Source organism: Nipponia nippon, unplaced genomic scaffold, assembly GCF_047370975.1.
Source record: "Nipponia nippon isolate SJK-2023a ecotype South Korea unplaced genomic scaffold, ASM4737097v1 scaffold_13, whole genome shotgun sequence".
In the NCBI taxonomy this organism is placed as follows: Eukaryota; Metazoa; Chordata; class Aves; order Pelecaniformes; family Threskiornithidae; genus Nipponia; species Nipponia nippon.
In genome coordinates this window covers 15,549,130-15,610,077 of record NW_028262324.1, presented here as the reverse complement: position 1 = coordinate 15,610,077, position 60,948 = coordinate 15,549,130, and the positions used below count along the sequence as shown (strand labels likewise).

General features: G+C 59.8%; 2 protein-coding genes and 1 long non-coding RNA gene across 11 annotated transcripts; 1 reads left to right on the top strand and 2 right to left on the bottom strand.

Moving 5' to 3' along the window:
* Positions 1 to 204: 204 nt before the first annotated feature.
* UCKL1 (uridine-cytidine kinase 1 like 1) lies at positions 205 to 22,904 on the bottom strand. Of its 3 annotated transcripts, none has more exons than XM_087749918.1 (15): positions 22,821 to 22,904; positions 14,707 to 14,900; positions 13,963 to 14,069; positions 13,576 to 13,746; positions 13,257 to 13,328; positions 11,846 to 12,035; positions 10,832 to 10,893; positions 5,930 to 5,949; positions 3,490 to 3,588; positions 3,014 to 3,107; positions 2,644 to 2,706; positions 2,148 to 2,270; positions 1,686 to 1,793; positions 1,159 to 1,315; positions 205 to 579 (listed from the first exon to the last, which is right to left on the bottom strand). In XM_087749918.1, exons 1-15 carry the CDS (start codon positions 22,868 to 22,870, stop codon positions 503 to 505), a joined length of 1,587 nt encoding a protein of 528 aa, XP_087606044.1. In that variant the 5' UTR covers positions 22,871 to 22,904; the 3' UTR covers positions 205 to 502. The 3 variants fall into 3 exon arrangements, with proteins under 3 accessions (XP_087606044.1, XP_009471672.1, XP_087606043.1); XM_009473397.2 differs by lacking the exons at positions 5,930 to 5,949; positions 22,821 to 22,904 and adding exons at positions 9,403 to 9,419; positions 18,742 to 19,097; XM_087749917.1 differs by lacking the exon at positions 22,821 to 22,904 and adding an exon at positions 18,742 to 19,096.
* On the top strand, positions 19,233 to 22,404 carry LOC148056564 (uncharacterized). The gene is made up of 3 exons (XR_015702965.1): positions 19,233 to 19,360; positions 20,325 to 21,721; positions 21,784 to 22,404. It is a non-coding gene; the product is annotated as an uncharacterized LOC148056564 (long non-coding RNA).
* Positions 22,905 to 23,986: 1,082 nt separating the features above from the next.
* Positions 23,987 to 59,071, bottom strand: ZNF512B (zinc finger protein 512B). Of its 7 annotated transcripts, none has more exons than XM_087750155.1 (17): positions 58,899 to 59,071; positions 54,499 to 54,621; positions 51,695 to 51,774; positions 50,773 to 50,901; positions 50,258 to 50,430; positions 49,839 to 50,092; positions 48,973 to 49,050; positions 46,627 to 46,761; positions 45,128 to 45,252; positions 42,544 to 42,636; positions 41,587 to 41,685; positions 40,576 to 40,863; positions 39,751 to 39,942; positions 32,907 to 33,008; positions 31,827 to 31,889; positions 29,411 to 29,509; positions 23,988 to 29,061 (listed from the first exon to the last, which is right to left on the bottom strand). In XM_087750155.1, exons 2-17 carry the CDS (start codon positions 54,617 to 54,619, stop codon positions 28,768 to 28,770), a joined length of 2,325 nt encoding a protein of 774 aa, XP_087606281.1. In that variant the 5' UTR covers positions 54,620 to 54,621; positions 58,899 to 59,071; the 3' UTR covers positions 23,988 to 28,767. The 7 variants fall into 7 exon arrangements, with proteins under 7 accessions (XP_087606283.1, XP_087606286.1, XP_087606281.1 ...); XM_087750159.1 differs by having other exon boundaries at positions 40,693 to 40,863; XM_087750156.1 differs by having other exon boundaries at positions 48,973 to 49,044.
* Between the last annotated feature and the right edge of the window lie 1,877 nt (positions 59,072 to 60,948).

Here is a 60,948-nt window from a genome sequence, read left to right as displayed (position 1 = left end):
CGAAGAGAACCACCACCCAGCTGCCTGTAACCGGCACAAAGACAGAGCCGTCAGCACCGCTCCACGGCTGCAGCGCAGCCTGCTCCTCAGCGGCGGGGTCTCCACCGCCCATGCCGCTCGCGGCATCTGCCCTCCCAGGGCAGCAGTCCCGAAGGGCTGCGAATCCTTCTGGGCACCCCTGGGGCGTGACAAAGAATGGCTCCATTCAAGAAAACCAGAGAAAAAATTTATTATTTTTCTTTATAAAATATCTCCAATAAGTTATATAGGCAAATATTTAAATTAAAATAAATTAACTCCACTCTATGCTGGGACACGCGACTGTCCACAAAGTCAAACTAAGATTTGTCTGTCTTTGAAAAAATATGCCCTAGATCTCCGATGTAAGATTTGAAAAAAATATCTATGCTTGGTGAGGAGGAAGGAGAAATCTCTGCGATGGACAGAGGGGTTAAGGTGCGGTGCTGAAGCTGCCTGTCGCCAGTGGCGTCTCCACATCCAGCTAAGTGCTAAGAGCATCTTCATCGTCGCTCCAGTCGGGAGGAGCGTCCGTCCCGAAGTACCGATCGCCGAAGTTCCCTGCGGGGAGAAAGAGAGAGACGCAGTCGCGGTGCAGCTCTGCGGGGAGCCCTGGGACCCGCCCTCGTCCCAGCAGGCAAGGAAACAAAAGCAAGTTTATCCAACAGCTTGAAGAGAAGAGCTCTAAAACTGGTGGAGCAGCAAAAGTGGAGCAGCCTGGAGGCTGGTTTAGCACCCCGTGGCAGGGGCGTTTCCTGGCACAGCAGAGGTGAGGACAGAAGAACGGAGTGAGCTCCTTTTGGATGAGTTGGTTTAAGGTGGCAGCTTAGGGAATGAGGTGGGCACAGGTCCGCTCCAGCTGTCCCAGCCCAGCTTCTCCACCTGGGGCCGGAGGAGGCTCACGGCACGTGGAATGGCTCCTTCGGCCAACAAGGCTACGGCTGCCTGACAGCTCTCGGAGCGTGTGTGTCGATCCCACCGCCCACGTGGCAGCAGGACCCAGGAGAGGCAGTGGGTCCCCGGGTAAAATAAGGCCAGACCTAAGTTGCTGCTGACAACCAGGGCTTCACCTCCTCTGGTGAGTGGGCCAGAAGCACCGAAAATCCCCCAGCAACAGCTCATTCCTACCCAGATACTCACCGATGCCAGGGATTATCCGGAAAAGGTCATTCACCTTCTTGTCCACAGCTGTGGTGATGATCTTCACCCGGGGGAAAGCATAGGCGACTGAGTGGACACCCATCTCCGCCATAAGCAGGGAGAGGAGGAAGATCTTGTCTTCTGGGACATCGTGATCCTACAGGAAAGGCACAGAGACAGCTCGGGGTGAGGGTATCTAAGGCAGGTGATGGCCCAGGCACTCGGACCACTCGAGGACCTTCCCGGAGCCACTTTCTCTCCTCCCCTTTCCGTGGCCAGTTGGGGTTACTGGGCACAGGACCAAGAAACCAATTAAACCCAGGCTGTTACTACAGAAGGAAGGGGTGACTTTGTCAATGCCTGGTTACAGAGTCACCCCAGCTTGTGCTGTCTCCCACGTCACCCTCCTTCGCAAGGAGGAGACGGTTTCAGCGCAAGTCCCCTCAGCACGGCTGCGGCTGGCGTTTCGCACGTTATTTGGGGGCGAACCACCCGCCCTCCTGCAGCGCGCCCGACGTCCTCCGTACCAGCAGCACCCGCACCGCCATCATGGCTGCTGCGCCCGTGGAGACCGTGCAGTCCATCAGGATGACGTGGTCTTCGCTGATGTCCTTCGGCAGCCGCAGATAGTGGAGCTGGGCAGGGGGAAGAGAGATCAGCTGAGAGGCTGCAGGCTCAAGGCAAACGGAGCAACCCGAGCCCTTCTCTTCGAGGGGTGAAGGATCTTTCATGCCGCCCTATCTCTGGGACCCCAGCTGCCAGCTTGGAGCCAGGCGCTGGTGCAAACGCTCGGACAGCAAACCAGCCCCTGCGTGCACAAACATGCTGGCAAAGCCCACTTCAGAAGCTTTCAAAGCACTCGCTTTCTGAGCACTCACCCCCCGCCAAGATCAACTCTCGGATCGCTGAAGAGCTCTCAAGAAACACCCGAGTCACCCCCCGCATGCAGGCTAATGCCAGGAGATGCCCTCGGCAGCCCGGGGTTTTACCTCCGGCTCGCCCGTGTTGCAGTTGGTCTGGATGAGAATGGTCCCGATGCGGACATCCTTGCACACTGCTCGCAGCGCTGGCTCCATGGTCTCGCCCGCTCGCAGGATAGACACCCCGGTGATCTGCAGCACAGGGCGAGGGTGCAGGGGAAGGCACGGTGCAGGAGGTGCACACCACCCCCGTATGGCCGTGGGCCTCGACAGTGGGGGACTCTAATGGGCAACCCCAAAGCACATCCCTTCCAAGAGGGTTGTGCTCCTCCCAGTCCAGACTGCCTCCCTCAGTGGGAGGGCAGCAGTGGCACGGTGACATTGCTGGCGGCACCCCTGGCCTGTCCTGACGACACAGGGTATCGTACTCATGACAGTGGGCACCAAACCCAGGCCTGATGGAAGCCCCGAGAAGCCAGGGGTGTCCTTCCCCTGCATCCACAGGGCTTTCGGCGTAGCTCCGCGGGGCAGGGTTGAATAGTAAGTACCTTTTGCTTCCACTTACTTGCTTCCCGCTGTATGTCCTCCCTTCGTAGTCCTGTCCCTGCGGGGTCTGGACCGTGCAACTCTACAAAAACCATGTGAGAAGCATTACCAGGGGCTCTGAGGTGGCTCTCGGAGCAGCCCCGGTACCAGGGAGCCAGCCAAGCTGCCCGTTGGTCTGGATCCTCGGAAATGGAGGCTGGGCAGAGTTGTCACTGCTCCATGGCCTAGGGGAGCCCTGCCTCCCTTTTTCATCTGGGAGGAAAGGGCTGATACATGGGGAAGGCTGGAGGAGCAGCACCGGGACTGTCCCGGCTCCCTGGCAGCTACGGGTTAGGAATGGGAAACACAGCGCCTGCTGCCCGTCCTCCCAGCTGCACCCCCGAACCCACCTGGAACGGGAGCAAGGAGAGCGCGTGCTCAATCAGCAACCGCATCAGCCTCTTGGAATAGAAAATGAACTCATCTCTGCTGGTCTCCTTGTTTCTGGAGAGGAGGGAAAGGCAGTGTAAGCTGTGGACCACAATGTGCCCCGGGAGATGCTGACAGAGGTCAGCGGCTGCGGGGAGGAGGGCAGCCCCTGGCCCTGTCTGGCTGTCGGCGTTTTGTTTGCACAGGGTCCACCGGCTGAGCCTGGAACACGGTGGCAGTTTTAAGGTAAAAGGCAGAAAAATTGTTGGTGAGACCACGGAGCGCTCACAGCACAGCTCCCGTACCCAGGCCCCACCACCGTCTGTCCTGTCCCACGTCCCCAAGTCACGAGGACAGGGCACAAGTGGGATTCGGGAGTCCAAAGCAAGCCGAGCCCGCCCCGGCCGGCAGCCAAGCCCCATCCCGCCCCAGGAGGCCGCGGTGGCGGGGGCTTTACCTGATGATGGTGTGCATGCCCCTCACCTGAGGGGTGCTCTTCAGCACGCTGAGCGTCTGAGGAAGGGGGTGGCACTGGTGGGCAGAGGCCAGGGCGGCCCTGAAAACCAAACACACGGTCAGAAGATCTCCGGGCAAGGCTGCCCGAAGGCTGGTGCACAGCGCACGGCCGGAGCCATCCTCCCAGATGTCATCTCGCACTGCAAACGCACACCAAGGCCATCCAGCCGAGCCGAACGAGCGGCCAGCCCTGCCCGGTCCCCCCGCGATGGCAAAGGGACCTGCTCCCACGAAGCGGGTGGCCGGTGGAGCCAGGGGGACCTGGCGGCCCAAGGACCTGCCCGTCCCGCTGCGTGGCCCATCTTGGTTTCCACTGGTTGGGAAGAATGTGGAAAATAAAATCAAAACCTTCTCCTGTTTGGGAGTCTTATCTGGTGGTGGATCCTGAACTCATGGGGTGAGGAGGAGCTGTTGTGGTTGCCTCTGTCCTACGAGTGCCAGATGTCACCGGGAACGGGGACGGGCAGCCAGGCCCGCGGCGCTGGTACACGGCTCAATGCAGAGCCAGGCTGCAACGAGACCATTTCACAGAGCACCTGGCCCATTCAAGGATAGTCAGATCGACACCAAATTGGGAACAGCTTCAAGACTTTACAGCTGGCTTTGTGTGACTCATCTCCACATAACTAATAGGGTTGGGAGCTATTCTTGGATCAAGGGAACACCATTCATGGGGAAGCGCACAATGGAGCCCCATTAGTCACCTCTCTCTTTGAGAGCGGCAGTAATGAGATGAAGGTCACATCTATTTGGCTTCCACAAGGCTGGGCAGGATGGACAAGCGACTTTGTCTGGGAGGAGGGCTGGGGTCCGAAAGCCACACGTCAGATCACACACGTGCCAGCGGCTGCATCCCGGTCAGAGAGATGTTGGGGAGGAGGAGGAGAGAGCAAACAAACAGAAGCACCAGGTGATTAAGACTTCAAATCAAGCAGAAACCTGGATTAATTGCACACACACACAGAGGCACACAAGCGGAGAAGAAGACAGAGAAGATGACTGGGTAGGAATGGAGGAAGGCAGGGCTAGATGACTTGAGGCCTCCATCCACATAGCCATCTCCTGGTCTTGGCCGACCAACACCAAACGAGACATTCCCAAGGCCTGTGGGTACTTAAGGGCTCCTTACTTTTGCCAGTTCCAGTCCTGCGTAGCAGCGAAGAGCCCTTACGCAGGGAACGCTCCCGAGAGCGCAGAAGCTCGCAGCCACGCAGAGGGCATGGGACGGGTTGTGCGCCCGTCGCAGGCTTGGCCGCTGCCGGCAGAGCCCGGGGCCAAGCCCAGCGCTCCCGCTGCCCGCAGACCCCACCGCTTGTTTGGGACAAGCAGCCCTCAAGGCCCCGGACCTGCCGTCAGTGAAGCGAGCTCACTCTGTTAGTCACCGCAACTCGGGTTAGCTGCCGTCGGAGATGCTCCCGCGCCGGGGCTGTGCTGCTGGCAGCACCCAGCAGCTCTGCCCCCACAGCCCCCCTCCCTTCCTCCTGCCAGACCTGGTCCGGGGACAGATTCTGGGGGCACAGTTGCCATCCAGCCCTGCCTAAACCCCTCCTGGCCCCAGGGATGCAGACCTACATGGTGGGTGAGGACCTGAGCCCTGCCTTTGGCGGACGCTGGTGCCTGCACAGGGGCTGCCTGCTTCTAGAGGGGGATGGAGATCAGCCACACACCAACTCATGGCCCCAGCTGGGTTTGCTAAGGTGACAAACCACCGTCCCCAAAACCAGAGGAGCTGTAGCGGTCGTAGGCTGTCTCCCACCCACCACGGCGCACGCCTGAGCTTGCACCTCTCCCCTCCGTCACTGCCAGGTCCACATCGCAGCATCCCGCCACGCCTGCGGGATGGGCAGCCCCTCTCCTGCCCTGGGCTCTGTGGTGCTGCAGGGGAGACGCAGTGCGACCCGGCTCCCACTCCCTGCCGCAGACGCCAGCGAGCGCTCCTACCCCCGCGAGCAGCCCCGTGTGCCTGGGAACACCTCCCCTGCGCCCCGAGCTGTCAACAGCCCCCGGGGAAACGCTGTCAGCGTTTTATCACCGAGCTTTCCGCACCTTCCTGTGACACCCGCGCAGGGGCCGGTGCTCAGTGCAGGGACGGGGAGGTCTGGATGCAACCCTGCTCGGGCCCCTGTTCCCGACAGCCCAGGGAAGCTGCTCGGTGCCACGGGGGCCCCCAGGGAGAGCAGCAGGTCCCATTTTTGGGGTCAGGATAAAGATGGTCTCTCAAGTCCCCCCACCCTGGTTTGCCCTGCACAGCCCCAGCGAAGCAGGACCCTGCGAGCTGTCTGCCCGGGTTAGTAACGCGGCTCACGCTGCGCAGCCCTCGCCCCCCTTCCCCGGCGTTAGTGTCACAACCAAAACACTGCCGTTAGCGTTCGTCTCCTCACATATCCCAGCGCAGCTTCCTCTGGTCACCAGGTGGGAGGGATGTTCAGGGGAGACAAGACAGGAAACACGAGTTTAAGGGGAGAGGGACAAACACGACATGAAACAAAGGAAAAAGCACTGTCATTAGTCAAAGGGGGGAAAAAAAAAGCCCTAATTGATGTACGGCTCTTGGACCTGCCTGGTGCCTGGGCCGCCGCTGTACAGACCTCTCCTTTGGTGACCAAGTCACGTCACGGCTGCGCTCCACGGCACCAGCTCCACTCCTGGCTCCGTGGGGGGAAAGCTCTGTCCGCTCTCACCGCCCCGGAGTCACGGCAGGGCCACTGTCACATCTCTGTCCCCCGTGGTGCCACACTGCAACCCCAGCTGCAGCTCCCCGAGTCCGGAGGGAAATGCCCAGCCCTCGCCCACGGCTCTGCTGCAATCCTAGAGCAAGCGCAGGAGCTCAAGCCCAAGCGTCACCCAACCTGCCCTGCACCCACGCAAACTGCTTGTGGGCTCACAGGGGTGCCCGCCTCCCGGCACGCTGGACAGACGATCTGCACGAGCCTGGGAGAGCCTGGAAAGCTGACAGCACGTGGGGAGAAACCCGGCTCTGAACTGACCATCACCACCGGCCGGCAAGACCTTCCTTCCCCTGAGCCGACCTGGACCTGCCCTGGGATCGCCATCCCTTGGAGAGGGGCTGTCGGCAGAGGCAGAGGGAAAAGCTCAGCCTCTCCGGCAGCCGCCCCGCCACGGCCGCCTCGCCTGCGGTGAAACCCCTCGCCCAGCCCTGCCGGGAGGGCCGGAGGCAGCGGGTCTCTGCCGCCGCGACCCGCAGGCGGCCCGCGAGCGCGATGCTTCCTGTCCCTCCCCCTGCCAGGCAGGACCGCGACGGAAAATGCAGATGGGCAGCCACGAGCACGTCAAGAAAACGTCTCACTTTGGAAACTTATTTTCCCCCCCCCAGAACAAAAGCTTTAAAAGGAAAAAAAAAAAGAAGAAATAGAAAGAAAGAAAGAGAAAGGGGAGACCATCTCCCAGGAAGGCTTCAGGGAACATCCTCGGCTCTTTGTTGAGCGTGCTATCAAGCAGGAAGCAGACAGGAGACATCCAGCTACAAAGGAGCTAATGCAGTCAAGGCATTTCAAACACGTAGAGCGGCTGGCTTTCACGGCTGACATTTCAAACAAGGGCTATTAAACTGCGCCACGGGTTGATATTTAAAGGCACAATTGGCAAAGGGCATGCCAAAGCTGATCGAGACCTCGGGGGTGGGGAATATTGATTGGCGAGGGGAATTCAGCTGAAAAGAGCGCTGGCTCCGAGAGCTGGGCTGGTTGCTGAAAGGGAAGGGACAGAAAACAGGCTCGGCTGAGAGCACTGCACCCGGTCGGGCTCCTGGTGCTGGGCTCGAGGAGAAATACTCACCTGGGAGTGCTGGTAGGCACTTACAGCCCCAGCACATGCACGGTTAAACACGTGGGAAGCTGGACAAGAAATATCCCGGCTGCAAGGATGCTAAGGGCTGACCTGCGCTCTGAGGGAATGCAGAGGAAGGCAACGATGCTCCTCAGCAGCCAGCAGCTACAGGAGGAAAACAAGGCTTGCAGGTCCAGGGAACGGCACCGCTTTCTTTAAACTCCTCAGAATTCACCCGTTTGACCAGCTGAGAGTCGGGGAGAGGCACTCCCCGCCATCCCAGCCACCCTCCGGCGCAGGGGAGGTGGCCCAGGGCCAGCCGGGAGCACATGGGCCAGCGAAGGGCCTCGGACCAGGGACACATCTAAGCCTCCAGGTTTTATTCTACCAGCTACAAAGACCTCGCTGCGTCCCCACGGCCGCCAAAAGGCAGTGACATCAGAACAACAACGGTGACATTTAGATGAAGCCATTCAAGACAGGAGGATGGGGAATTGTTCAAGATGAAAAGCCCCCCGTCTGCCGAGTGCAGCTCGCCTGACACGCGTCTCTCCATCCACCTCGCTCCTCTTGCGAGCCTCAGGAGAGCTGATGGGAAACCGCAGCAGCAGTAAAAGCACTGGGACTCCAGGAGTGTAAACAGATTTTTTGCAGGAAATTTTTTCCAGACTTTCTGGCAAAGGCATAAATGGAAACCCACGAGCCTCAAACATAAAAATGTCTGTGGCTGTGGTTATCACGGAGTTGTTTTTGGAGGTCAGAGTTACCTTCCCAAACCTGCTATCATTATCCTTTCTTGACATATTATTAAATATGTGATTTTTAAGGTGCACAGAAGGATCACCTGTACTGAGTGCCACTTAGATTAAAGAGAATCCCTGGAGAGAAAGAAAATTTTCTATGTGTGTATATACACACATCGGTATGGGCATATGTACATAGACACCCCCCCCCCCCAGTCTACGCTCTAATGTTATTCCTGCGATTTTTTAAAGCAACAGATTTCTCCCCACGCTAAAGAGCACCTTCCCACCTGGGCCTCCAGATACGCAGGGCCGCTTACGCTGTCTGTATGGAAATGTCAGGCCCCATGGCGTTAAACAAGCAAACCAAAATAAAATAAAACATCCAGTTGCCTAGTCTAGGAAATGGATGGCTTAAGCAGAACCAAGTACAGCAGAGTCTTTTTCTGTTCATCTTAGGTATTTTAAAAGCTTTTTGTATGCTAAATGTAAATTTTAGGGTTACTTGAGTTAAGTGTCTCCATCAATGATGGAAATCTAAATGGAAACCCAGCTGCAGTAACGCATCCCCTCTGCTTGCTACAAAAGTACCTGGAAACTTCGCTGGCTGCTTAATGGAAGCAAGAGAGCTAAAGTCCCATCTGGATCCGCATGCTGAAGAGGTTAAGTAAATCAGTGTATGCTTTATAGCATCCACCTGCAGGTACTGAGAAATTAGAAATCCTGCTGGATTAGGGCATAAGTATTTTCTTAGGCCCCAGGCAGTTGCTGTGCAGGCTTTAGATGCTGCAGGGAAGCGGGTACCTCTCGCCACGCCGAAGCTGCTACGCTCCTCCCGGGGGCCAGCAGGCTTGCAGCTGAGAGCCTCTGCGACGGTGAGGGATCCAGGGCTCCCACCACCCTTGAGCCGCCTTGTTTAATTTAATAATTGATGTTTAATGATGTTTAATCATCAGGGATGGAGAGCGGCTCGGAACAACTGTTCGTCTTAGAGGATGAAGGGAAATAAAAGAGAATCCCAGGACGCAAAGCCTCCCCGCTTGCAGAGGTCGGGGGTCCCCAGCTAACAAACCCCTGTCCCAGCTTCAGGGGCCTGCGGCCAAGCTGGCAGTACCCTCGCAGGACGAATGCATCCCTGGGGAACAGCCCTGTCCCTGCCGGTCCCAAAGCCAAGGACAAGGCGGCCTTTCGTCAGCTCGGAGCGTGACGAGGCCGTGCGTTATGCGAGCTGTCGGCCTCGACTGCAGGTCAGGGTTAGGCCAAGCAGTGCCTGGCATTGGAAATGCCTCGGGCTGCACAGACAGGACAGAGTTAGGGGCTCTTACCTGACACTGAGTTCACGCTGCGGCAGCAACACAAAGACACAATGCAACCGGTATTAAGCATTGCCAACACCAGGGTCGTTTCAAGATAAAAGAAAAGGAAAAATAGGAATATTTTCCTGCATTCACATGTAGCCTTTTCCCCTTCTTCCCCTCCCCAGGCAAATGAAAGCCCCCCCCCAAGCCAACCCCTCGCCTGGCTCGCAGCAGGGCTCTGGGGAGGAGCTGCCGTGTTTGCTCGCTGCGGCGTCCAGCCGCGAGCTTTCCTGGCCAGATCCCAGGGGCTGGGAGAAACAGCCATTTCCCTGCTCCTGGCCTGCGCCCCACGGCTGCGTGCCCTCCTCAGCCCGGTGCTAGCGAGGGCTCTGACCCTCGCTCCTGTGACCTAGGCTTTAGAAACCAACTTCACGACCTGCCAGAGCTTAGTGCTGTCAATCCGGGCAGTCAACAAGCCCCGACTGCCGCCTGCAGCCCCGCGGAGAGCGGGGTGCTGTGGGAGGGGGAACTTTCCATCACGCTTTTGCATCAGAGCGTGACCTGATCCCTCAGAGATGATCCCTCCCGAGCAGGCGCGGGAGGCACGATGCCATCGCGTGTCGGCTCGCAGCCAGGGGCCGAGCGGCTCCTGCCGCCTGCAGGCATCGAGCCCTCAACTTCCCAAGTGCATCCATCTCCAGGTCATGCTCCTTCCACCTCCCAGGACATCGCTCTGAGCATCTCCACAACTTAAACATCAAAGCTACAAACGTGGGGCGGGAGGAGGGTGTGCTGCTCAGGGAACAGCAACGCACAACAGCGTCGTTTGATTGAAGGGTCCCAGGCTCAAACCATGGGTGAGGACTGGCCCAGGACACACAGAAGCAGACTTGTTAAACCCAGTGATGGGGAAGGAGATGGGAGCATTTGCCTGGATCTGGGCATCAAACATGACAAGACTTTGGGTTTGGAAACGCATGGGCTGCACCCAACACAGAAGTGGGGAAGCGGGCTCTTGACTGGAAAGACTGTGCAGCAGTGCCTGCAAGGGGGTGAAGAGGAGAAGCCAGAGGCAGAGAGCTGAAGTCTTGCAGGGTTTGGGGTGATGCTGGCCCCGGGAGGGCTGCAGGCAGGGAGGGCACATCACTCGGGTCACTGGAGGATGGCTGCCTTGTCCCCAGATGACTCGCTCTCCCAGGGAGGGAAGGAAGCTGCTGCTGGACCACAGCTGGCCGAGGAGCCTTGCACTAACCCGAGCAGAGGGACGAGGCAGTCCCCTTTGCTGAAACGGAGGGAGCAGGGCTGGGGGGAGTTCACAGGGACAGCCCCGCGGCTCAGGCGCCCGCAGCACGGAGGGAAGCCAGGCCGTTCCCACCTTGGCACCCAGAGCAATGCCACCGCTGCACAGGCAAGGTCGGCCCCACCGCTAACGCCCGGGGCACCGGGCAGCTCTTACCTCTTCCAGCTGGCTGTGGACGTGCTGAACGATCAGGTCAATGGCCACTGTGTTTCCGCTCCCTGGAGCGAACCAAAAGCAAGAGACAGCCTGCTCAGGACCACAGTGCTAGCAGTGCCTGAAACGCGTTTCTTCCCCAAGCTCCCCACTATGTTAAAAAATACACCGTACCCCAAACACCCCTTCCCTAGCAAAGTATCATCCAGCCGGAGACATTCCTGCTATTATTAAATTCTTATTTAGTAATCTATTATTCATAGAATCACAGAATCGTTAAGGTTGGAAAAGACCTTTAAGATCATCGAGTCCAACCGCTAACCCGGCGCTGCCAAGGCCACCACTAACCCACGTCCCCAGGCACCACATCTCCCCGGCTTTTAAATCCCCCCAGGGATGGGGACTCAGCCCCTGCCCTGGGCAGCCTGGGCCAGGGCCTGACAGCCCTTTGGGGAAGAAGTTTTTCCCAATACCCAACCCAAACCTGCCCTGGCGCAGCTTGAGGCCGTTCCCTCTCGTCCCATCGCTTGTTCCTGGGGAGAAGAGACCGACCCCCCCGGCTCCAGCCTCCTTTCAGGCAGTTGCAGAGAGCGATGAGGGCTCCCCTCAGCCTCCTCTTCTCCAGGCTGAGCACCCCCAGCTCCCCCAGTGAATATCTAGAAGTCACCTCTAGCTTTTAATTATTAAATTCTTATTTAGTAATCTATTATTGAATATCTAGAAGTCACCTCTAGCTTTTAAATTGCTAAGCTGCAGGAGCTGGTAGGGCAGGAGACTGTTTGAGGGAAAAGTGCTGACTTTCCAGGAGAAATTCCCCTAGGAATCTGCCTTTGGCCAGTGTTTGGAGACACTCAACTAGAGAAACCTTTGCTTTGGCAAGGGACAGCCACTCTTCTGTCCTCGCCAGCCGGAGGGCGGTGGGGCTGGGCAGCAGAGCTGAGGGCAGAGGGACGGGGTCTCTCGGGTCCCGCTCAGGACTGAGCCACGGGGCAGCTCGGGGCGGCCCTGGGCAGGTACCTCGGGGCACGACGATGTCGGCCAGCCGCATGGTGGGCTGGATATACTGGTCGAAGGCGGGTTTGACAAACTTGTTGTACTGCTTGATGACACCCTCGATGTCACGGCCGCGTTCGCTGATGTCCCTGCGCAGGCGACGCACCAAGCGGATATCCGAGTCCGTGTCCACAAATATCTTCAGATCAAGGAGCTGAAACGAGAGGGGAGGGAACAAACCCCCCAGGTTAGCTGTGCAGCTCAAACAGACCTTCTCCACCAGGCATGACCAGAAGGCTGAGCCCTGTGCACAGCACAACACCGGTTTAACAGAGCTCGGCTCAGCTCTGCTCCGGCCTGGAGGGAGCTTTGCCTCTGCAGCCCCTGAACTTGAACCTGGCTGGCAGTGCAGATGCTGCAGCGAGTCCCTTGCTGCCGCCTGCCCCTTACTCTCATGCTCCCCAAGACCCATCCTGCTCCAAACCCTTTCTCCCCTTCTCAGCAGCCCCAGCACTTTGGTGGGATGCTATTTCAGAGCGAGGAGAGACAAGAGAAGTGGACGCCCGTGATGCAGACCAACAGGCTTAACCCAGCAGCACTGGCTCGTCGATGCTGGAGGGGAGCCAAGCACAGGTCAGCTCATGACACCGCCCCGAATGGCAAGAGCCAAGAGCAGGGATGCTCAGAGGAAGCTCCTGGGGGATTTACCCAGCTGTCCACTGGAGGTCATGGTTGCTCCAGCAAAGTGCAACCCAAACGCTCACTTGGCAGGGAAGGAAACTTTCTAGATGGAGCTTGGCTAAGTTTGTGCATGGCTTTCTCCCTCCTATAGCATTTCTCATGTGTCCAAATAACTCCCAAGAAAGCCTGAAGTGCTGGAGGAGTCCACGCTAGGAACACCAGGCTTTGCACAGTAGATGTACAGCAGACACTGCTTCTGGCTGTGCACGCTGAGGCGTGCAGCATGGGGGGGGCTATTTCTAGTCCTGTTTATGCACCACCGTGCCAGTGACCAGGTCACCACTCGGCTCCCAGTTCCTGGGAACGAATGGCTGAGATCAAGGTCTCTGCTGAAACGCTTGACCTCTGCCGGGAGCTCTTCCCCTGCCGCTGCCAGGGTTGAGGCCTATTTCTCCTGCACGGCGAAGTGCCGCAGCAGCTGGTGCAACCTGGAGGAGAAGGTCACCTCCCTGCTGCTGAACCTCAGCAGAAAGCATGCTCCCACCATCTCTCCCCAGCCGGCTACGGGGTGCAGGGCTGGTTTGCAGGGGTGATGCTGGAGCACTGTGGGAGGACAGGGTCCCATCCAGCAGTGCGCAAGAGCCCCAGGGCACCTGAGACTCAATTTGTGCTCTGATATAAGGCTGCAGAAGAGGGGGCTGCAGCACTTGCGCCTGTCAGGCTTCCCCAGAACCGATTCTAAACCCTTCCTCACCTTCAGGAGCTCCTTGTCCGCAAACGCCATGATGCCTTCAAAGATAATCACGTTGGCGCCATAGAGGGTTTTCTGTGGAGTCAAAATGGATGCAGTTAGAGAGAGAACGTGTCCAGAGATGCCCCGTCCCAGGGAATCCCTCTGCGTTGTTAGTGACTGCGACAGCTCACCCGAAAAATGCGCCCTGAGCCAGCCACGGAGCAGAGGGCGACCGCAGGAGTCTGACCGCAGAAGGCAGGGGCTGGAGGGGCCCATCTGGCACCCCCTCTCCTGCCTTGGCAGCCCCCCCGCCTTGTGCCACCCCCTCAGTGTCCCGTACCCATTCCTTCTTCCGGCTGTGGGTGGTGAAGTCGTAGATGGGGATCTTCACGCTCTTGCCTTGCTTCAGCTTCTTCAGGGTGGCGATGATGAGGTCAAAGTCGAAGGCATCGGGGTGGTCAAAGTTGAAGTCATTGCTGGCTGCCTGCTCCTGCTGCTGCTTGGTCAACACCTGCCCACAGAGAAGAGGTTACCGCACGTGGCCGGCCCCACCACCAGCCTGCCCTCCCCGCCGCCGTGCCCAGCAACCTCTCCCCCTGCCCCAAGAGCCATCCGAAGGGGAAACCACGCGGCTGTCACTGAATCCACGCTGCGTTTCCCCATCAGGGGCTTATGCCAAGGGCCAGGGCAGCCCAAGGAGCCTGGCCAGGAGGACGCGTAGCCTCACCTTGTAGAAGGAGTCCATGGACAGCAGAACCACCCAAGGGACATCAAGAGCCTCAATGATCATGGTGGCCACCGTGGTCTTCCCAGAGGCGCTGCCTCCGCCCAGACCTGCCAGGGAAAAGGCGGTGAAGCCACCAACCCCACAGCCTGCCTTTCCAACCACAGGCTACAGCTCAGGTCCCGCTCTGTTGCACTAAGCTGGAGGAACCTCCAAAGAGGGAGATCGATAGGAGCTACAAGAGAGATTATCCTTGAAAACGTCAAATGGCACGTACTGTAACTGCCAGCACTGTGCAGAGCAAAAGCTGGGAAACCCTTCGGTAGGTGGTTGTGTAACACGGGGAGAGCTGGCATGAGAACCAGCCTCGACTAAATCCCCGGGAACTCGTGACAACCCAGGCAACAAGAGTTGTGGGAACAACAAGCAAAGATAGTGGTCTGCCCACTGCCTGCTGTAATCCACCATCCCCATCTGCAAGCTCTCAGCTTCTGCCCAATGCTACGGCTCACCCAGTCAACGCTGGACGAACCACGGGGACTCTCCCTGCTCCTGCCCGGGCTGAGCAGCTCACAGCCTGGAGTCTGGAGCCAACCTCAAGCTTCCAAGGAGGCTGTGGGGCAGGAATCCCTGCCAAGATCTCCTGGAGAGCCAGCGGGCAGGCAGCACCGACGCTGCCTGTGCTAGCCCGCACCGGCTGCAGCACAGAGCGGGGACAGAGCCCGGAGACGCGCTGCCTCTGCCTACCTATCACGAAGGCCTCTTTGGACTGCGTCCCATGTTCATTGTACCACGGTGGCCGGCCAGCTGTGTAGATGGTCCTCTTGCTGGTCCGCAGCAGGGGTGGCTCAGACTTGCACTGGCTAGTGGTCCGCTTTCGGGGTGGCTTGGTGGAGCCCACCGCAGGGTACAGCCGGTCTAAGGATTCGGCACTGCTGTTGCTGGGGAGGGGGAGAGGAGGGAGGTCGGTTACGGGTGGCGGGGAAGGGCCCGTGTTCCCGGCGCATGGGAGCGGGGTCTCCAGGGGATCCCACGCTGTACGGGAGAGGGACGCAATGGAAGAGGGGCAGATGCAACCACAGCCCTGCTGCAGTACCACCAGCGCCTCTGCAACCCCAGGCCATGGCCAGCATCAAGGAATTCTCACACAGGACTGTGTTTTAACCTGGAAAAGGTGCAGCACAAGCATCACTTCCTACAGCCTTACTGCTTGGGGAACGTCTACGTTAAATAAACACTCCAGTGAGCTCTCAGAAACACCGAGGGGTGTTATTACAGAGGGCAGTAACCTGTCCTGATGCACCACAGGAACTTTGGGGAGGATGGAAGCCAAACACGCGGGCTACAGCTCAACCATCCTCGTCCCCCCGTGCACAGTCCCTTTCCTCTCCCCAATCCAAGTGCTCCGCTCCCACCCAAACCTGGAGTTCTCCCACGCTTTAGGCATGAAAGCCCTGGGGACAAGCCTGCAAGCTGGCCAGAGCCGGGCAGCGGGGCTGCCAAGCCATTCACGTCTGCTTTGCCGTGCGGGCTGAGCGAGCACCGAGCACGGCCGGAGCCTGGAGCTGCTAAATGCCTCTCTCTTATCTCCCCTCCTGCCACGGCCCTGGGGAGGGAGAGGAACAAACCACCCTCCGGAGCCCTTTTGAGCTTGGCAGCGAGAGAGCAGCGGCTGGGAGGTGATAAGTGGCCTCTGGCCAGGAGATAAGCTGCAGCCGTGCTGCCCGGCCAGCACGGGGATGGGGAGGATTATTTATACCAGCTCCCGCTCCTCCCTGCTCGCAGTTTCACTGCCTCGGGAGGGATGTCCCCTCCCTCTGAGACGGTGCAAAGGGCTCTCCCTGCTCACGCCTGTTCCTCTCCCCAGCCGTGACTGGTCGGGAAACGAAACCTCTGCAAGGTCAGAGAGCCCCGGGACCGAACACGCCAAACCTGGCACTGTTTGGTACAGCCCAGCCGAGCTGGCGGGGCTTTGCTGCCTCTCTGTTATTTTTTGCTCTTGAGAGGGCTTAAACTGCAGGGCTTTACAGATTTTGGTTTGATTTTAAGCTGTTTTGTTATGAAGATTAATTCCCTTCCCCAGCCCTTTTTAGAACAATTAGATCAAAATTTGAGACCAGCCATCTGCATGTAAAGCCACCCGGCAAACCCCCCGAGCGGGGTGTGAGCCCCCAGGCACGCCATCCCCACCTCCCGCACCGGCACATCCCTGCGGAGCGGGCAAGGAGACAGCGATTTGCCTGGCTTTGCTGAACCCCTCCTAGCAAAAGGCAGGCCGCAGCTCCTGCCCGGGCACCGGGCGCTCGTGCCAACACCGACCCTACACGTGTACACCTACAGAGTCCCCCTGCGAGAGCCTCGAGCCACCAACGCCCCGTCCCATGCATGAGCCCATCGGCACGCATGGCCAGCACCGAGCACCGCCAGCCTCCGGCTCACCCAGGAGCTGTAAACACCCCAAGGATCGCTTTTAAAACGCAATGTCAGGAGGTGAGACCCGCCGGGAAAGCCTTCTGGGGTTTCTTGCTGTGCAAAGACGGCTCTTTCCACCAGAGAGGCAGGAGAAGCAAAACCAGACGGGGCATCTCGGTCTCCTCTCCCACCAGTGATGCTGCAGCGGTAATTAGCCACCGCGCGCTATTCCCAGAGTGGGGCTGACATCAGCTGACGATGCCGGTGCATAAACAAAGTCATTTTGGCTTGATAAAAGCAAGAGATGACAAGGACATGGTTGTTTACCAGAAAATAAAACGGCTGCGTCCCAGCCCCTCTCCCGGGACTGCGGTTACTCGAGAGCCATGCCGCCGGCGCTGCTGCCGAGGGCTGCTCAGCCGGTTTTCCCCCGGGGATACATGCCCGTCTCCATGCAACAGGCGAGCGTTTTGGGATGCTCTGCTCTTTGGTGTAACGCAGCGCCGAGCTCTCCCATGCCAACCTCAGCGCGCAGATGCTGCGGCCCAGACCACGATCCGCACGCTGTGCTGCTGACTGAGGCCACGATTCCCAGAGTGACTCCAAGTTGGGCAAAACTCTGGTCTTTGGAGCCGGAGTGGAGCCCGAGCGGGAGGTTGACCTCTGCAAAGTCTGCTGCCAGCATCTTTGATTAGTACGGACATAACCCAGCTCCTGGCGGGGATGAGGAGGTTGGGACCCCGATGGCTCCGGCTGTGCCCAGACTTACAGGCTGTGGTCACAGCTGAGATCCCGCTTCCCCAGCCCCCCGCTCCCCGAGGTGCCCGCGGCACACCCAGGGGGCTGGCACAGAGGGGACCCCCAGCAGCTCCCCGCCGGGGCATCGCCGCGGGACGTAGGGACGCGCGGGGACGGGACGGCGCAGGGACGGCCCTCGGCGAGAAGCGGAGCCGTCCTCCCCCCGCACGCCCGAGGCCGCTCTTGGATGCGGCATTTTAATCTTGTTTCAAGACTTGGCTTGCTTTGCCTCCTCTCATCCAAATACTCTTGGACTCTCACCTGAATTCTGTATCTATAGATATCTTTAGATACAGAATTCTCTGTCTGTATCTATATGAGAGGTAGATATTCTACACTGCTGAAATAAACCTTTCCTGTGATTTATCTCAGCTAAGCACGGGGAGGGCTGTGGGACTGCCCGGGAGTTCTGCAAAGGTCAAGCATTTTCTCCTAATGTTACACTTCGAGTTTTGTAGCTGTTTTCCGCCGCTGCCTTTGCCAGGAAGGGCCTCTCCTCCCCTCCGAAGGAACGGCTGATCCCAGTCATCTCCCAGCTATCTCGCTTGGCCGTTTCTTCCTATCACTTTTTAAAAACTCCCTGCAGCAGCGACAAAGCCTGTGCAATGCCCCTACCCGCAGGGCAAAGCACTCGGAGGAAGGGGACTCTATTTACAGCCGAAGTTAATGCCATTGCCCTAACCAAAGCACGGTCCTTGTCCCACGCAGACCCTCCCCAGCCTTCCCGAGCAGAGCGTACCCCTTGGGGTTCAGCGACGTGATGCCACAACAAGGCAAATACGCAGGGAAACGTCACCCTGGGCTTGGTAACCTCCTTCCTGGAGGACTCGGCTGCCACCAGCCCTCCGCAGACCGTCCCCAGCTGCTGGGGACGCTTCGCCTTCCCTGTAGCCGGTGCCTCCTCGCTAGAGTCCGCCCGTGCCCCTTTGGCAGGAGGGAGCCCGAGCGCTCTGCCTTCCCTCTGGGGATGCCCAACGGTGGGGTCTGCTCCCCAAAAGGGCTCTCCAGCCCCGCAGGCCTGCTGGCACAAATGCAGGAGGCATTTTGCTCCCGCTTATCCCAAGCACGGATTTACTGGGGTGAGTTACTCCCTTCCCCACCATTCCTGTGCCCTCCATGCTAAGGCTCTCTGCATCCCGCTGCCCGCCGAGACCCCCGACCGTCCCAGATCCGTGCTGGGCTGGAAGGGGAAACACAGCAGGTCCCCGCAGCCAGCAAGGAAAAATGGCAAAGCCCCAAACCTGACCCAGCAAGCAAACAGGAGAGCTCGTCCTCAGCCCTGTGCCCCGTAAACAACACGCCAACCAAGCGCCCAGCCCTCCAAACCCACCCGCCGAGTCCCCGGCACCCTGCCGTACGGCGCCGGGCTGGCTTCATCCCGTGTCCCGTGGGAAGCTGATCTTTCCCCCAGCTGCTGCCTGCGCTTTTGCAGCCCTCAGCCAGGCAGGAGCTGGGGACCAGGGCCAGGAACCGGGGCTGCCGAGCGTTCGCTCTGGCAAGCAAGGACTGAAAGCAAACAGGTGAAAAAAAAAGTAAAAACCCACCCGAAACCGAAGCAAACGAGGAACTCACCCGCCGTCCGGCCCGAGGGCCCAGCAGCCAGATATGCGGACACTGGAGAAGGCTGGGGGACTGCTCATCTCCACCCCGCCGCGGAGCGGGAGATGATGCCGGGCAGAGGGTGCTCACCCCGACCCCTCGGCTCCCGTCCCCCAACCTCCCGGCGCTACCGTGGCGAGAGGGCGGCCGTGCCAGCGGGGCTCCGTGGGCGAGCCCCAGTGCACGGAGCCATGCACGGGAGCGTCCCCCCCAGCACCAGGACCGTGGGCTCCCCGGGGGTCGGGGCAACCCGGAACCCCCCCCCCCGGGCAGCTCCGGGGGGCTCGGGGCAGGAAGATGGAGGAAGGAGAGGAGTGCTGCCGGGGGAGCGTCTTTTGCTGGGAGCTGTGGAGCGGTCAGCACGCATAAGAGGATAGCTTAACCTAGAGATTACGTTCATTACCTGATATTAATAGCACTGGCTTGATTAAAGAAAAAGCGGGGGGGTCAGGGGGGCGAAGTGACACCTCCCCTCACCGCCCCCCTGCACAGGCAATAAACACTGGCCCCCCTGTGCCTCCGCTCCCCGGGACCGGGGCTCCTTCGGCTCCCTCGGAGGCCGGGGGCTCAGGGGCAGCGGGGAGCGCAGCCGGTAAGTGTGCGGCCGCGGGCACCGGCGGGGAGGAGGCTGCAGGGGGGCAGAAGGGGATGTCCCCGGGGCAGGGATGGAGGGGGCACCCAGCCAGCACCCCGCTTGCGGCCGATGGAGCCGGCTGGGGCTGGGGGCCAGGGTGCTGCTGGGGGCCAGGGTTTTTGGTGAGGGACTCATCCCCTTCCCTTAGCTCCCAGTGGCGGGAGGTCCGGCTGTGAGCCCCCCTGGTGCTCAGCTCCCCGGGAGAGAGGTGCCCCTCGCCGTCCCCTCGGCCCTGGAGTAAACAAGTGGGTGAAACTCAACACCCCGGGGCTGCGGGTGGCTAAGAATAATGTCCCGCTGCCTGCTCGGGCCTGCAATCTGCTCTCTCGGCCTCCCCCCTGCCAGCTGCCTCCTGCCCCCCCGGCCGTTTCGGCTCCTCTCCTGGCACCGGCCCAGCCGGGGAGGGCAGGGAGCCCGGGCACCCAGCGCCCAGCGGCCCTTGGGGGAAGCCGGGCAGCAGGTGAAGGGCAGGACGCCCAGCAAGGGGTGGGAGACGGCCGGGCACCGCGGCAGAAGGGGTCCCAGCCAGCTCTGGAGCACTGGGACCGGGGCAGAGCAGCACCCACCACGCAGCATTTGGCTGCGGAGAAAGGGGTTGGTCACAGCAGCCACACCGAAATGCCAGGCGGGCTCTGCCAGGGACGCGGCTCGTCACAACAAGGTCCTGCAGTCGCCAAACTGAGTCCCCCGCCCTCCCTGGCACGGCAAGACGGGAGCTCGGCTTCAGCGCACCCACCTCCGAGGGGGTACAGGGAGGGTGCTCCCCCCACACGTAGCATCCAGCGGGGCTGAACGTCCAGAGATGGGGCTGGAGATGGGGAGAAGACCCCTTCCTCCTCCCCGAAGCCCCGGGGCTATTCCAGAGGCGGGGGACACTTGCTGCATCCCGGTGTCCTCGGCAAACCCTGGCTGAACACGGCAGGCACCGGGCATGGCCGCGCCGGCCCCCTCCTATAACGGGTCCAGCAATGGGACCGCAGAGGAGAGCGTCGCCCCAAAACACGTCTCAGCGACTACAACGCTGCTGGAGACCAGGGACGGGGCTGCGGCCCCCGAACTGGGGCTGCGGGAGCAGCAGGACGGGGCCGGGAGGTGACCTGTCCCCAGCGTGAGCCACGGCTGCTGCCCCGACAGCACCAGAGAAGTCAGCCACGATCAAAGGAACCTTTTCCATCCGGTGATTTCGGCACGGACTCCCCTTTTCTCTGCAAAAGCTCTTTCAGGAGTTTAAAAATAAAATTCTCTTCCGCCGCGATTTCTGTTCTTTCTCATTAAAGAGGCAAAAAAGAAAAGGGACGAGGAACTTGGCGGCGAGGAGCCCCTGCCCTCGCCAAGGCGACATTGTTCCCTATCGCACGCTCCCCGGTGTCTTTTTTCCTGCCTTTGTTTGAAACATCCAAGCGATGGGAGCGACTCTCCCGGCGGCTCACCCCACATCCCAGCCGGGCTCCCCGGTAGGACGGGAATCGCCCGCACCGGCTCTGAACCCCGGCAGCGACCGAGCCTCCCTCCCGGCACGTGCTCCTCCGCAAACCGCCTCCACTTCCCCATTCCCTTCCCGCTTTCGGAGCTCTTGCACAGGCCAAAACTCCGGGGTTTTGGACTTTTTTTCCTTCTAGATGATTTTTAAGCGCGAATCCCTCCTCCGTAATCACAGCCTCCAGGAGCTCGACTTAAAATTGGGAGAAAGAGCAGAGCCCGCGAAGGCTGGGGTCCCCTTTTCCTTCCAGTGATGGAAAGCTGCTCAGTGGCTTTTCCTTGGGATTCATGGATGGAAGCCGAATTGCACGTGGCTCTTCCTAGTTTGGCCGCCGTAACCCAAATATTGCCGCCGGATCCGTGTAAAAGCTCAGGACACGGCAAGCCCAGAGCGGAGGGGTGCCCGGCCCCGCGGGAGAGGGTCCCTCTCCCAGCTCCCACCCCTGCCAGCAGCACCCGCGGGCGCGCAGAGGCCAAACCCGCATCCCTCCAGCTTTGAGCGTGGTCTTTGTTGGGCCGGACCCACGCGCGCCAGCCCTCGGCTGGGCCTTGCGTGTCCCACGGCATCTCTAACCGAAGCCGAACGCGGCCGCACTGCAACAGCCTGGTGCAGAACCCTGGAATGTACCAGGAACGCACTGGGAAGCCCCCGGCCGGGGACCGGGCTGAGACGGGGCTGGATCCCACCACCCTGCGAGCAAGCCGGGCCAGAGGATGAGTTACGTGCAGGGAGCGCACAAGGAAAGGCTTCAGGAAGCCCGAAGCGTCGGGATGGAGGCACCGGCCCGAGGGATGGAGGGTCCCGCCCGAGGGATGGAGGCACCGGCCCGAGGGATGGAGGCACAGCCCGAGGGATGGAGGGTCCCGCCCGAGGGATGGAGGCACCGGCCCGAGGGATGGAGGGGACCCGCCCGAGGGATGGAGGCACCGGCGCGGGACGAGCATCCCCGGGCAGCCCAAGGCACACGCGCTCTCTCCCAGCCCTGTTCAGTCCTCCGATTCCTAACCACAAAAGGACAAACGTTTCCCTCTTCAAACCCAATTATCTCCCTGCTATTCATACGGAGCGACGGCGGGAACCGCGCGGGCAGCCGGACCGGCGGTGGAAGAGGCTGGGTTATACAACCCGGTTACTCATCTCCTGCCTGGCCGGCGTGAATCGGGGTGGCTCCTTCCTCCCCTGCTCATCATCCTCAGCCTCCCCGCTACCCGCCGCTGACTCACAGGAAGGGCAAAGGCAACGCCGTCACAGGCAGCTGCCGGATCCGTATTTAGCCGCCGAAACACGCGGGCTGGTTTGGCACCGACTCGGGCAGAGCCGGGGTCGGTCGGTGCCGCGGGGACAGCCGGGTGCCGGTACCCCGCAACCAGGGATGCTCGCATCCCTAGAACCAGGTTTACCAAATCAACAGCGCTCCGGTGATGCTCCGGAATCAATTCCCAAGGATTTGGTGTTTGGGAGCGGTCCTGCCTGAGGATTGCGGGGAAAAAAGGGGAGCGGAAAACAGAGAGAAAACCTGAGGGGGGGGTGGAAATGAGATTTTTGGTAGTGAATTTGTAGGTTGCTCCGCTCCGCCGGCATCCCTCGTGCTCGCCGGGGCGGAGGCATGCGCCAGCTGCCTTGGGATTGATCCGCTGCGAAATTAAGGCCAAAAAAAAAAAAAGAGGGAAAAAAAAAAAAAGCTAAAAAAAAGCTAAAAAGAGGAGGTCGGCGGGGGTTTGGTGAGGCTGCGTGGCGGGGAGCGTTGGGGCTTGGGGGAAGGTAATGGGTTTTGGGGGGAAAAGGAGCGATCGGGAGGCCCCACTCGCGGAAGCGGCAGCGTGGGACGGGACCGGGACCGCAACGCCCCGGAGCCGCCGGTTCCCGGCGGCTCCGGGGCGTTGCGGTCCCGGTCCCGTCGCGGGTGGGGTTGTAACGGGGAGGGATGCGGGTCCTTACCTGTCGTGCGGCTCGGCCGGAGCCCCCTCGGCCAGCGGGGCCGCGGCCATGGTGCGGGCGGGGAGCGGGCGGGGAAGCGGCGGGGCCGCGGGTGGGGGCGGTGCTGCCGCGTGGGTCCCCGGGATTTGTAGTGCGGGGATGGGGAAGGGGGGAGAGGGGTGCTGCGGGCACCGGGGGGTGCGGCGGGGTGCAGAGGGGTGCTGCGGGGTGCAGGAGGGTGCTGTGGGCTTGAGTGGGTGCTGTGGGGTGCAGACGGGTGCGGAGGGGGTGCAGGGGGGTGCTGTGTGGTGCTGTTGGGTGCTGTGGGCACGGGTGGGTGCTGCGAGGTGCAGGGGGGTGCTGTGGGGTGCAGGAGGGTGCTGTGGGCACGGGGAGGGTGCTGTGGGGTGCAGAGGGGTGCTGCGGGGTGCACAGGGTGCTGCGGGCATGGGGAGGTGCTGTGGGGTGCTGTCGGGTGCTGCGGGCACGGGTGGGTGCTGTGGGGTGCAGAGGGGTGCTGCGGGGTGCAGGGGGTGCTGGGGGGTGCAGGGGGTGCTGTGGGGTGCAGAGGGGTGCTGCGGGGTGCAGGAGGGTGCTGTGGGCATGGGTGGGTGCTGTGGGGGGCAGGGGGGTGCTGTGGGGTGCAGGAGGGTGCTGTGGGCATGGGTGGGTGCTGTGGGGTGCAGATGGGTGCTGCGGGGTGCAGGGGGTGCTGTGGGGTGCTGCAGGGTGCAGATGGGTGCTGTGGGGTGCAGGGGGGTGCTGTGGGGTGCAGGAGGGTGCTGTGGGCACGGGGGGGTGCTGCGGGGTGCACAGGGTGCTGTGGGCACGAGTCGGTGCAGAGGGGTGCAGATGGGTGCTGCAGGGTGCAGGGGGGTGCTTTGGGGTGCAGGCAGGTGCTGTGGACACGGGTGGGTGCTGTGGAGTGCAGGGGGGTGCTTTGGGCATGGGTGGGTGCTGTGGGGTGCAGATGGGTGCTGTGGGGTACTCATGGGTGCTTCGGGTATGGGTGGGTGCTGTGGAGTGCGGGTGGGTGGTTTGGGCACGGGTGGGTGCTGTAGGGCTCTGACTGCTGCTATGGGTGCGGGTGGGTGCGGTGGGGTGCAGATGGGTGCTGTGGGGTGCAGATGGGTGCTGTGGGCACGGGCGGGTGCGGCGGGGCAGCTGCGCAGGAGCACCCGCGCCCAAGCAGCTGAGGGGGCAGCGGGGACGGGGGTGGCCCCGGGCTCTGAAATGGGCGCTGGGTGCTGGGGAGCGGGGAGGACCCCGGGCTGCGGGCGTTGGAGGGGGCTGGTTTGACTCGGCACCGCGCTCCCTTCTCACAGCCGGGGCGCCCGGCGTTCGCGTTGGGGGGCCCAGGGCAAGCGCCATCACGCCCTCGGGGAGCCGGGGCCGCCCCTCGGGAAGCGAGGGGTTCATGGTCAGCGACGGGGAGATCGGCCCAACTCTGGCAATTGTTTGGGTTCGGTGCCAAGAAAGACGTCAGGGAGCAGAAGGGGAGCGGAACAGGATTTATTCCCACGCCGGGGGGAGCCCGGGGTACCGCAGAGCTCCCCGGCGAGGGGAGGCCCCGCGCTGGATGTGGCCCGATGCTGGGAGACGCTGGGTGCTGCCAACAGGAGGCTGGGGGGGGGTTGCCGTGGGGCTGGAGCGAGGGCAGCCGGGCCGAGCCGGTTTTGGGGGGCCGGGGGCACCGCGCAGATGACGACCGCAGCCGGGAGGTTTCCTCGGCCACCGCCGGCCGCCCGCAGAGGGAAGGACAAACCCGGCCGCTCCTGCAGCAAACCCTCCCGCCGCCCTGCAAAATAACGATGATAATAGTAAGAATAAAAAATCAATAAACATTTATTCGATACAGCTGTTTTTAATACATACAGTACATCGAGTTACCCCGCCGCGGTGCTGGGCGGCGCGGCTGTTAGGAGCTGCTGTTACAGTACTCTCCAACTGAGGATTTGTCAATGATTAACAAAAGAACAGATCGTCACAAATCGGGAGTTTCTTATAAGATAGTTTACTGTTAAAACAATTTTATTTTTTGCAAATAAACACTTTTTAATATATATATTTATATATTTATATATATGGTTACAAGTGATAAATTGAAAATTCTTTTTTTTTTTTTTTTCCATTTTCTTTTTTTCCCCAAAATACACTTATGCACTAATAACTGGCATCGACGAGAAACATTCGGATATGCCGTGGGATGGGTGTCACCAGGAGAGAAAGAAAAGAACAGAACGCTCCCAGCCTTCGCGGGCGCCCGCGCCGCGCCGCGCCGGGCCGGGGCAGCCTCGGCCCTCGCGCCCTGCCCCGGAGGGCGACCTCGCCGGCGCGGCACAGCCGACCTCACCGGCGCGCCGCGGTCGCGCCGAGGGTTTCCCGCCCGCGGCAGCTCCCCGCGACCGAAGCTTTCGGGGGCGGCTCGGTGAGGTTTGCCCGTGGGGTGGCAGCCCGCCCGGCCCCGACCCCGCGGAGGTTTTTAGCCCTTTCCCGGGGGATGCGGGCGGCGGGAGCCGCGGCCACGGTCCCCAGGTGCTGCAGAGGCGGGAGCCACCCGGGGACGCCCGGGAGCCACCCGCAGCCCCCGCCGCGCTCCGAGACCCCCCGGCTGCCACCGACCGTGAGCGGCCCCCCACGCACCCGGGGCGGCGGGGGAGACACCGCTCCCCAGCACCCCTGTCCCCTTTGCGGGGCTTCGCGTGGACCCTAGGTTATTCCCCACTGCCGCAGGGGACGGCCCTGGGCACAACCCAACGGGCACAACCCAACGGGCTCCCGCGATGCCACCGCGGCCCGTCCCTGCCAGTGCCCGTGCCGTGGGGCAGGCAGCTGCCCGTATTCCCGGTATTGCTCTGGAGCCTTGCCTGGACAAGCAGGAGACTAAAAGCTGTCTCATGGAGAAGGCGGCAGTGGGAGAACGTATTCCTCGAGTGATGGCTACTGGGGGGAAAATACCTCTTATGGGGGGAAAAAAAACCCTGGAGATTTCACTTTCTCATAAAAATTTCCATTTGACCGAGGCATTGCTTTCACAGGGGCCATAACGAGCGTCTCCCGCTCCGAGGGCGACGGGGGACAGCCCCAGCACCGGGACCGCCGTCCCCCAGACCCCAGGCCATCCCCGGGGTCCCCTCCGGTCGGTGTCGTCCCCGCTCCTGCCCCTCGCTCCTCCCAGGAGCTCGTTTGGAGACGCTCTCGTTACTGACGCAGCGGGACGGGTTTGGAGCCGGAGCCCACGATGAGCCCCCCAAGCCGGCCCTTCCCCAGGTCTCCCCTGCCCCGCGCAGCTCCCAGCCAAGCTCCTGCACTGGGGCTCACCCCCAGCCGGGAGCACACTGCTGCCTCTTAATTTAATCAATGAGAAGCCAATTAATTGTGCAGTAATGAGAATCGAGCCTGTGCTGTCCCCAGGGGGAGCGGTGGGGATTATAACATCCAAACCGGCAGCCGGAGCCAGGCGGGTCCCCCCTCACCGGGCCTGGAGCTTTGCCGGGGCCTTTCCCCCGTGGCGGGACGTGATTTGGGGATCCAGCGGCTCCCTCTATTCCTTCGCAGAGATTTCAGTACCATACTCCGTGCCAGGTCCCCAGCTCTGCCCGCTCCCCCCGGCCGCAGCCCCGGCGTGCCCCCCGAGCACCCTCCTCGGGCGCAGGGGTCCCTCCTCACCGGCCCTTCCAGCGGTTATGGCTCCGGCGAGCGGGCGCGGAGCTCTGCGGGCAGCCGGCGCCGTCCCTCGGGCTCAGCACAGCAAAACGCCATCGCCCAGGCCAGCGGCCCCGTCGTGACGAAGACCGAGACGGCTCTGAACACGCGGGTCCTACGGTTCCCTAAGCTCTCCTCCCTTCCCCGGGGAGGTAGGACGCGTACCGGTGACACCACCAAAGCACAGACTGGATTAAACGCAAGCAGGGAACGGGCTGAGCCGCAGCGACTAATTAAGCTTTCTCGCTAATTGCTTCGAAGCCTGGCGCAAGCAGCAGCGCGTTCCCTCGCCCGCAGGTGCATGCCCAGCTCGCGGCTGAGCGCGCCGGGTGATGCAGACGGTGGCATCCAGCTGCCGGGAGCCGCCGCCGGAGCGGGAGCATCGGCTCCCCGAGAAGCCACCCTGGCTTCGGGCGCCGCCGTCCCCTCCCTCCCGCCGCGGCTGCGATAACCTGCCAGGGGAGAAGGACGTTAATTCTTACTGAGCGGCTCCTCGGAGCAGGGAAATGATACCGAGCCTCCGGTGGGCGGAGGACAGGCGGTGAAAAGCAGCGAAGGAAACCGAGGGTTGAGGTGTTAATTGATTAAAGTAAAAGCCGAAGCTCTCCTCCCCCCGACGCCACCTTCCCGGCTCCTGCACAGGGGAAAAAAATTGAATTAAGGTTTTCTGTTCTGTTACCGAGAGAAAACGTGCCCGTTTCCCGAGGACCGAGGTAGCCTGGTTTTTGTCTGGAGACAGACGCATCCTGGTCCAGGGATGGTTCCCTCCAGGCCGGAGCGAGGTGTTACGACGGCATTGGTACAGACGTGGAGAAAAGCCCGGGGAAAGGGAAGAAGCAAGGGACGGCGCGGCGTGCGGGGGCTCCCTGTCCCCGAGGAGGATGGCCGGGGGCTTGGATGCACCTTGGGGGAGCCGAGACTCGCCCCACGGTGGGTGCCAGCCTGGAGGGACAAGGCGAGTGCAACGCGCCCAAAAGCAGGACCCATGATTGTCACTTGACGCTGTCCTCTCGCCCTGTCGCACGCCTCCCGTGGCTGCAGCTGGGTGACCAAAACCCCGCTCCTCCTTCCCGGGCAATCGGCACCTTTGGGACGGGGAGTGATGGGGACCCCGAATCGCCCTTTCCGCCAGCTGGACCTGCCCGCACCGGTCGGGCAGCTCGACGGCTGCCGGCCCACCCTGACCCCGGCGCTGCCATCGCGGCGTTGCCATCGCCGCTGCAGCGCTCCGTGTCCGGCTATGTTTGCAAAGACAACTCGAGCGCCGGGGCGCAGCTCCCCCATCGCTCCCCCGCCACCGTCCCACCGCGATGCTCTGCGGCGCTCACGGCATTCCCACAACTTTTGGTTAAACCCTCCAACCTGCTCCGTCCTACAGCAACCCCCTCGCCCATCGACTTCCAGGGGTGCTCGCACCTCCCGCACCCCCTCTTGCCGCCGCAGCCAGCCCCACCATCTCGGGCCGATGCTCTGCCGGCCCCGTGCCACGCTCCCTGCTCGTTCCTCTGCCTGTACCTCGCGCCGCCGAGACAAACCCCTGCGCCGAGCTGGCCGCAAAGCCGACACGCCACAGCGCCAGTCCCTGCCGAAGCACGTCCCCTCTCGGCCCAAGGCTGCGGGGAAAGCACGACCAGGACGCCCACTGCCAGACCCTGCCATCCCTCTGCCCTTGCCCGGCCGCTTGCGCGGGTCAAACATCTTTGGAAGCATCGTCCTGGGAGCAGGGATGCAGGCGCTGCCTGCACCGGGAGGCTGGAGCCCGCCGGAGGCTGCCCAGGCAGGCAGGCAGCACCGCCGCTGGCAGCCCCCCGCCCCGGCACGGAGCCGCAGAGAGACCCCGTCCAAGGGGACCCCACTGCTATTGCACTTTTCTTTCGCTCAAGCGTCACCAGTTTGGCGCAGGGGGTAAGAAGGGAAGCGCCGGGCAGGGTGGTGGGAAGGCAGCAGGGCCCCGCCAGGCAGGGGTGCGGGCAGGGCTGCGGGCAGGGGGGTATGTACATGGGCAGGGGGCAGAGAACGGTCCAGCTTGCTTGATCCTGTTTGCTTTCCAGTGTGAAACAAGGTCCGTGACTTGTTTAAAGTGGTTAATTGGTATTTTCTGTCTCTTTTTTTTTCCTTTTTTTTTTTTTTTTTTTTTTTGTAAAAAGGGGGTGAGTGGAGGGTGGGGGGGAAGGTGGGATGGGGGGGACAGAAAACCGGGAGTGACCCCCACCCTGTTACCCTGGGCTGTAAACGAATCCTCGGAGACGAGTCTCTGAGCTGCTCATTTCTCGGGCATCTTACTGGCTCCCCCCTTCCGCTGGCTCGGGGGCTTGGGGACGCGCTCGTCCCCGTCGGGGCTGCCTCGGGAGCCTTCCCAGTGCTCGAGGGTTTTCTTGTGATTAGTCTTTGCTGCCACGCTCTCTCTGCCCTTCGGGGACGTTTCTGGAGGCCTCTCCTTGGGTTTTCTCCCCCTTTTCTTCCCACTTGTGCTTTTCTTTTTCTCCTCCTTGCTGGAAGAAAGCTGTTCCCTGTTTTTCTTTTTCCGGCTGGCCTCTGCGGAGGTTCGGAACCAGTTCTGCATCCGCGGGGTGACACGGGGGTTAGTGACCATCCTGGGGCCGGCACCGGCACCGGCACGCACAGCCCATGCCGCACCTGCCCATGCCTGGACCGCCCCACGTCCCGCTGGCATCACCTCCCCAAGGACAAGCTGGCCGGTGCCGAGCAGCTGGAACTGGCCCAGGGGGTGTCAGGGACCCAAAAGGGGGACAGGGAGGTCCCCCCCAGATGTCACAGCATTGCTGATGCTGCTGGGAGCTGCCGTGCTCCACTCTTGGCAGACACGGATGGATGGAGCGGGGCAGCCCGAGGACGGGCGCGTTGGAGCAGGGACCAGCCCGGACCTGCCCCAGCCGTTTCCTTACCTCCGAGTGAGCCTTGATGATGTGGTATTTGACCCCGCTTTCCGAGCTGAACTCCTTCTGGCACAGGAGGCAGCGGTACTTGCCCACCGAGTGGTCCCCCTGCAAGACACAGCATCCTCCTGCAGCCCCAAGCAGAGCCGAAAACGCCCCGGAGGGCTGGCTTGAAGCAACAGAAAATAAATACTCATTTCTAAACCACCAGATCTCTGCCAGCCCTCGGTCCCAGGCCAGGAGCTCACAACCGCATCTTCTGCTCCGAATTTCAGCCCGTGCCCGTTGTGCCGCTGCAGCGTTGGCGGTGCCGGCTGTCGTGGCACCGGTGCCAGGCATCAAAGTGCTGAGTCCTAGGAGCTCGGAGGGCAGCGAGCGGTAGGTTTTGCTGCCTGTGCATCCCCAACACCACTTGTTACGTGACCACCGACACCGTGTGTGTCCCCGGGCGCCCGGGAAGCTGACAGGGCCAACGGCCCCATTTCCTCACTGTCAGCAGATCTGTGATCTCCTGGGACTGAACCGCCATCTAATTTATGTCCAACACTCACCTAATTTTCCTTTTACGCTGTCAGAGATGCAGCGACTGCTGGATTTCCGTCATTAGAGCCCTTGTGGGGATGACTGATCTCCCAGCTCTGCCGCAGTTCACGGCACAGGGGAGATAATGTGCTCTCTATTGACGAGGGGTTTATGGATGGGCCCCTCCAGGCGATATATTTGCTCCCTGGGAATTTCTCCATAGCTGGCTCCGTGCTGTAAATCTGGAGCTGGACAGGTCCTTCGTTTCAGGGAGAGGCAGGACGCAGGCAGGCCTGGCCCCGCTACAGGCTGGCTTCAGAAATACTCATGCAAAAATCACCTCGGTGCATCAATCCCTACCGAGGCCCGGGCGCTGCCTGGGAGCATCCTCCGCTCTCAGTAAGGCTGGATGTATTTCAACCAATTCTGCAGGATTTTACAGCAGAAATCACAGGGCAGCTCAGGAGGGGCTGTGCTTTAGGCCAGATTTGGTGGCGCATGTATCGACTGCAAAACTAAACCCTCTGTAAGGGCGAGAGTCCTGCCGACGGCAGCGCATGGGGGACACGAAGCAGCCAACTCCCCCAGCGCTGACCCCCAACACTCGGCCCCGGCTACGCCGCACTCGCTGGACCCGGAGGGTGCAGCTCAGCGGTTACAGAGACCGCTCGTGCAAACGCCTGGCTGCTTTCTGTGCACAGAACCAGCCAGAAAACGGCTCCATTTTCTCTCGGAGACGGTTTGCTGGTGGGCTGCCCGGTGCTGCAGGCTAGCAAAGGAACTGTCCTATTCTCCTGTTTGCACTTTTATCCTGCACAAATACAGCTTCTTCTGCCGGATCTCTGCAGCCCATTTTCTAAATGATCTCATTAGGGTTTGATGTTCCAGTTAGTGCTGGAGGAGTGCGGGAGTTTGTGTTTTTAATAACCACGGGGTATGTTTTGGAGCTGCCTCCTGGAAGCTCCATTCAATGGAAGCTGCAGCTGGAAACGTTTCAGGGTATAAAGCTGTACCAGCTCTTACTCAGTTCCAATTTGAGGGACCTACGCTGAGCTCTGGATCCCTCCCCCGTGGCGGCTGCAGGCCACCGGAGCTCACTGCAGCCGGCAGCGTTGCCACTCTATCGATAGAGCAAGAGGGCACCGGTCTCTGCACCGACTGGCCGCCTCTTCCAGCCTCAGCTCCATCCCCAGGAGGCACCGCATCAGCGTCTCTCCAGCTGGGGAAACTGCTGGGCTTCCAGAGGGGCTGCGGCGCTGCCCAAATCAATGGAGAAAGACCCCCGATTCCCACCTGCCTCAGAAAACGTTCAGCTTCCAATGCCCAGCGCCCTGGCTCTGAGCTGCTGCGGTCGATCCGCGGCTGCATGCGAGGTGCTGGCCACGCTGGGTAGCCAAAGGCTCACCAACAGCTTGGGGGGTGCAGAAGCCACGCTGGGCAGGGGCTGCCGTGGGACGGGGACGCTGAGGCGGGAGGACGCGAGGCAGGCGGGCTTGCTCCCACTGCCCCATCTCCGAGGCACTCGGTGTGTCAGAGATCTGGGCTCTCAGGTGAGACGTTTGCATTGCAAGACCTCTCCTCCAAGGCTGGGGCCGTAGCTAAATCCCCTCTGTCACATCTGCCCAGCTTGAGCCCCCCTGCCTTCGGCTGCCTGTGGCTGTGGGTTTGATCCTGCTCAGAAGACGGTGCTGAGTGTGAGCAGCCGGAGCAGGATGGTGCGACAACGGGCTGAGCGGTGACAACTCGATGGGCAGCGGCATGGCTGGGCCAGCCCTCCCAGCAGTCACGATCCTTTAACCCGTGCCATTGTCCCTTGGCCTGTTGCTTCCCAACAATCCTGGGGGGAGAGAAAACCCAAACCTAACCCCATCTCCGAGTTGAAGCTGTGAAAGGAGGGGCCTACCTTGTTGCAGTTGGCCAGGTGAGCTTTCAACCCCGAGACGCTGGAGTAAATGGCTTCACAGCACTGCAAGAAGAAACAAAGCAGGGTTTGCCACGATCCCCCCTCGTCTCCGTGCCTTCCGCCGTGCCGGGGCCAGGAGCCCGCTGCGCCAGCATGGCCACCGGTCCAGGCTGAGCAGCGTGAGGTTAATGCTCTGCGAGACGCGGAGGGCTCTGGTCACACGTTTCCTATTAGCGCTAATGGAAGTCATGTGGCCACATCCCTCTGCAATGGGCTGAAAAATGTCTCCCCTAAACGTCTCCATGGAAAACGTACATTTGTGAGCAGTCGGGAGGTCCTGCTGGGCTACAGGAGTTCTTGGAGCCACAGCAGACGCTTAACGGAGAAGAGAAATCACCCGGGCAGCAGCAGCATGACCAGTTTCTGAGCAACATCTTTTCAAAGTGCCTGTGTATGACATTAATTAGCCAGCGTGTCTCCCCTGGCCTTGCGGTAACGGCCTCATTCAAAAATCCCATTAGCAAGGCTTTGTTTCAGATGATAAATCAACGGCGCAGCACGAGGGTGGAGTTCACCTCCCCCCCAGCTCAGGCCGAGGCTGCACGGACACGCACCGTGTCCCGCAGGCCTTTGCCTGTCACAGGGCTTTAAAAGGAATGGCTTCGAACCAGCCCTGGCTTTACTCTGGGAAAAGCAGGTTCTCTGCATAAAAAGGCTCCCGAGCACAGAGCCTGCAGCCTTCGCCCCGTCTGGATTTCAGGAGCTCCCCGAAGGCAGCTCCAGAGCCTGAATCAGGCAACACTGAACCATCAGCCCAAGGGCACCTGGGGAGAGGGTGGCCCGGTCCCCAAGCCTGGCGGCTCGAGCACACCAGGAGGGTCCCAAAGGTGGGACACGCTTCAACCAGGCATGGCAGCAACCCCAGGGAGAGGGGGTGAAATGAGGGTCTGAGCATCACTGCTGCCTTCGTCCAGGGCCCAACGAGAACCTGGCTTTGGTGGGTTTCTGCCCCAAAAACTCCCCCCTTCCTCCTGCAGACTGAGACCAGCCGGCCTGGAGAGGAACAGAGAGGGTCCTTACGTTGTTGGGACAGTTGATGTGGCCCTTCTCCTTCACTTCATTCTTCCAGTTTTCCAGCAGCCTCGGATTGAGCTTTGGAAGCCCCGGTCGGGTGTAATTGAGCTGCAAACAATAGAAGATGATTAGCAGAGCAGCACACGCCAGTCCAGCCCTTGGTGGAGTCCTCGCTCTTCACATGGGTCTTGCCCCTCCCCTGGAGAAGCGAATCAGGGCTGAAAAGTAGTTGGGAGGCTTCCCCGGGAGATGTCATCGCCCCCCTGGGCACGGGGCAGCAGCGGGGTGGCTCTGCCCGCTGCTGTGCCACCGGCGAGGCAGCAGCCGGGCTGGGGGACGGCTGCGGGCGAGGAGCAGGGCAGGAGCCCCCGGCGCTGCAGCCACCTCCGCATGGTGCTGGCAAACGGGAGAGAGGAGGCTCCTGCTCCTGCTCCCGCTCCATCGCGGGGCCAGGCCGGGACCCTGTGTTTTTGGCGCATCGTGTCGGTGTGGCCCTTCTGCCGCGTTTCATAACTAGGAGAATAAACAACCCTGCATGCTGGGCAGAGGGGACGGACGCCAAGAGCCTCCATGGCTGCCTTCCACCGATGAATGGGCACAACCCGTTAAACAATGAAAGGCTCTTGTGTCTCTGCCTCTCCTTCTGGCAGGGCTGCTCTTTCCAAGTGCTTTTAATTACCGCTTTATTAGCGACTTTGAGGTTTAGCATAGCAGACCGGCCTTCCCAACTCCATTTCTGCATGTTCAGCACAAGCAAACGCGGCTGCGGCATCTCTGTGCCTCCCGACCGCCGCGCTTGGCCCTACCTGCGGGGCTGGTCTCTGCCTGCCCCCGTGCCACGGCGGCAAGGTCCGCACGGGACACAGGGCTGCTCTGCCTGCAATCTGAGCTGCCTGCTTGCTCCGCGACTACAGCACAACTCCCGGCCCAACCTACCGAGCTCTGCTAGGTCTGATGGATCTTGCTTGGGTCCCAAGCCCCAAACTTGCCCCGAGTCGGAGCAGGGCTGGGTGAGTTCGCACATGGCACCCTACGGGCGCAGGTACCCGAACGCGTGCTGCTCTCCGTGGGCATCTCCAAGCATGGGGCACAGCTGCATCGACGCATCCATGCTGGCTGGGAAGGACACACAGACAAACGGTGCTTGCAGAGAGGTGCAAACCCAGGCCCTGTTTTCGAAACGTGTCCCTAGGACGCGGAGCTCGCGGTTCCGACGCTGCGGGGAGGCAGCTGGCCAGATTTCTTTTCCAGCTGTGATTTTTCCTGAACGTGCTGATGAAGCTGCAAATTTGCCTTTGTCCGGCTCCTTCCAACAGGCTGCTCCCAAACCTCCCTGCAAAGGGGAGCTCCCACCGAGGGCTGGGATGTGGAGGGCTCAGACGGCAACCGCTCGTTTCCACCCAAATTCAAGCAATCCACAAGCCCCCACGGCCCCCACCTCGGCACGCGGAGGGGCACGGCTGGAGCAGAAGGGAGCCGGCTCTCCCCGGGCTCCGCACAAGGGGCAGGGGAAAAGGGCCTTGCGAAACAGCCCTACGAACGCTGGTAAGGACGGATGGGGAAAAATCCCCCGAGCCCCAGCGTGCTGCTATTCTGTCGTGCTTTGCGGCTGGGGGAGCTCTCTGAAGCGCTGGGATGGTGCATCTACCAACCGCTTGGTCCCCCGCCTGGGGAAAGCAATGCCACCTCCGGGGGAGAACACAGGAGTCCCTTTTTGTCATCGATACTGAGAGCCAGGATGCCAAACGGCCTCCTTAATTAAAACCCAATCAATGCCATGAATGAGCAAACATTAACGGTAACTGCACGCAGCCCCAGCAACAACCTCTCCCTCCACGCGTCTCCGGGGAAGAGATGAGGGGGGATGTTCAGAGATGCGGACTCTGCTGCTCCGGCTTCCCACTCCAGAGAAAAATCCCTCCCCGCTCTCCTCCAACAGCCCTGCACAATACCATGCAAATCCCATGTCTTCCCGGGGCGCTGCGGTTCTGGGAATGTCAAAGTCATCTTTATGTCTCTATTAAGAGGGAGCCCCAGGCATGGAATATTTTATTTTTTTTCCCATTTATTTTCCTCAAACAGCCTGTAAGTGAAAATCTTCATGGCCAAATCATTAAATGACTACAACTGGTTTTGGCCGCAGCCCATCTCTTCTGAACAGTTGAAGGATGCTGGGGTGGGAAGGCTTGTTTTCTTTGACTGATGGTTTTATTTAATTAACTTTCATATTTCAATCCTCTCTGCTCCCTAGACAGCTCTCCCCTTCCCCAAAATATATCACAGTAAATGAGAACCATGCAGGCTGCCTCAGCCCCGGCCAACAAGCTCCCCTGGAAGCCTTACCGAGGTCCCCAGCGCGAGGCACGGCTCTCCCATCGCCCCGCGGAAACCGCGGCTGATGCCGCCTGGGAGGCAAAGCCAAAACACACCCAGGGGGGCTGGCCGGCAGCCGGGTCCCGTACGTGGCTCTGGGCAGCTGGGTCACACCACGCCAGCACTGCTGAGCAAGGGGAGGAAGGATGGACTCAGCCCCGCCGAGCTCCGGGTCCGCAGCTGGAGCTGGGATCCGGTTTGGCCCACCAGTGACATGAGTCCGCAGGGCTCAGCTTGGCTCTCGCCCGGATCGCAGGGCCATTGTTTTGGGGGATCAGCCCGAGCCAGGCTCTTCTGCTCTGGAATTTATCCTGGCTCCAGGACGGGGTTTTCTTAAAAACTCAAGCCTGGAGATGACATTTCCCCTTAGCTTTACGACGGGCCCACGGCAGCCCTTTGCTCTGGACCCCCGTCACCCCACCACGCAGCACCCAGGCTCCGGGGGGATGCGCAGCCCCCACGGCTGCCCCCAGCCCTGCAGCAACGCCCAGACCCCGAGCCGCGGGGAGGCGAACAGGGTGCTCTTGCAGCCCACGGAGGAGCTCTGCATCCCTCCCTGCGCGGCACGGGGGCTGCCGGGGCTGCAGGAGCCCACCACCACCTCCAGCACAGAGCTCGCTGCACCCTGAAAGAAGCCACCCCACCTCAAGCTCCACAGAGAAAGCATCACACCATGGAACAGTGAGATTTCCATGCCGTTTTCTCCCCTCTCGCCTCTTGGATGCCTCTTCCCTCTGCTCAAGGGGGCTGCTTCTCTCAATCCGGCCTCCAAAATGCGTAAGGGCATCATCCCCCACCAGATCCCAGAGTCCATCACCGCCGGCCTGCGTCACCGAGCTGGGAAGCTGCTGGCCTCTCGCTCCATCCGTGGCAGCCCCGAGACTGCTCGTGGGCAGGCAATGGCCCCAGCGAAGGCCAGAGGAGGGTCGGAGGATCGGCATCCTCTTCACGGAGCTTCTGGAAAGGGGATTTTTTCCCAGAAAAGCAGCAGGGGTGTGCCCTTCCCCATCTGACATCCCCAGCAAGCGGCTGTTGTGAAACACCCCATCTGTTTCAGCTTATCCAGAGGCAAATAAAGATCGGAGAGAGAAAATAAGACTCCAGTGTATATTTAGAAATGCTGGATTTGGTTAGTGCAGAATGAAGGCAGCGCAGGGCCTGGGATCGAGCAGCAATCGTTTATTCTAATGCCATTGCTTTGGTGCGAAGGAATCCGTCCTCCTGGGGAAAGGCGAACGCATCCCACCACGGGCCACCAACGGGATCCAAACCCAACGTCCCTCTCCCCAACCGGGACCGGCTGCCACGTGGGCCGTGCCCGCTGGGGGGCTGCGAACCCCTGTATCCCATCGGCTTCTGAGGAGCTGCTTGCCTTTCCCTGGGGAAAAGCTTTGCTGCCTGAAGAAGGGATGGAGAGGAGGGCTGGCTTTCTTCATCTTGAAATCCACATTGTCTGTGGGGACCATGGCGAGTAACTGGAGAGCTCGGGGACAGAGCGGGTCCGGCGCTGCAGCGAGTCCAGATGCATCCAGCCATCAGTGGTTACAGACTGGAGCTGGGAAGCATCCCTCCCTCTGGGACCCTGGAAATCCCCAGGTCTTGCTGAGACGGTGCAGGAGCAGCTGCAATCTGCCACCAATCCCCAGCATCCCACCTCTCTCCAGGTCCAAGCCAGCGAGGGGGGCCTGCGGGCCCGGCAGCGTGTTCCCAACAGCTGGATACGGCCCATGGGAAGAAGCAGCGGTGGCGTGGCAGCTCTTCTGGGATCCATCAGTCCTACCAGCCTGGTCATGGTTCACTGGTGTTTGTCTTTCTGCAGCTCCAGTGGCTCCGTGTTGTCAGCTCCCTCGGAGGGACAGCCACCACGTGCGCTCAGCAGGGCGGTGGCACGGGGACGTGGGGACGCTGCCTGCTCCTCCGAGCCTCCTGCGCTGCCTGGGGCTGGACCCGCCACAGAGCTGTCCTGCCAGCACGGCTGAACCCAGTTCTGAGGAAAGGGCTATTTTTGGGGCGGTAACAGAGTCAAACTGGGTGCTTGCTGGCATGTTTGAGTCGCTTGCAGTTGGGAGGGTTTTTTTCCGCACCCTGAACTGAAGCAACTTGTAAACGTAGACCAGTCCTGAGCGATGCAGACGCTGCTCAGCAGAGCAGCACCGAGCGTGCTGAAGTCAGCAAGCTCCCACCAGCCTCCCCGGGCAGAACCTGCCTCCCGCCTCCTTCCAGCACCGCTCGTCGAGAAGAACTGTCATAGACTGAACAGATTATACTTTAGAGTGTTGTCAAGGGAACGTGACAGTCACTGCAAGACGCACCCGCAGGCACACTCACAGCTACGTACGTATTCGCCCACTGCACTGACCTCCTCTGAAATCCATCTGTGCGACACACGGCCAGCACAGCCGGGGAGAGCAGCCCGTGCAGGGCGCGAGGTCCCGATCCTCCACACCAAGAGCCTTGTTTTGCCACCTGGGAGCTGGTCCAACTCCCCCCTTGTCCATCTTCAATGCAAACCTGCTTTTGCCAACCTCACGGCAATTCTCTTTGTTTTTCAGCGCTGAGATGGGGCTCAATTAAACTTAAACAATTAGACTCCGAACACAAGAAATGCCTCATAAAAAAAACACCACCACAAACAGCATTTCACAGAGCAATTATGCCAGCGGCTGAGACCTTTACGATGCCTTTGTATGTCAGCTTGCACATGGGCCCCTTGTCCAGGCCTGGGACTCCTCGCTGCTCCCTCAATTCAAACAGAAAATACCCAAAGTCAAGAGTAAGGGGAACAATTCAAGGAGGAAAGAGAGGAATGCAAGTGCTGAGGCTGGAGCAGGAAGAAGAGAGCACAACACCTCTCCTCCCACAGTATTTGAAATGAAACAGCTACTTTGGGCTTGATTCTTTTACGTTACAAATGCATTGCAGCTGAAGTCATCTGGAAACCACCACCACCAAGCATTAGGGAAATAAAATGTTTGCAACCAGTTCTGGCCCTAAAACCCCCAGCTGTGCTCCAAGGCGGATAGCAGCACTGTGGCTGGATCCCCTTCTGCGCCAGCCGCCCCACTGGGATGCCAAGGTGGGTAAAGAAGATGCTGGTTTGTTTGTGTGCTGGTTTTTCACCTGCCTACTGCGTGCAAACTGGGAGCCAAGTCAGGCTGAGCTCCTCCAGGTCTCTGCAGGACGACGGCGCGGGACAGCCTGCGGCAGCGGGAAGGCATTTTGGCTGAGGGTCTGCTGTTATGCCACCCATTTTCCTGGGGCGAGCCGTGTCGCTTCTCCAGGCTGGCTCTGGGACTTGGGCTGTTCTCCCAGCTTGAGGCAGGTCCTTGGGGTCAGGGCTGTCCTGTGCTCTGCACCCTCATGGCAGAGGCACCGCCGGACTCCCCTGCTGCTGCAAAGCTTTAACCTGCTTCCCTCTGTCCCTCACTCCCCTCTTTGCAACGTGCCCAATATCCTGCCCAGGGTGAGTTTTGGAGCACTGGACAAGAGACACACAACTGTTCAGAGCGAGGAAAAGACCTGGCAGCTAACTGCAGAGTTCCTTGCTCGGGAAACAGGCTGCAGCTTGTGCAGACTTGCACATTGGCTCTGCACTGAGTCCCAGCGCAGGCCAAAAAGTGTCAGCTACAGGATTAAAACCCTCTGACTCCCTCTTTTTTTTCCCTTTTACACTGAAGCGGTTTACGATTTGCTGCTGCTTCATTCCTTTTACGTTCCCGGAGGGAATTTCAGCTTTGGGACACTCCCAGGAATCACCTCCTCCCACGGCCAGGAGGGATGTTTGATTTAACACGTTACTCCAATGCCTCCACAAAGCTCAAGACTGCCAGGGCACCGACTTGCACCACACAGATCCCGCAGCGCCAGGCCACGCGTGCATCACTGCTGGGGACTGCAGGGCTCATCCCTGCCTCCACGCTCCAGCTTCCTCCGCTTGCAGGAGCGCCGCTCCAGCGATGCTGCAGGCCCTTCACCTCCTGGGAAGCATCTCCCAGAAATTAAGGAAGAGCCATGGAAGGGAGGAAATTCCACCTGGGGCATCTTTGCCCTCTGACAGCGCAAGGGAGATCGTTTCAGATCCGACCTCTGCTCTCTTCACGTGCTCCTCCTCGCTGCCAGCCCCTGCCTCGGGGCTGAGCACGGACCAGAACTGACCTCCCTCCACAACACCCTCTGGGCTGGACTCTGATCTCTCCACTGCCCACAAAGCACCACCTTCTGCTCCATTTAGATTTGGGTCCTGGCAGCAGAAAGGGCAAAGCTGCCTGCTGCCAGGCTTGTACGGAGCCTCCAGACCACTGGGGCTCAGCCTGTGCTGGGTGGGCTCTTTAGCAGTAAATTTGCCATCGCAGCTAATTGATTTAACACACAGAAAACGAGACACGTGAGCCCTCAGCCAGCTGGGACCACACTGGCGCCCCAGGATCTCTGTGTACAGCTAGCACACACAAAAAAAGGAGAAATAAAGGCTTCTCACCCGCTTCGTTTCAGGCACCAGGTCGTCCTTCATTCTCCGCTTGGTCCAATCCTTGGCGAGCTCGTCCTCCGCTATCTCCTGAAGGTGGAAGACAGCTACTTGGGCCGACGTCCGACGGATGCGGCCACTCGGGGTCCTTTCAAAATCTTCTATAGGGCTGGGCTCCGGCTTCACCTCTGGCTCCTCCGGGGGCTGCAACAGAGACAGAGTTAGGAAGGGCATGATGACAGGTGAAGCAGCGAGCTCTCCGGCCCTGGGACGGGGATGCTGGGGTTTGGGCTGTGCGTTTGCAGACTCACTTTGAGCAGGCGAGGGCTGCAGAGACACCAGCGTGCCTCTGAACCCCAGCACGGGAACAAGGGGAGCACCCTGTTGCCCAGCAGACAGCCGCACGCTGGACTGATTGCGTCCTTTTGCACTCCCACGTGTATAAATGTCTCCATTTATTAGAGTTAGGGAGTTATTAGCGTCAGATGCACTGTCAGTAGGGATCAACAAAACAGAAAAGGATGCTCCCCAGGGACGGATCCTGCCACCCCAACACTGGCGAGCAGCCAGTGCCTGCTTGCTGCCAAGGCAGCGGCCTGAGATCTGGTTTTTTTTCCCTCCCTGCAGAGCATGGATGCAGGGTGGGCTGGAGCACAGCCCCGTGGGCACCAGGGAGGGGGTATGCTGCCGACCGCTCCGCTCCCGTAAACGCAGCTCCCCGCTTTGTCAGAGGGGCAAAGGGGGCTGTAGCCCATTCGCCCCTGACACCGCCTGGTACAACACACGCGCATGGTGATGTGAGGGAGAAAATAACATCAGTCCGACGTCTGCACCTGCCTTGCCCGGCCCGGCCCTGCCCGGCTCTGTCCTGCCCACGGGCTCTGCAGCTCTGCAGTCACCCCCCGGGGGGGATGGCCCCGCTTCTCGGGCCGCAGAGGCGTCCGGGGGGCTCACCGAGGCCGTGTGTTCTGACCGCACATGGTAGTCGTGGCCGGCCTTGGATTTGTACTTCTTGCCGCAGTGTGGACAGCTGAAGACAGGCTTGTCAGCCTCGGTGAGCTGCTTCCCACACCGCTTCTGGTGGTACTGGTAGCCCATCAGGCTGGAGAAGTTGGCCATGCAGCCCTATGGAGATGGGGAGAAGAGGAGGGTTAAGGAGGGCTGGGGCTTCACATGCCCACGTCGCAATGGTCGGGGTGCCGTTGCTCCAGGGAGGAACATGGCCCGAGGAGCCCCCTCCGCAGAGCGGCTCCTCCAACCCATCCCCTCCAAGCGATGGGGAATTGCCAGCCGGCCCCTCTCCCCCAAAGAGCCACGCACAGGCACGACAGTGCCGCGGAGGGACAGGGGGAGCAGCCCCCGTCCCCGGCGCTACCAGCCCCAACGCACCGACAGGGCTCTCCGGACAGACACACAGCGGGCAGCAGGAGGGGAAGGCGTTGGGGAGGTATGGCCTCCGCAGAGTAAAGCATCCACAGGGACAAACCTCTGCCACACGCCCCTGTTACCTGTTCGTGACTTGTCTGCAACCGGCTCGAGACTGTTTTTTGGCGCAGTTTGGTTTAGTTTTACGCTGTGCCCAGGACAGCACCGGCTGTGCCCCTTCCTGAGTTCGGGAGGCAGAATCTGCCCTTCAGCGCTCCTCAACCTGCCCTACGCCACCCTCCTGCCGGGATGGCCCGTTGCCGGAGCGCACGGAGCCAGCGGGATGGGGACCGGGATGGCTGAGCTAAGGCAGAAAAGTGGAGCGCGTGCCAAGGGATGCCTGGAGAGCGCACGTCCCCCTCTGCATCGGGACTCGCTCCTTCCACCTTGTCACAGAACGAGAAACAGGAATCGTTCTCGTACCTCATTGGGGCATTTCAGTTTTCCCATCTGCTTTAGCACTTTCCTCAGCCTTTCCCGCTCTTCCTGTTCACCAAGTCCAGCGGTTTCCACAGGAACAGGCTGGAAACAAGGAAGTAACAGAAGCGACAGAGTCAACCATTTACTCATGTCCTCTGTGCCAGGAGTGGGTGGTAAACCTCTGCCTCGCAGGAGCTGCCCTTGGCCGGGGGCAACCTCTCGTTAGAAGAGCTGGATCTGCTTTACTGCATGCCAACGCCTTCATCGTTAGGTGCCAGAGCTGCCCCTGCCTTTGCTGTGTTTGCACCCAAAGGGCCAGCTGAGAAACCCAGGAGCAGTTCCTGCATGGAGGATTCACCGGCCAGACTGAAGAGCAGGAGATTAATGCACAGGTAAAAGACAAGTCACAACTGGTAAGCACGGGACATGTAGAAATGCAGTTATGCCTTGCCCTCGTATCTCGGAGACGTACACGACCAGATTTTTAAGAACAGCATCTAAATTGGTGCCTGCCAGACTTTATTAATGATAAATTTTGTGGCTACTTCTCACATGCACGGCGGAGAGCTGAAGACTGGATTTTGAGATTCGTGCAAGGCAGAACCCATCAGTCCCGGATTTGCAGGCACAGTTTCGGAGGCAGAGCTTTGCCACTCAAAATCCACCTCACCGTACTCACTGAATCTTCCCCTGTTCTGGGACTTGAAATCCTGTTTTATTTTCCCAGTCCTCTGCTTTACTCCCCGGGATCAACGTGAGCCTAACTAGCTGCCTGGGAAGGAACGGCTTTGCTCGGCGGGGAAGGGGGAAGGCCACCGCCTGGACTGAGCAGTACGGGAAATGCTGCGAAGATGGTGTTGTGAATCCCTCCTTTACAAAGGCAAAGGAAAGCGGACTGCCGATCGCTTCGTCTTCTGCATCGAGAACCAAGGCGCGAGATGAGAGCAGCTCAGCTCTTACCTTGCTGACGTGTTCAGCCATGGTGTGGTAATTCAGCCCAGCTTTGGACTTGAACTGCTTTTTGCAGTGCTGACACTTCAAGGCGTCCTGCAGCTGAAGGAATTAAAGGCAAGTCACCGTGGAGGCCACAGTCCACTGCTCATTTTTCCAAGGGCTGCTGCTGCTCGTCAATAAGCCCCACGGGTAGCTGTGGCTGCAGCAGTACCCAGCGGTGCGACCCAGCAGGCCACGCAGCCTCCCTGTCCCCCATCCCAATCCCAGCCTGCAGCTCGGAGTTTTCTCTCTGTGGTCCTGGATACTGTTATCAAACCCACATGCCCCAATTTTTGGAAAACATTCCATTTTGGATGTAGATTTAAAGCCCCACTGGCTGGAAACATCTGGACCTGGTGTCTTAGTCTTCCTATTAAAGGGTTAGGAAAGAGAAGACGCTTTGATCTACCAATATGTTAGCGGGCTGCGCTCTGCAGCCCTATTAACTACGATAGATGCTGGCGTACAATATGCTTTCTGGGTGCCTGGGCTGTTTGAAATTAAGACGCTGCTGGACACGATCACAGCAGAATACTTCCCGCCTCATACTGCTCTGCTGCTTGACCCGACTTGGCCTCCCGAGAGGCTGGGGAGATGCATTAAATGCACACACCAGCGTAGAGGGGGAACTTGCAAAGCAAGTCAGCAGATCACGACTTTTGCTGGGGTAGGTACCAGAATTTATTGACTCAGGAGGTGAATGCTCCGGGCACCAAGAGACAGGACGTCTCGATAGGGAGCTGGGGCCTGGACGGCCGTGGCCGTTCCTGCTCCTCCTGCCTGGCTGATGCTTCATCTTCACCACCTCCCCTCCGATCAAGCCTGGACTAGAAGCTGGAGAGGGGACAAAGATGGAGCTGCAAATCCCTCCTCATCCTGGAGCTCTGGGGAAATGAAGAATAAACTCACTGCACCCAGTTGGGAATGACTCACTTGTACCCGTGCTCCCATGGGTTAACCTTGTTCCAGACCAAGTGCTGCTCCTAACAAGGTGGATGCTAAAAACTCCTTGACTCATCAGATGCCAATGCCAGCCAATTTGGGGTTTACTCCTCCAGTCAACACTGAAGAACATGCCGTGTCCATATTCTAACAAGCCTTCCCACCTGGGACACCAGGATATACCTGCCCTCGACTCCTTCAGTCCCAAGCATGTTGCAACCATCCCCATCCCTTACTTTCCTTCCAAAACCGAAGGGAACAGGGCAGACCGTTCAGTGACAAGCAAGGAATGGAGGAACCAATTTCCGTTGTTTTACAAGAATTTTGGGAGCCTGCATATCCTTTTCCTATTGTCCAGCTAAGAAATACTTCAATCATGAAAGCAGAGAGCAAGCTGAGGGGGTGCCTGCACTCCAGGGTCACTTCTGAGGGGGATACCATGTGCCTGTAGCAGCGGGGCCTCACTAAGGACGTGCCCTAAGTTCATCTCAGAGATGAAATGCTGAGAGCTGGACCTGTGGTCAGACACACAGAGCTTGGGGTCTGTCCTGCTCTGGCAGGGATGCTGCAAAGCACCCCAGCTCCCGGAGCAGCACAGCCAGCCCCAGCAAGGACTGTGCCTCCCGGGGAAGGGTGACAAAACACCCGCTCCTTGGGCTGGAGCCCCGATTCCTCAGCTGAACACCCACTGGCCTATTTATAGCGGAGCAGACAGGCCTGACGGCTCTGGCAGAGTCACGCTCAGCAGGCCGGCTGGCCGTGCAGCCTGCGTGGAGCCTGCCTGCCTTGGGAGATGCTCCCGAGCACAGGAGATGTGAGCAGTGATGGCCAAGATCCCCACTCCACTGAAGCCAGGAGGACGTCAGAGGAGGCAGGATTCTGCCTGGCATCGGTGTAGTATGGGGTTTGAAAGGGAGAGTAGCCTCCCACTGGTGTATAAATAGCGAGGCAAAGGCTGAGCAGGCATTTACAGAAAATGAATGTGGAATCAAAGCCGAGCCACATATTTTCAAAGCGGGAGGCATCGATCCCACGTTGCCTTTCTGTGGCGATGGCTCTGCACCGCGCCAGGTGACGGATGAAGACGTAATCCTGTGCTCTGATGGATGGCGGTGTGGCAGAGGGACAATTTTTCACTGCACCATTACTGGACTCCAGTATCTTGACAGCCTGCCTGAGCACATCCAAGCTCGGTGTCTCCTCGAGACGTGCTCTCATTCAGCCACAATTTATCTGGCCTGATGCAAGGCACGGCACACAGTGCAATCCCACAGCCAGGACTCCGGAGGAGGCCAGATTAGACACAACCCCAACAATCTCTCCAGCCTTAGAACTATTTGTTTAGCTACTAGAAATACCCAACTGCTGGAAACAGTGGGGCAAGGGGCCCAGACCACAAAGGGATTCAGAATTGCTGAAAATTAGGTGTCCAAATCCCTCTGAATCGATGCGAGGCAGCCAGCTTTCTGAAGATGACTAGCAAGTGCTCTGTCAAACACAGCCCAGAAATGGTTTTAGGAGCACCAATATGCATTTATGAACAGCACGTGTACATGTCCATTCCACCTCAAAATCCATATGTGTGTGACTGAATAAAGCAAGTCCTTACTTTCTGGCAGACATCCATGTGCTTTTTGAGCCCCACGATAGTTTTCCTGGTTATAACGCTGCAGGTTGGACAGGCGACTTCTCCCTTCTCGCTGATCTCCCGCTGCCACTGGTCCTCGGGGTTTGCTGTTGAGGGAGAGGAGAGAGGTGTTACACGCAGCCGCAGGGACCACAACCTGCCTGGGCTGCTCGGCAGAGGACAGCGCTGTCGTAAGCCTTGGTTTGCTATGTTGAAAAGCACTGAATTGGGAAAAGTTCCCCCATGTTAAAAAAAGAGAAACACTTGCCCAGGCATGGGCTAAGCCAGGCACAAACCATGCAAGCACTTGCAGCTCTGCCTGCCGCACACCTCCTGCAGCTGCCTGAGCAAACGGGGTCACTGGGCCACTTTCCGTGGAGTTACCTGACCTGCCGGCATTTCGTGGGGAAAAGGAGGTTCACCTTTCCAGCCCCGCTGGGATCCTGCACGCTGGGAATTAAAACATGATGATACCCCTGGCTACCTCATCTTGCCCTGCGTGGAATAAATTTCCCCTGCCAAACGAAACAATTAGCGGGAGCGAAACAAAGGTGAGCATCTCGGCTCCATCCAGACGTGTGCCTGGAAAGCTTCCCTGGCACTCCTCTTCCCGGCAGACACACCGGCAGCTAGGGGAGTGCTAGCTTCCAGGCAGGCATTTATTTGAATGGCTGCGACCAGCTTAAAAAACACCCGAAATAAAGAGATACATGGGACCAAAAGGTCCAGAGTTCACGCCGCGTTCTCAGCAGAACAGCACTGGGCTTCCAGCAAGGGAAGCCCGGTCTGAATAAAATCCGCCAAGTCTGTTTATTTGGATGCTTTTGCATGGCTGTGAGATCAGAGAATAATTTATTTGAATTTGAAAGCAGTGTAAGGCATTGCAGCTGTGTTTATCTTGCACATCCTGCGTTCCTCCTGCTGTCAGAGCTCCCAGGAAAGTCAGCAACCTGTGCTAGGGTGTGGGCTGCACCTCGGAGAAGACATAATTATGCCCAGAGTTACGCACTGGCGTCATTCACGGAGATGATGTTAGAAAAATGCCGTCATCCCAGACGCTGACCCGAACTGCGGTCACAGTGAAGCCAAGTGGAACTGGGATTTCACTACCAACTCCCAGCACTTGCAGCGGTCTGTCCTGGCAGCGAAGCGAAGGCAGAGTAACCCTTTTGGGATGTCAGTTGTGGCTGCACCAATATTTTAGGAGCAGCGGCTGTCCCCACATCTGTGCTACACCTCAAAAGGGCAGGAGCTGTGTGCTCCTACTTCTGATTTTGTGCTGCTTCTGCTTGCAAGCCTGCTACAAAATTCACCCAGCAGACAGCCCGCTGGGCCAGGAGGGGTGCAGGGACCACTAGCCGCGGGTGAAGATGGGGACCGTGGCGTGAAGGTGGGGACGGTGCAGGCTTGGAGCAGAGCACAGATCAGCAGCTAAGCTGCACACAGAGCTGCTGCCCCTGCTTTGCCTCCACCAGCCTCACCTGCTGGTAGATGCACAGCCGTTTCCTTCTTCACACCAGCTCCTGGAGGTTTCTTTTTCAGCTCCTCCATGTTGGTGTTCCCCTCCAACTTCTTGGCTCGATGGGCTTTCGCCTTGTCCTCTGCTTTGACGAGACCTGGAGAGAGAGAGGATTTTTATTCAGTACTTGCTTTAATACCCTCAGACCCACTTGCATTTAGCAGGTACAAAATCTCTACCTCCAACCCAGGGACACTGAGCTGGCTGGGGTTCTGCCAAGGCCGTATGTGTAGGATCAGGTCTGTAATTATGACAAGCAATATCATAACAGCTTGTGGTGTTTTATAAACAGAATCATTTCCCCCAACCCAGACAGTTTATGAACTATGAAAACACCACGGCAAAGCGGGGTAGGATGCTTCTAGCAAGGCAGACTGTGGGGAAGACAGGCTGGGGAGGAGGCAAAAGGGCAAGAAACTGAAAGGGGGAATTGGAACAGCAAATTCAGGATACAAAAGTGATGTTCCTGCTGATGCTCCTGCACTGGAGGAGCTGCTAGTCCAACTGCTTACGCCAAGGAACTGGGGTCCCTATTAGAAAACTGGGCAAACTTTGGGATCCCAGACACCAGATCACGCAGGACCATTCGTCCCTGGATCTGTATGCAACTGCCACGATGAACACAGGTCTCTCCCGGTCCCGCCGGGTGCTGGGGAAGGTCAGGAAGGACCAGAAGGAGAGGAAACATGGTGCAGCCACCCTGGGTTGCTGGTGACTGTCACCAAGCCTGCCTGCAAAGCGGAGGGGAACTTGAAGGCAGGGCTCTCATGCAGGCAGAGTGCCAGGCTCTCAGCCAGCCTCTCCTGAATGCACCCACCCTCCCACCTTGTCCGTGCCTCATCCCCGCGCGACCGCACGGGCAAAGCGTGTGCCTCCCGTTCAGCCTGCTAAAGGCGTCGCTGCCAACCACCGAAGCATCCTCCCTGCACCGGGCAGGGCGAAGCGAGCAGGCGGAGGGGCAGGACATGCCGAGAGCACGCCAGCAGCGGCAGTGCTGCCCGACCCCGCTCTGTCACGCAGAATCCGTCGACAGTTCCCGGGGCGACGTAAGAAATGGAAAACGTGACTTCTAGACGACGCTTTGGAAAGGCTGGCGAAGAGGGGAGGGGGGCTGTCCCCTGGGTCCACCCCCCTCAAATCCATGTGCGGTTCAGCCCTGTGCCTGCGCTTCCGCAGAAGGTGCTGGAGGCAAGACGGCGAGTGCCAGGGTCGGATCCGCACCTGCCCCACGAGGCTCCATGTCCCCCTGAACTTGTGGGTTGTGACTCCTGCAAACCCCGGGTCTGGATGGAGACAGCACCCCACGACCGGCTGGTGGCACATTTGTCTTTGGGGAGCGAATTGCCACGTCGAACCCGCGGGATGCAGGCAAACGCCTGCCCGATCTTCACTCTCCTTTTGAGGCAGCGGGTCACCAGGTGACAGCTTATTCTTGAGGAACCCACAGCAGACGTTTCGGTCTATGGCAGTGCCTCTGTGGGGAAGTTAAGGGAAACAACCCCAGACTTCCTAGGAGCCAGGGAGACCACATCCAGGCTGCTCTTCACTAAGTGTTTAATTCCTTCAAAGCCATTAGTGCCTCTCCCCCGAGTGCCTCTCATACTGGAAGGTGCTGCCTCCTGCAGTGCCTGGAAATCTGCTTTTTATTTCCCTAATTGAATGTATTTCATAGCCAGTCCGAATCCAGCTGCTCTCGTGCCAGAGATGCTCCAGGTTTCCTCCCTCCTTTCCAGCCCAGTTGGGTCTATTTACAGAGCATGACCACAGTCCCACTCGCTCTGGCTTTGTCAGGCTGAAGCAGTCACCTCCTGAGCCTCCTCTCAGAAAACATCCCGGTAACACGTCTCTTCCCCCTTGAACTCATTTTCTTGAATGTGGGCGATCAGCATGGGAGACAACGTCTGAAGGATGGATCCTTTCAACGCTACTGGAAATACTGTGAGACCCCAGGACGGTGGGATGATGGTGAGATGATGTTTCTCATGTCTCGCTTGTGTCAGCAGCTCGTTCCTCTTGTGTAATGGCTGGACATACCCAGATCATTTCTCCTCTCCCCTCATTTCCCAGCGACAGGCTCACGAGCAGAGCAGGCAGGGCTGTTATCAGTGCCAGCTCTGCTGCTGCCCCTCATTCCCTTTCCAACACTCTTATGGTCAAAGGCACCAGCTCCTCCAGCGTGATATCCCCAGGCTCCAGGTGGCTGTCACCTATCTCCACCACAGTGAGGGCTCTGGGGGAAGGAGCTTCCCTGAAATGCCCCAGGGAGAAGCTACAACCCTACAGCTGACCGGAGTCACCCCTGTATTACCTTTCAGTCCAAATGTCCCCGAGATGGACGGCTGCTCCCCCGTAAATTTCTTAGGAGTTTTCTGTTTCCTTCCTGACTCAAAAGAGAGAAACAGAGAGAGAGATTTGGTCAAATAACTGTACTGCCAGGGGGGCTTCAGCAGTCCCAGGGCATGGGGTGGGCACACACTCCCTGTCAGGAGTGGAATCACCTCGAGGAGGCCTTTACCACTGTGAAATACAGGGGCATTGAGTGAAGCACCCACCCCCCCAACAGTAACAGGATGCTGCTCCCCACCCCACAAAACCCAGAGAAACAACGGTACCCAGGGCTAATTCAACGAGCGGAAGCGGTGGCTCTGTCTAGTGCCAAAAGCCGCGTGGTTTCCACAGCCTCAGCAGCTGAAGTGGCTGGTGGTGCTTCACTTCGGTGCTGCAAGCAGTGTAAACCCACGCCACGATGGGGACAGCCATGGCCCTGCCTGCCAGCCCCGCAGCGGTAACGGACAGAGTGAGCCTCCTGACCCCAGCCCAATACTTAAGGAAAACATATTTGCCAGATCCACCCTGGTTTAAACTGCGATGCTCAGTGAGGACAGATGGGCTGATACTGCAGCTCGCTATGCCGCGAGGAACTCAATCCATTTCCAAACCTATAGGTCCTACAGAAATACCTCTACCACAGCTGCAACCTGGTTTTAATTCTCAGTGGAACTCACTGTTGCAAGAAACCAGGTGGGGGCAAATTAATCAGGACGTTGAAAAAAGGCTTGGATACATTCAGAGAGACACTCACAGCAGCGCTGGCTGGAACAGAGCCCCGTCCCTTCCCATGGGACACCCCTCTCCGGGCTCCTGAACCAGCGTAGCCCCAGGCTCTAATCTTACTGTGCTTCATCCTCTCGGGGTCTTCCTCCTGCAGCGAGGCCTGGCTGCCCCCCTGCTGCACGGCAACCTTGCCGCTCGAGGACTTCGCCGTGGGGGTGGCGGCTGCCATTGCCTCGGCTGCTGCGATCTGAAACTCCTTGCTCTCCCGGCTCTCCGCCGGGCACTCGCCATTCTCGGCGTGGTCCTGGGCCACAGCTTTTTCCGTCTTTGCCTGTTTGGGATGGATGGTGGGGCAAGCTGAACTCTCAGCAGCTCTAGGGCAAAGCACAGAGGGCTTGTTTAAAGAGGGGTTGTTAGACAAACGTCCTGACACCTCTCCCCCCATCGCCAGCCCGGATCATGGGAATGGAGGCGGGCACGTTCCCCTTCTCCCAGCCGTCCCTACGCCACCACCACGCAGCCCCGCCACAGCCTGGTACCTTTTCTTGCCACTGCTCTTCCCAATGGCCTTCGGCACTTTGTTTTCTGCTTTGCTGGTTGGCACTGGCCGGTCCAAGTGATTCCAGAGCCGATGCTTTTCTAGCTGGGTTTTGGAGGTGAAGGCAGCTTCGCAGTACGAGCACGAATAGGTCAGCTTCTCTGAGATCGCACCCTGTGCGGAGCAAGGAAAGACAGGCGGGCACGGACGTTAGACCACAAAAGGGACAGGCTTTTTCTGACACAGGCAGAAACACAAATCATGTGTAATACCCTTCTGCCCCTCCAAATGGTTACCAATGGTCCATGATGCCCCCAGGCCAGACCTCACACTGAGCTGGAGGGACCCCAGTTCCTCTAGTACACAACTCACAAACTGTCCCTGGCCTATCTGGGCCCTCCCCGTTTTAATCTCACGTTTTTCCTGGGGTTTAAGACGTGGGAGGGGCTTTACCCTGCAGATGGTAATGTAAGAGCTGGCCACTGGAAAGGACTCGCAGCCCTCCGGTCACCTTACCCCTTGGCAGCGCTGATAGTGGTACTTCAAGCCATAAATGCTGGGGAACTCCAGCCAGCAGCCTGAATTGGGACATTTCACTCTGGAGTGGGCTTTGAATTCATCCTTCCACTGGTTCATCAGGGGGAGCTGGGAACGGGAGAGACAAGACATAGCTGAGCAAAGATCACTGCGTGCCCGGGTGCAGGCCGGTGCATCCCAAGGGGGCCAGGGTGGGGCACACGGGACCTCCGATTGTTCCTGTCCCTTCCCACCATGCAGCTGCAAAGCGGACCCCAGGGCTGTGTTTCAGCGCAGCGGTCCTCCCTCCTGCGAGAGGTGCTGGGATGGAGCTGCATGCTGCAGGCTCTACAGGCTAACGGTTCCTCTGGAGAATCCACCTCGCTGCGCCTCCCAGAGCGCACGCACGCTCCCGGCCGGGCTGGGGAATAAATCAGGCCAGAAGTCGCCTGGGTGATTTAACCACCTCACATTTCATCTAGTCAATAAATCACCCCATGCCCAGGCTCTCATGACAAACTGCTCTGTGTGTTGTCCACGCTACTGTGCTGGAATTAAACTGCACAGCTCTGCAGGGAATAAATCACCCCTTTGCCGGTGCTGCTGGATCATTAGCCAAACCTGATGTGGCTGCGAGAGGATCCAGCTCATCTGGGAATGGTCCCGGGAAGGGGAGGCTGGAGGAGGGGTACCATTCCCCACCAGGGTTTTGGAGGATGCTGGGTGCTGGCATGGAGGGGATTCAGGGGCCAAGATCTTGCCGAGTCCAAGACAAGGATGCTCTGAAGATTAAACCACCGGGAAGGCAGGTTTAACCCTGGAGCAGGGCTGGCTGGAGCACACAGTGCAACAAGACGCGGAGGGCAGGTCAGAGGGAGCAAGGCAGGGAGGGCATCGGGGATCAGAGCGTGCGGGGTCTTACGGGGATGTCTTTCAGTGCCTGGTTCTCGGCCTTGGGTCGTCCTTTCTTCCTGCCTTCGGTTTTGTCACTGGTTGCATTTCCTGCAAACAGATGCAGGGCATGTCACCCACCGCCCGGCCAGCCGTGCCGGCAGAGCCGCCGTCCTGGCAATCCTGCTGCCCGGCCACAGCCTCCCGCCGCCCAGCCGCCTCCCTCGCTCCGCACAGGGTCTGCCTCCGCTCTGGGCTGCCGCGTCCCTGCCCTGGCAAGGACGGAGATTCCCCTTTGGAAGGCAATGCCAGCTCCTCTGCAATTCAGCGCACAGCCTCTACACCTGCAGATACCTGCACAGGAGATGGATGCTTCTCCCGGTGTTTGCCGACCCCTCTCCTTTCATTTACACAGAGCAGTTTCAGCACGGCTGGTGCTTGCTTTGGAAAACCGTCCTTCCACTTGGGTTGGAAGAAATCCTTCAACAACTATGCTACTTAGCAAAAGAAATCTGCATCTAGGTCAGCACGCTGGGCCCTGGGCAGGCTGTCAAGCACAGAAATCCCCCGTCCCCTTTGCAGGGCCAGCGTGGCTGGGCAGCCCCAGGGTTCAGGAGGACGCTGGCCCAGTGGATGCGATGAGCACGTGGGGAGCAGCAGGGATGGGGATGGCTGGGGGGACGAGGACAGGGCAAGGCGGCGCTTGGAGGACTCGGGTGGGAAGGAGAAGCCGTGGGGACACCTTCGCGAGGGGTCACGGCTCTGCCTGTGCTCAGAGCAGACTCTTGTGGCATCCCGAGCACGAGCTGAGTGCCGGCGGGGCAGAAACGTGCCCAGTTCAACCAGACACTGCAAGCAGGGGAGACTACGGAGCCTCCGACATCGCGTGATGGGGCACGCCAAATACAAGCACGTTGAACTGCCAAGCCCCAGACCAGACACTTTGGCTCACAACGGCAGCAAACTCCCCGATTTCACCTACTTCACACCCAAAATGGAGCAAGCAAAGCGGTACAAACACCGTGACAACTTTCACCAGGGTTTGTATGCAGGGGCTGAGGGCAGTTCACCAAATCCGTCCACTTTCACATCCAGCCTCCTATCACTCCAAGCAGGAACGGAGCAGCCTGGTCACCCTGCGGGTCTGGGGAGCCTCGGCAAGACCCCGCTCCCTTCGCCCAGCGCTGTCCCCCCATGGCTCTGCGCTCCCAGCAGGCCTTACACTGCATTTTGAGGGGTAGCACGTAATTTTAAGTGGTGCTGGGAGTCCGGGCAGCTCTCCCCAGGAGCCCAGCATGTCTGGGGCCGTGGCTCACGCAGACGCTCAGTGACAGCTCGCCTCTCCTTTTCCCAACTTGCACAAGTTTCAAAACTTTTGGGGATGTTTCGTGCCAAACAAGTGCACAAGAGCATGCAGCCCAGCCACCCCCCAATGCCCTCGTTGACCAGCTGTCGGTTGGGGACAGCAATGACAGGGACGGGAGGGGCAGAAATCATGTCTCCTCTTCCAGCATCCCACTCCGGGCTACCACCCGCCGGCTGTGCTAAACCCTGGACTTTATAGGCGCTCGTAGGAGACACGAACCTGACGGTGCTCAGTGTTATGGCCGGCACCGTCCCTGCAGCAGGTTGTGTGCAGAGTCAGCCGGGTGGAACCAGCACGCTCTTTAGAAACAGGGATGGCTTGCCGATGGACTCAAGGCTCCTTTGGACCAAGACCTGGCTTGGAAAGGACGATCCCTGCACAAACCAAGCTGCTGCATCCGAGGGGGCCAGCAAAGCGACTGCAGGAGAGGCCCCGTCTCCCCAGTCTGCATCAAGCCTAATTCGCCTCAACAAAGTGAACCCTGGCAGATGTTTCCACCTCCAGGACTTTCCCAGGGAGAGCAACACGATATCTTTCTTCATCACAAAGTGTCCCTCACTCCAGCTCATCGTTTTCAGTCCATCTAAACCAGAAGGAAGGGCTGGAAAAAAGGGCTTTTCTGCTTTTAAAGGTGCTGATAAGATGTGGCGCAGGGAAAAACGCTCTCCCGAAGACAGGTATCTTCATAGTGCAGACAGCTGGAGTTCATTCCCCTCAGCAATAAGCTACACCCCTCTGTTAGCAATTACAGCTTCAACTGCCTCCAGGGAAGAGCAGCATTTGGGAAACCTTCAGGGCCCACGCGTTTCCCTGCAAGGCCGCTGATTCTGGGTGCCTGGTCTGAGGTGCGTCGCTGGGGTCTGACCCTCGCCCTGGGTGCAGGCACCTCACGGCGTCCAGGGCTGCCATTAGCAAGGTAAAGGCAGCGAGAGGCTCTCCGTGCCCACAGAGGGGATCTGCCCAGCATAAGCAGACAGGAGAAAAATCTCCTTGGGCCTGGAGGTTCCTGGATAGAGAAATCAGCTATCCATCAGAGTGACAGCCCTTAGCAAGTGCGTCCCCGGGGGCTCGTATGCTCGCCAGCCTTCATCCCGGGGGCCACGACACAGGAGACAGCAGATGGTCTGAACTCATTTAAGCCTTTCCATCCTTTGATGTAACACTTAGCTACCAACACGATAAATAGGCAGCGAGACACCCATCTCGTTAAGCCAGGTGCAGGCCCCTCGGAAGGGAGAGGCCATCTCCATCCCTCCCCTCCTGTTCCCAGGGACTGGTGCTCCGCAGCTCCGAGGGTCTGGGGCTTTTTTGGCCCAGCACAGCCCTCGCCGGTGGGTCGAAGCGAGGAGCAGAGGCATGCTGAAACCCGCTGGACTCGCACCCCCTCATTTTGGCAGCCGCCCCCCAACTCCTTGGCTCGTCCCCTCCGCCCCATCCGCTTCCACAGAAAGAAAAACCCAGGTCCTTACCGAGCTTGGGCAGCTCTGCCGGCGGGTTTATCCTCGTCTCTGTCCTGCTTTCTTTGCTGGCAGCGGGTTTGTTAGAGCCTGCAGTTTTCCTTCCACCTTTACAGGGATAGGAATCCGCCATCTCTGAAAGAAGCAGGGGAGGCGTTAAAATTCACTCCTCGGAGCCGGCAGCAATACATGCCGAAAGCAAGGAGAGCTGCTGGGGAGGGAGGGAAATGAGAAAACTATCATGCAGCTGAAAGGTTCCCACAAAGAGAAGAAACGGGACGTGTGTCCGAGTATTTGTTCCACAGTCGAGCAACACCATAGACATGGCTGAAAAGCTGCTTTCATTATAGGCTGGTTTCCCCTCCACGTATAACGGCAAAGACTTTATTAAAAATTATGGGCTGACTTTGCCCAGAGAAGTAGCGAATAAATGGCTTTTCCTCTTCGTTTATTTCTCTGCTTTCATTTAAGACACCAAAAGAAAAAAAAAAACAGCGAGGTTTAACGAACAGATGTAGTGATAAATTTCCAATTTTCCTTATTAATGGGAAACTGTTATAAACTGAGAATTGTTAACGTTATCTGAATTTTCCGTATTAATAATTCAATTTGGCTTCTCTATAAATAATGAACATCAGGAATTATTGCAGAAGGCCCAATCTCGCTCCGCACAGAAGCGGGCAGCAGGACACCCCTCCACCTCGGTGGTGCCAGGACGAAGCCCGTGGCACAGCTGGCTCCCCCCCGCGTGGTTTCCAGTACCTTCCTCCCCTCCCGACAGCACAAGCAAAGACACCTCTGAGGATGGGGGCTGCGTCGGGGGACGGCGCGTATGGCCCTGGGGTAAAAAGAGTCCTCCAAGCCTCCAAAACGAGAGCATCGATCCCTTGGGAGGTGATTCCCCAGACCACCACGGCCTTGAGATCTTGGTTGGGACGCGATGCTGATGCTCAGCCCGGCACCGGCAGCGTGACTAAGGGAAGTGCCAACCGGTGCCTTCTTCACCTTTGCTCAACGCTTCGCTCCCACACACACGGGTTTTTTACAACACAGATTTGACTCGTCACCCCCAGTTCCTCCCACGAGATCACGTTTGCATCGTTTAGCTCAATGGAGTTGATGCCCTGAGCATCCAGGCTCATCCCGCCTGCCCTCATGCCCAGAGGGACGGCGGAGGTTGGGGGAGCATCTCCCGTGTGCCCAGATTGCCGGCCACGCCATCAACACGAGGGCCCAACAGTCCTTTCCGAGGTGCCCCCGAGGACTTTCCGCATGGGAATGGGCACTGCGCATCGCGTGCAGCCCAGATGCTCCGAGAAGACCTGGCAAAAGCTTCCGGCATGCATTCGGCTGGCGACCCATATGTGGTTGTTTGCATGGACACAAAGGTTAATCGGATCAAGTGAGAAATTCCAGCCTTGGCAACAGGTTCTTTGGCATTTGGTGCTGAACACAGGGATCATTTATTCAGCTAACTTGGGCTCTTTCGGTGGGAGACCTGGGTAGGAGCCGCAGCCTGACTGCCAGTGGCTCTTGGCGACAGCTGGTCTCCGGAGCCCGCACAGAGGGGGGTCCTTGTGGCCCCTTCCCAAATCGCGGCTCCACTCTCACCCACGTGGGCACTGCTACTGTCCCAGACCCTCCAGGGACGAACACGCCAGGCCCCTTCCTTCCTGCGCTGCCTCCCGGCACCTCTGAGCGATCCTCAGTCAAGTTGTTTGAAGCAAAAAGAAAAAAAAAAAAAAGACTCACGAAAGACCAATGAACTGGAAGCTGAAGACAAGATCTCCGTGCTTTACAACGGGGTGAAAACCAAGGGGAAACCCATGCAGCTGACACGTTCATCCAACTTGGGCTAGTGCTGAAATGCAACCATGCCGTGGCTTCGTCCCCTGGGCCGGGCACACATCGCAGCGGGAGAGGGGAGGGAGGGCCAGCGCCGGGGCAAAGGCTGAGCAGGACCCCCCGTGCCGAACGGTGGCCACCGGCACGCTCACACCCCGGCGCAGGCAGGCAGGGCTGCCGTCAGACGGGCAACAGAGCACAAAACCTCCGTGCTCACCTCGCTGGGCAGCTCGAGGACGACTCGCAAAGGGTGACACGCAGGGCAGACCCCGGCGACGGCCAAGGTGCCCACCTCCCGTGCCAGCGCACACCAAACCGCGGGAGCCGGGGCGGTGCTGAGCATCACCCCCCAGTGCTCCCGTCCCAAAACCACCGCCGCCTTTGAGGTGCCTGCCTCAGCCCTGCTCCCGCAGCCGGACGCTTCTCGTTCCCCTTAACACATCTGTCCCCTCAAAGGGATCCTTTCTGGCCAGCTTAGGAGGTTTTGAATGTCTTTTGTTTTTCTACACCAAATACTTCTTTGAATTTTTTTCTCTTCTTATTTTTTGGCTAAATGAAAAATAAAAATCCCATAAACCACTTAGCGAGAGCCAAACTCCGCTCCCTGGCCACTGATACAACCCCAGGGATCCCAGAGGAATTGCCCCGGAGCCAGAGAGCAGAAATCAGCCCATTGTATTTTTTTTTGTAATGTCCAAACTTCTCACTCATTTTTGAGTAACACATGCTGAAACCGGGCAACAGCCCGTGCCCTTCCACGCTTTCGTTATGGTTTTGGTGAGAACCCTTTCGCAACGGGAAGAGGAGATATTGGCCTGCGAGCGGGGCTAGGATGCGGCATGGGAAGGTCGGGGCTGGCAGCGTCTTTGCCAATGAAGCCTCCAGCTCGTTTTAGGTAACTTTTTAGAAGTTTGTGGCAGCATCTTCGAAGCATCCCACTCCAGCTCCAGAATAAAAAGCCTGTGTCAATACAGGAGCCAGTGCGGGATGAGCAGAGGCCGAGTTGGCAGGGCCGCGAACGGTGGCAAGGAGCAAGCCCGTGGCCATGGGAAGATGGGAGCGAAGGCTGGGAACCCGGCACACGCTCCCGAGCCACCGGCAGCCCTGCCCAGTCGGCACGGCCACGCGCTCCTCTACCGGGTTGGACGAGGGATGGCAACGTCCCAGCCACTCGCCGCCCCGACAGGCTCCTTCCCGCCATGACAGACCCCTCTTGCGGAGCTGTCGGGCTCCGCAGGCCAGGCACAGCCCTGAATTGGGCAAAGACTGGAAAAGGGGAAATAATTCCAAGTACCAATGCCCGTTTGTGACCTTGGATTGGGTCTGCAGGAGCACGCAGCCAGCCAAGGATGGCTGCAACCCTCTTGGCACCCAGACATCCTTACGGCTACGAGGGGAAAGTCACCCGTGGGTCCTGACCACAAATTCTCCTGCCGGACTCCCGCCCTGGTCCCATTGCTATGGATGCACCGTGTCACACACCAACCGTCCCGGTCATCCGTCGATCCGCTCCACTTATCATTAATAATTTACCAAGGGCTCCAGATGTCGGCAATGCCAAAAAGGCAAGCGAGCTGCCCGCCCCTGCCCGCGGCGCCCTGGCACAAGCGGTGTGCCGGGCAGGATGCAGGCAGAGTCGCAACGAGGCCAACGCGGATGATGGACGCCAACGGGCACCGCCGTCTCCGTCGCTGCCGGAGGAGCCGTGCTCCCTCCCATGAACTCGAGGCCGAACCGCAGCCGCGGCCAGAAAACTTCCCGGGAATAAAGACGAAGGAGCGGCGGGAGAGGCTTCCTCGGGAGGGAGGGAATCGCCCTTTTTCCCAAAAGGGAACCAGGTGGTGGGTGAAGCCCTGCGAACCGGCGAGCGGGCGGCTCCAGAGGCGCGGGGCGCAGCCCCTCGCCATCGCCCATGCCAGGCCAAGCCCAGCCCGGTGAGGCTCTCCTGGAGGGAATGGGTCGCCGTGCTCCCGCCAAAGGGCTCTCTCGGGGCGCGGGGGGAGGCTTTTTAATGGTGTAAACTTTCTGTTTGAAGCAGGTTCGCGAGTCCCTCCCCGATGGCCCGTCCCCAAGCACAAAAGTAAAGGGGAAAAGCAGAGGGAGACCGCCCGGCGGACAATGAGACCTCACGGGGACCGGGGTGTCCCCCTGCCCCGGGCATCCCCGGGGGCGGCGGACGCGGGGACCTTCACCCTGCCTGCGCCCGCCGTCACCTCCCGTCCCCTCCTCTGCCCCGCCGCGCTGTCACCCCGCTCCCAGCCCCGGCCCCGCAGCCAGGGCCGCCCCGGGCCTGCACCTCCCGCAGCCGGGGCCGCCTCGCCGCCTGTCAGCCGCCCCGCGGCCTGTCGCCTCCCCGGGCCCGGCCGCCCCATCCCCGGGAGAGGGCCCGGCCCGGCCGCGCCGCCGGCGAGGGGGAAGAGCGAGCGGCAAAATGGCGACGCGGCGGCGGGCGGAGCGGAGCGGAGCGGAGCGGAGCGGTGCGGGGCGCGGGAGGGGTCCCCGCCGCCGCGGCGGGGCCGGGGGTGCCGGCGGGGCCGGGCCGGGCCGGGCCGCAGCTCGGTGCTTACCTCGGCGGCGGTGGCGGGCCGCGGTGCGGGGAGCGCAGGGCCGGGCGCCCCCCCCGGCCGGCGAGGCGGTGCCGCCCGCCGCCGCCCCCGGCTGCGGGCCGCCGTGCGGGGCTCCCCGGCGCGCCCACACCCGCGGCGGCGCCGCGCTCCGCTGCCGCGCTCCCGCCCGCCCCTCGCCGCCACCGCCGCCGCCGCCGCGGCTCATGCGCGCTCCCCGGCCCGCCCCGCCCGGCCCGGCCCGGCCCGCCCCGCCGCCGCCACCGGCCCGCCGATCTCGCGTGGCTCCGCCGGCGGGGCCGGGAGCGGGGCCGGGAGCGGGAGCGGGCAGCGCTCCCCCGGCCCGGCGTGACCCGGCCCGGGCGAGTGCGGGCAGGGCGGGGCGGCCCCGGTGCGGGCAGGGCGGGCAGGGCGGGCAGGGCAGGCAGCCCTCGCTCCCTCGCTCCCGCACCCCGCCAGGGCGCAGCGGGGCTGCGCTGCCGGCGCGGGGTGCGGGCAGGGCGTCCCGCCCGTCGTAGGGTCACAGAATCGTTTGGGTTGGAGAAGACCTTTAAGATCATCGAGTCCAACCGCTAACCCGGCGCTGCCAAGGCCACCACTAACCCACGTCCCCAGGCACCACATCTCCCCGGCTTTTAAATCCCCCCAGGGATGGGGACTCAGCCCCTGCCCTGGGCAGCCTGGGCCAGGGCCTGACAGCCCTTTGGGGGAGAAGTTTTTCCCAATACCCAACCCAAACCTGCCCTGGCGCAGCTTGAGGCCGTTCCCTCTCGTCCCATCGCTTGTTCCTGGGGAGAAGAGACCGACCCCCCCGGCTCCAGCCTCCTTTCAGGCAGTTGCAGAGAGCGATGAGGGCTCCCCTCAGCCTCCTCTTCTCCAGGCTGAGCCCCCCCAGCTCCCCCAGCCGCTCCTCCCCAGCCTTGGGCTCCAGCCCCTGCCCCAGCCTCGCTGCCCTGCTCTGGCCACGCTCCAGCCCCTCCGTGGCCGCCTTGGGGTGAGGGGCCCAGCGCTGAGCACAGGATTCGAGCGAGGTGCCCTGCCCTGCAGGGTGCTCTGCCCATCCTCCTGCGTTCCAGGGTGCAGGCAGGGTGCCCTGCCCATCCATCCCCCTGCTAACCCCGGGGTGCAGGCAGCTGGAAGGAGGCTCTGGGTCCCTTGTGAAGATACCCCGGCTCCTGGGGACGAGGCTGGATGTGAGGCTGGTGCAGTGCCTGTGGGATGATCCGGTTTTCCCAGCTCCCAGGCTCAGGGTGTCACCCCCGCAGAGCTGGTGGCACCCGGGAAGGTGCTGCAGGGCAGAGCCAGCCTCGGTTACCAGCACCGGGAACGCACAGCCACACCGGGATCCAGCACCACCGTCTGAGTGGCCACAGAAATTAGGGAAAACCAAATTTTGCTACATGAGAGCAAAACCCAGAGCGACCATCGCTGTCGGGGTTGCCCTGCAGCACCACAGCCGGTGCATGGCACACGCAGTGCCACCGGGAATCGGGAGGCCCCATGGCACAGCCACGCAAAATCGAACCGAAAAAAACCCCAACCCAATTTGGGAGTTTCCCCGCGGTTCCCCTCTTTGTCTCCATTGTGGGGAAAGAGCTTAATTAATGTCTGCGGAGAGCAGGGAAAGCTTTGTGTAATTGCTAGGTATTATTATCGTCAAAGCGGAGGGTGATCAGCGGGGTGGGAGGGACGGGCACAGCCCACCTTCTTTGTATAAAATGAGGCATATCCGAGGCAGCTTTGCTTCCCAGCCAACGAGCTGCCTGCCAGGAGAGCTGTTAACCTGCAGCAGGCAGGAAAGCGGCTGCCTGTTAGGGCTGGCAGGCAGCTTCACGTGCCCGCTGGCACTGGGCAGCATCTTCCACACCTTCAAAGCCTCCTCCTTGCTGTAAAGCTGCAAATGGTGCCCAGTTGCCTTCGCTCGTCCCCGCAGCATCCTGCCGGCCACCCCGGACACGTGTGCTGATGGGGAACATGCATGTGTATGTACACGCGTGTGTGCAGAAGTGTCACCGTGTTCATTTTCTGCAGCTGCAAAGGACAATTTTGCATC

Excerpts from the sequence above, each read along its gene's own strand:
- UCKL1 (XM_087749917.1), bottom strand. The coding sequence starts at position 18,809 with ATGAGCAGTCCCCCAGCCTTCTCCAGTGTCCGCATATCTGGCTGCTGG. Across the intron at positions 14,901-18,741 it reads GCCCTCGGGCCGGACGGCGG|CAACAGCAGTGCCGAATCCT; the intron begins GTGAGTTCCTCG and ends CCCCCTCCCCAG. Across the intron at positions 2,707-3,013 it reads TCTCCTTGCTCCCGTTCCAG|AGTTGCACGGTCCAGACCCC; the intron begins GTGGGTTCGGGG and ends TGGTTTTTGTAG.
- ZNF512B (XM_087750155.1), bottom strand. The coding sequence starts at position 54,619 with ATGGCGGATTCCTATCCCTGTAAAGGTGGAAGGAAAACTGCAGGCTCT. Across the intron at positions 51,775-54,498 it reads GGCAGAGCTGCCCAAGCTCG|GAAATGCAACCAGTGACAAA; the intron begins GTAAGGACCTGG and ends ATCTGTTTGCAG. Across the intron at positions 29,062-29,410 it reads TCATCAAGGCTCACTCGGAG|AACTGGTTCCGAACCTCCGC; the intron begins GTAAGGAAACGG and ends CCGCGGATGCAG.